Source organism: Humulus lupulus, chromosome 7 (assembly GCF_963169125.1).
Source record: "Humulus lupulus chromosome 7, drHumLupu1.1, whole genome shotgun sequence".
NCBI lineage: Eukaryota > Viridiplantae > Streptophyta > Magnoliopsida > Rosales > Cannabaceae > Humulus > Humulus lupulus.
Genome location: NC_084799.1, coordinates 37,230,717 through 37,302,805, shown reverse-complemented (window position 1 = coordinate 37,302,805; position 72,089 = coordinate 37,230,717). Strand labels below are relative to the sequence as shown.

Here is a 72,089-nt window from a genome sequence, read left to right as displayed (position 1 = left end):
TATAAAATATTATTATGATAATAATATATAATCCTAATTTTTTTACTAACTATATCCATATGAATTCAAATATTATTATTATAATAATGTTAACGTCGTTTTTCGTCAACTTAAATCTAAAGAGCACTAAACAATTATTTAAGTAAACAAGGAAGAACAATTGGATTTTTATGTAGTTCAACAGTTAAAATTTGCCTAGTCCACGAGTCAATATTATTGATTTGTGATAGTCTCTCAGAGCTTTTACAAAACAATTTAGCAGAGTGTTCTCTGTACCAAATTGTGTGTACCAAATTGTGCGTGTCCACAAGGAAGAACAAATGAAATTGTTACCTGGTTAACAAAATATCTTCCCCTTATTTTGGGAAGTTACAATTCAAATTTGAAATAAATATAATTAAATGTATTAATTACATAATATCTCATGATAATTGGAATTTAATATCAAATAACAATAAATCCCTAAGGAATATGAATCTCTTGACAGTTGTTGTGTACAAAGCACGTTGCTGACCTCGAACGCAAGGTTTAAACATTTTCAAGATCGCCAACACTTCAAGCTCGTTATTATAGTCAGCCTCATCCTTAGCCAATGATTTCATCGAGCTTAATCTTATGAGACCAACACCTTCGAGCTCGCTCTAAGACTCGAATTACACACATGCCTTGGGGGAGATTCGTTCTTTCAAGCTTGATGCTTAAGCTCGAGCCTTCTGACTTTGTGCTCGATCACCAATAGGAACAAGTCATGAATCACGCACATTTATACAAGTGTTGAGCCATTACTTGTCATTTTCGAACTTACGCTTTTCGAGCCTACATTTCGAGACTCATTTATGACGGTGCCGAAATTTGGGTGTAATAAATAATATTTAATAAAATACTAGATATTTAATACTTATATCAATATAAATTTAAATATTATAAAATATCATTATAATAATATATAATATATAATCTTAATTTTTATTAAAAAAATTACCATTTATGTTTAAAAATGTTATTATAAAAATATTATATATACATAATTAAATAAATTATAAACAATGATTTGGTTTAATTTTTCATTTAATATGTTTATGTCATTCTTTTATATATAATATTGTTTATTTATTTGAAATTTATATGACAATGATACAAATTTAATAAATTCTATAAATAAAACTAAGCAAACATGCATTGTACGTTGCTTGTATCTAGTATGTATATATATATATATATATATATACAGGAGAGCACCAAGGAGATGATGCGGTACTCTAAAAACTCTTCAAACACTCTATCTATTTTCTCATTTAATCTATTTTTTATTCATTTTATATATTATAATAATAATAAATGTAATTTTTTAAATTTAAATGAGATATTTATAAGATATTATTATTTAAAAATAGATAAATATCTCTTTGTGAATCTATATATATTCTAAACATTCTCTATTAATCTCATATTTTCCTCTACTCTAATTTTTGTTTCTCTTCTCCTCTCTAAATTCTTTCAATTTCAATTTTCAATGAATTCCAATTCATATCTCCTAATTTGATTGATTTACGTGTTAATGAAAACACAATCCTCTCGGGTGTTTATTCAATTATTAATGTTTGTTAATTTTTAAAGTTTTTATTTTAAATTATTGATCTTGATATTCTAACATCTTCATCTTATTTTTCTATTATGTCTTAGATGTTATCGGATGTTTATGTTGTGTGGGTGGTATTGAGATTGTTGGAGGTGGTTGGAAAAAAGAGACATCAAAGTTTTAACAAATTAGTAAGTGTTTACCGACTTTTTCAGAAACTATAAATATATTATAAAATAAGAGCTGGAAAGAAAGAATTAGAGATGAACAATCACAATTTTTACGTGGTTGGGCGTTAATGAGTCTTAGTCCACGAGTCACTAGTATTAGGCTTTAGAGAGTTTTGACAATGAAGTTTTTCTACAAGTTCAGCAGAGTTTTTGCTTACAAGAGAAATTTTGGGATCCCCGCTACAGGGCATAACTGACCTTATTTATAGGTAGTCAAGTAATTTGGGCCGGACTAATCTGGGCCCAATAAGGATGTAATTATAATTTTCACGCTAACGAAGCCATATACAAAGAATGTAACATAATTAGATGTTGGTAATATGGGTCCATTGGGTCGGCTTAGGCGTGGCCAAGCCTTACAGCTGCCCATTGTACATTAGTACGGACTGGTCCGCGTGGACTTCTGAGGGGATCCTGGGAACAAAATCTGCCAAAGTAGTGGCAGTACTATTTCCTAGGAATAGTGTACGTTCTGTGCGTACCCTCTTCTGCAGGTTAGTTGAGGAGACAAAGTTCCGGATTTCTTGGGGACATGTCAGCATCAAGGAAAGCCAGGCTTGCCCTATCCGGACGTCTGGTCCGGGTTCGTTTACTAATGTCCCAATTCATTTACCGGAGTCCTAGTTCGTTCACCAGAACCTAGGTTCATTTGTCAAGGTGGACATTGTGATGGTGGGGATTCCCCTGGATTCTTGATAGAGTCTGTCTCCAAAGAACAATTAGTTTGCCACCTTAATTAGCATCTCGGAGGATGTAGGTTGGTCGTGGCCGGGAAGGTAATGTGGGCCTGCATCGCGGTCCTGGTCCCTTTATTATGTTATATTATTTTATAATATAATGTAATATTTTTTATAATATAACATAATATTATATTATATTATAATATAATGTTTTAGATTAAATAAATGTGACAAAGAGTGTCACATTTTATAACATACACTAGAGAGTTACAATATTTTGATATATGAGATATATCCAAATATGTAACATATTTGGTGTTACAAATTTGTAACTTCCAAATATCACCCATTATTGTGTAGATTTGTTGTTAAACAATATTGAGATGAATTTCTTAAAGCCATATGAGAAATGGTTGATAGAGATGTGATTTTAACTCTCATATTGTGTATGGAAGTTACAAAATCAAGTGGGAATAAATTTGGAACGTTTTGGAAAATTGGAAAAATTGGTTGCTAGAAGGCGCCACGGCCCAAGTAGCATATTTACACTGAGGGTCACGGCACCTGTTTGTTAGGCCGCAACCCAAGTAGCTGGCATCATTTTCCAACTTCGGTTTTTATCCAATTTTAAACGTTTCCAACAACCAAGTAACTTCCAAATCTCTATTTTAATTCCATAAAACATCAAATTAATCATTGGTAACAACCATGGGGGTTGGTGGAATTTGAAATTCAAAAGGTGTCTCAAAACTCTATAAATAGGAGCATAATGCTCACTTGAAAGACACAATATTTTTCTATCCATTAGAGCACTTGGCTAGAAACACCTTGAGGCTTGATAATTCCATAAAGCATTTCCTATAATCTGTGAGAGATCCCTTAGTGCATGAGTTAGGGGGAAATAAGCTTTTGGACAAAGGTTTCAAACCTTGTTCAAGTTGGTGATCCCCAACACTCTTCACTTTGGTAGTGTGAGTGAGAGTTGTTTCTATTTAGTTTGTTTGTTCTTTCTTTCTATTCTATTTCTCTTCATCTTCATATTCTTCTCTTTTGTTTATTTGTATTTCTTGTTTTGAGTTGTAATCTTCTTTTCTTTATTTAAAACACTTTTACTTTACTTGTAATATTTTGCTTTGAGTTGTATTTTTCACTATTCTATTCTTCTTCTCTTCTTCTTGTTCTTTAGTTTATTTGTATTTTCAGTTATAGAGTTGTAACCTTATTCAATCAATTTATATTTATTTGTAAAATATTGTCTAGAGTTGTAATATTATTATCAATTTCCATTGAGGCAAAATAATTTTTCCTAACATTCAAAAGCTTACCCTTGTTTGTTTCAATGGAAGGTGAGACCATCAAGATTATGAATCAAGACCTAGTGAGATTGGATAGGTTTGATGGGTCCAATTTCACTAGATGGCAAGACAAGGTGAGATTTCTTTTAACCACTCTCAAAATCACCTACATTCTAGAATCCACTCTAGAACCTCTCCCAACACCATCCGACAAAGACACTCCCGAGGTGGTGGAGAAAAGAAGGAAGAGGGAGGAGGACAATCTCTTTTGTAGGGGTCATATTCTCAATTCCCTTTCCGATAGGCTCTATGACCTCTACACCGAGACCAAATTGGCAAAGGAGATATGGGATGCACTTGAAACAAAATTCAAGGCGGAAGAGGAAGGTACCAAAAAGTTTTTGATATCGCAATATTTTGATTTCAAATTTTTTGGTAATAAACCCATGCTTCCTCAAATACATGAAATGTAAATTATTGTTAACAAATTGAAAGTGCTAAAGATTGAGCTTCCCGAGGCCTTTCAAGTTGGTGATATAGTGGCTAAATTACCACCAACTTTGAAGAGCTATAGGAAAAGAATCCTTCATAAAAATGAAGATTATTCTTTGGAGGAAATCCAAAAACATATTCGAATCGAAGAGGAATCGATATGTAGAGATAAACTTTGCGGAGGGGTCTAATGAAGAGACTTCCAAAGCAAATGCGATGTCACAACCAAAACATCCCAAAAACAAAGGGAAAAGGGTAATGAGAAACCTTTGGGTCCAAAAACCAACCCAAACAAGTTTAAGGGCGAGAAAGGTCCTTGCTTTGTGTGTGGGAAAAAGGGTCACTATGCTAGAGAGTGTAGGCATAGAAAAGACCAACAAGGACCTAAGGTGAATGCAACTCAAGAGGAAAACATAGTTGCTACCCTTAGTAAGGTGAATGCTGTCCAAGGCAAGGTGAAAGGGTGGTGGTATGATACATGTGCCACTGTCCATGTCTCCTATGACAAATCATTGTTCAAGACTTTTGAAGAGTCAAAGGGCAACCATGAGATTCAAATGGGCAATGATGGCAAATCCAAGGTACTTGGCAAATGTACCATTTAAGTCTTTTTCACCCCCGACAAGAAAGTTACATTAGTAAATGTACTTTATGTTCCCGAAATGAGTAGAAACTTGGTAAGTGGTGATTTGCTTAGCAAGCCCGGCATTAAATCCGTTTTTGAGTCTGGTAAACTTATACTTACCAAATCAAATGTATTTTTGGGAAATGGGTACTCTTGTGAGGGTATGGTTAAATTGTGCACCAATGATGTAACTTTCAATGTTATCAATAAAAATGTTAATTCTGCCTATATTGTTGAGTATGATTCTTTATATTTGTGGCATATTAGACTATCGCATATAGGTTTTTCAACCATGAAAAGAGTAGTAAAATGTGGAATGATTGCATGAAATATTCAAAACTACGGTAAATGTGAAACACGTGTTAAGGAAAAAATGATTAAGAAACCATTTCCTAGTGTAGAAAGATCATCTAATCTAGTGATCTTTGTGAATTAAATGGTGTTTTAACTAGAGGTGGTAAAAGGTATTTTCTTACTTTTATAGATGATTTTAGTAGATATACTTATGTGTTTCTTTCAAAGCATAAAGATGAAACTTTTGATGCTTTTAAACTATATAAATTAGAAGTTGAAAATCAACTAAATAAAAAAATTAAGGTGCTAAGAAGTGATAGAGGAGAAGAGTACTTCTCTAATGAATTCAATACATTTTGTGATGAAAATGGTATAATTCATGAGTGCACCGCACCTTATACACCACAACACAATGGTGTTGCCGAAAGGAAAAATAGGACTTATCTAGAGATGATAAATTCTATGTTGGTGTTTTCTAAGTTGAATTTCAACTTATGGGGTGAAGCGTTATTAACCGCTTGTCACATTCTAAATCAGATTCTGATGAAGAAAAATGAGATATCTCCATATGAGTTATGGAAAGGAAGAAAACCCAACATAGGGTACTTCAAAGTGTGGGGGTGTCTTGCATATTGCAAGAAAAACGAACCTAATAGAAAAAAGTTAGGTTCAAGAGTCATAAAGTGTGCTTTTGTTGGTTATGCCAACAATAGTAAAGCTTATAGGCTATTAGACTTAGAGTCTAATATTGTGATTGAATCTAGAGAAGTTGAATTCTTTGAGAACATGTTATGTGACAATAATTCTCAAGCTTCAACATCTCTAAAGGAGAATTTGGTATATGAGAACAATTCTCAAGCTTCTACATCCAAAATTGATTCTAAAGAGGAGAATTCTCAAAAGAATGTAAAGCAACCCTTGGAACTTAGAAGAAGTCAAAGGCTAAAAAATAATGAGAAAAGTCTAGTAGTGGATGAGGTTGATTCTCAACGAATTTCATTCTACATGGTAGAAGGAAATAGAGAGGAAGTCATTAGGAAAATTCCTATTGTACTTCTCGTTGAGGATGACCCTAAGACTTATAGAGAAGCTATGCAATCGAGAGATAGTACATTTTGGAAAGAAGCCATCAATGATGAGATGGATTCAATTCTTTCCAATAACACATGGGAATTGGTAGGCCTCCCACCGGGGTCTAAGCCAATTGGGTGTAAGTGGGTATTTAGGAGAAAATACCACACTGATGGCACTATCCAAACCTTTAAAGCTAGATTAGTAGCTAAAGGTTTTAGGCAAAAAGAGGGTATCGATTATTTTGATACCTATGCACCTGTTGCAAGAACAACTTCTATAAGAATTTTGTTTGCTTTAGCTTCTATACACAACTTGTATGTTCATCAAATGGATGTCAAAACGGCACTCCTTAATGGTGACCTCAATGAGGAGGTCTATATGGAACAACCCAAAGGGTTTTTCCTACCAAAATATGAACATAAAGTGTGTAGACTTGTAAAATCCTTATATGGACTGAAACAAGCTCCTAAGCAATGGCATGAGAAATTTGTTCAAAGCCATCATGTCTAATGGGTTTAAACATAACAATGGAGACAAGTGTTTGTATTCCAAAACTTGTAAGGGATATGTGATCATTGTTTGCTTATATGTGGATGACATGCTTATTCTAAGTGATAGCATGAAAGGGATAGAAGAAACGAAGAGGTTTATATCATCAACCTTCAAGATGAAAGATCTTGGAGAAGTTGACACCATACTTGGTATCAAAGTAAAGAAACATAGTGGGGGTTTTGCGTTAGGGCAAGCCCACTATGTTGAGAAAGAATTGAACAAATTTAACCATCTCAAGGTTAAAGATGCCAATACTCTATTCGATCATAGTCTAAAACTAGAAAAGAATGAAGGAAGAGCAATGGCTCAATTGGAGCACGCTAGTGCTATAGGGAGTCTAATGTACGCTGCCCAATGTACTAGACCTGATATAGCATTTGCGGTGAGTAAACTTAGTAGGTTTACAAGTAATCCAAGTGTGGATCACTGGAAGGCGATTGGAAAAGAATCCACTATATTGATACATTGTGATAGCCAAGCTACATTGGCTAGAGCATACAGCGGAGTGTATAATGGGAAGTCTAGACACATTAGTCTAAGACATGGATATATAAGAGAATTGATTCAAAGAGGAGTTATCTCAATATCCTATGTGAGAACAAGTGAAAATTTGGCGGATCCTTTCACTAAGCCACTAATGAGGGATCTAGTGGCTACATCATCTCGAGGGATGAAACTTAAACTCCCTAAAGAGATTCACGATTGATAGTAACCTATCTTAACACTAGTTATTCAACTAGTGTTAGGTTCAATAGGTAACAACAACTTAGTCAAGTGAATATTAGTTGTACTCAAAACAAGTCCCATCTGAGATGTTGAGTACTTGTGAGTTACCAAGTTGAGGGTCAAAACCGAAAGGTTTTTTAATAGAATTCAGTCTTGTGAAGAAAAGTATTTTTGGTAACAAAATACTGTAAGAATTCTACCTATATGGATCTAGGGGTGGTGCCGCCCCTCATGAGAATGAGAATATTCTCAAGAACGTCCATGAATGGAAAGTGCATTGGCCATTAACGGTGCAGAGCGAGACGTAGAGGTCTCAAGTGAACATCGCAAAGGTGTGTGTGTTATCATTGATTTTTCAAAATGAAAAGATGGTTCAATGCCTAGTGCAACCAAATTTTCGACAAATTTTGTGATAATTACACTATAGTAAAGTTCAAGTTGAAAAACACTTTGGTTTATGCACTAATGCAATGACTCCTATAAGAGAAAGTTCTTATTTAATCAAGTGGGGGATTTGTTATATTTTAAAAATATAACGATTGATTAAATAAGTGTTACAATAGATAACTGTTTAATCTAGTGGGGGAATGTTATATTATTTTATAATATAATGTAATATTATATTATATTATAATATAATTTTTTAGATTAAATAAATGTGACAAAGAGTGTCACATTTTGTAACATATACTAGAGAGTTACAATATTTAGATATATGAGATATATCCAAATATGTAACATATTTGGTGTTACAAATTTGTAACTTCCAAATATCACCCATTATTGTGTAGATTTGTTATTACACAATATTGAGATGAATTTCTTAAAGCCATATGCAAAATGGCTGATAGAGATGTGATTTTAACTTTCATATTGTCTATGGAAGTTACAAAATCAAGTGGGAATAAATTTGGAACGTTTTGGAAAATTGGAAAAATTGGTTGCTAGAAGGCGCCACGGCCCAAGTAGCATATTTACACTGAGGGCCGCGGCCCAAGTAGCTGGCATCATTTTCCAACTTCGGTTTTTATCCAATTTTAAACGTTTCCAACAGCCAAGTAACTCCAAAATCTCTATTTTAATTCCATAAAACATCCAATTAATCATTGGTAACAACTATGGGGTTGGTGGAATTTGAAATTCAAAAGGTGTCTCAAAACTCTATAAATAGGAGCATAATGCTCACTTAAAAGACACAATATTTTTCTATCCATTAGAGCACTTGGCTAGAAACACCTTGAGGCTTGATAATTCCAGAAAGCATTTCCTATAATCTGTGAGAGATCCCTTAGTGCATGAGTTAGGGGGAAATAAGCTTCTGGACAAAGGTTTCAAACCTTGTTCAAGTTGGTGATCCCCAACACTCTTCACTTTGGTAGTGTGAGTGAGAGTTGTTTCTATTTAGTTTGTTTGTTCTTTCTTTCTATTCTATTTCTCTTCATCTTCATATTCTTCTCTTTTGTTTATTTGTATTTCTTGTTTTGAGTTGTAATCTTCTTTTCTTTATTTCAAACACTTTTACTTTACTTGTAATATTTTGCTTTGAGTTGTATTTTTCACTATTCTATTCTTCTTCTCTTCTTCTTGTTCTTTAGTTTATTTGTATTTTCAGTTATAGAGTTGTAACCTTATTCAATCAATTTATATTTATTTGTAATATATTGTCTAGAGTTGTAATATTATTATCAATTTCTATTGAGGCAAAATAATTTTCCTAACATATTATGCTCACGCCCATCGAATTTTATTGGGCTCCATATGACTTGGGCTATCAAGGTTTATGCCTTCCTCGTTCACTGGGCCCTGGATGGGCCCAGACCTTTTCTGAGGGCCCACGGATCTGTTTGGTCATGCCACGTGTCATGGGTGAAAAACAGGGATAACAGTAAGTATAAGTTAATGGGAAATTTGCGGCATAAATACCCATTTTGTTCATTTTGTTGCTAATAAATACCTAATTTTTAAAAATTGCGGCATAAATACCCATTTTGTTCATTTTGTTGCTAATAAGTACCCAATTTTTAAAAATTGCGGCATAAATACCCATTTTGTTCATTTTGTTGCTAATAAGTACCCAATTTTTAAAAATTGCTGCATTAATACTCAAAATTCCACTTTTTAGACTCTGCCGTTGGTACCCACTTAACAGAGTTACTATTAAGGACACGTGTACTGTCCTGATAATTCTTCTTTTTTTTCACCTAATTAATTAAGAAAATACAATAAGTACCATCAATAATGTGTCTAGCTTTATTTTTAGCCCGATAAAAAGTCCAAGAGGAAACTTTAGAGTACTTACTATCAGATGTCATATGTCTGTAAGACTTTAGAGTACTAATTTTTATTTTAATTAGTTTTATGTATTTTCTTAATTAATTAGGTGAAAAAAAAGAAGAATTATCAGGACAGTACACGTGTCCTTAATAGTAACTCTGTTAAGTGGGTACCAATGGCAGAGTCTAAAAAGTGGAATTTTGAGTATTAATGCAATAATTTTTAAAAATTGGGTACTTATTAGCAACAAAATGAACAAAATGGGTATTTATGCCGCAATTTTTAAAAATTGGGTACTTATTAGCAACAAAATGAACAAAATGGGTATTTATGCCGCAATTTTTAAAAATTGGGTACTTATTAGCAACAAAATGAACAAAATAGGTATTTGTGCCGCAAATTTCCCTAAGTTAATCGATAAATCTTCAAATAGATTATGTAGCATCATTAATCGAAAGATTTTCCATAATCATCTCCAATGGTGTGGAAGCTATTGCGAGTTTTAATATATTTATATTTTGTTTTAATTACTAATAAATGTAATTTTCTAAATTTAAATGAGATATTTATAAGATATTATTATTTAAAAATAGATAAATATCTCTTTGTGAATCTATTTATATTCTAAACATTCTTTATTAATCTCATATTTTCCTTTACTCTAATTTTTTTTCTTCTCTATAAATTCTTTCAATTTTAATTTTCAATGAATTCCAATTCATATCTCCAAATTTGATTAATCTACGTGTTAATGATAATACAATCCTCTCGGGTATTTATTCAATTATTAATAACTAATTTTCTAATAATTATTAATTTGATTTAAATTAATTTAATCGTAATTCTTATCGTTTTTAGTGACTCCATGTCGTTGACTAAATTGATGGTCAATAATTATTTATAAATAAATTAAGATATATTAAATTTTGAATTTAAAATATGAAACAATAAAAAGATTATCATGAATTGGAAAATCTTCAAGATAAATGTAAATTTATAATAACTTGATATTAATTTGATTAAGAACATTATTAATTAAATTAATAAAAATATTTATTTAAAAAAAATGAATGATTGTGCAAAAGGTCATGATTTATAAATTTTCTTCCCTAAAATATAAAAATCTTAAAAAAATTATATAATAAACAAAAAAAACAACGCAAAGCGTATAAAATAATACTAATAGTAAATAAAAGCACACGAACAACAAGTAGTTTGAATTTTATTTTTGACACTTTAATTATTTAGAATTTCTCGAAAACCTGCATGAGTCTCGCTATATAATGAACATTATCATAAAATTATGGTCAAGACGCCCTTAAATATCCATATAAAGTGCATGTTGTACGGGTATGGTGAAAATTAATCACTTACACACAATCTTCCAAAAAATATTTTAAAAAAATATTTTTTAATTATTACAAAAAATTGCGCAAAATACAGTTAAGTTTTCTAGTTGGTATTATAATGCTTCTCAAAAGATAAGAATTAAGTGTTTCTATAGACTAATTAACACAATTAGTTATTCACCATTAAAGCTTGGCCATTAATTCTATTTTTTTTTCTTTTCAATTTTATCCTAATCGGTCTTTTGATAGTAGTTACAACGATTTGGTTTTTCTTTTTGAGAAAAAAAAATCACGATTTGGTTGTGATATTTTAAGTTTAACCAACTTAACTTGTGATGGAACTACCATTTGCTTAGCCTAATAGTGACTCTTTTAGCTTTGTAACTAAAGGGTATGGGTTCAAACCAAACCCATAGCAAAATTTGTACATATTTATATACATATAAATTTGTACCTCAAATGGTGGTGTTGCTGGTTCCATGTAATGGTGGTTATGGTATTGTTGTCCCTCTTTGTGTGGTTAGGTTCGAGACTCCTTCACCAAAGTATAAATGTATGTCTTATGGTGGGCTGTGTTGGGTTGTGATAACTCTACAAAATAGAGTTATTTTACCACTTTTTATGTGCTAATTGTTGCTTAATTCTTGAGTTTTTAATTGATTTATAAAGTTTTTAAGTAATTTTGAATTTATTAGGTTTATTTTAATTTTATAGATTTTTGTGTATTTTTATAGTTATATTATTGTAAAATATTATAGTTTAATTATTTAAAATTAATATTGTTAAGTTAGGAGTAAAAAGATGCAATTTTGAGCTTAAATGTTTAAGTAAATTAAATTTTAATTAATATTTTCATGTAACTTTTGGTTGTATATTTTATTATTGAAAATAATTAATTTAAATTTAATTTATGTTTGTTTTATAGGGAATTTGTTGTATTTTATTTATTCTTGAAAAACAAGAAAAATGAAGGCACTATGACAATTTTCAATAAAGAAAGGAAGAAAGTGGCAATTTTGAGAACAAGTTCTCCACAAGCCCAGAAGCTTCAGGCCCAAGCCTCTGCCGTGGCCCACCAGCCATTGGGCCTGCCTCCTGTCCAGCCAGTCGTGGCCCACCTGCCTCCTGAAGCACTCCCACGCCTGACCAGCCATGCATCAACTCCAGCCCCCTGCCAATTTGCCAGCTGTCGCCTCCAAGAAGCAGCAAGATGCAGAGACCCTCTTCATATAGCATCATCACCACGCCTGCATCTTCCTTCAAGCCAATTGCTCCAGGCCCATTTGCACATCAACAAAGCAGCCATTCATCTCCTGCCGCCAGCTTTAGCCCACAAAGCCCAGTCTCCCAGCCATCAATGCCCACGCCTGACATCCTGCATGCACCAACCGAAGGCCCACCAATCAGGCCCACCACGCCTTGGCAGCTGAGCCAAGCTGCCAAATAGCCACCAAAATACCAAAAATCATGTTTTTTTATTCCTAATATTTTTCACTCAAATATCAATTCACTCTTCCCTATTTTTCTTACTTAAATAAACATTCCTAATTCATTTTTTTTACCCTAGCTTTTCACTAATCTTTTACCCAACCAAACATTTCATCTTTCCAATACTCTTACACTTACTCTATTTATTCTACCATTTTCCAACACAATTAAATTAATTAATTTATTTATTTTAATTTGATTAATTTAATCTCCATATTTTGCCTATAAATAGAGTCTTGTCAGACCATTTGGGGAGTTCTTCTTCATCTTTTCAACATCTTCTACACATATTTTTCTCTCTTCTTTTCACTATTTTCTCTCTACCATTTTCATCTTTTGAAGAGCATGTCAAGTATGTTATTTTGTAATTTTTATTTCAATCTAGTTATGAGCTTCTAATCTTTTTCAAAGGTTATTAAGATGATGATGAAGCAAAATGTAACTAGATAATATTTTTTGTTGTATGTTGACTTCCCATTTGTACAACATTGTTTATGGATTTTTCTATCAAAGATATGCATTTTTCATCTATTATTGATTGTTAAAGCATATTACACTTAGTTCTTCATTATGCAAAAATATGATATTCTTTTATTAAATGTTTGTCATTAAATTGTTCACATCTAATTCTTAGAGCATAAGTATCATATTTTGCCTAAACATAATCTCTTTGATTTTTTGTAGTTTCATTAGGTTGTAACACAACTAATGCTTAGAAATTATATCTTATATAAGTGAAGAAAAATCCTACATTTTTTAAAGTAACTTGTGCTCGAATAGAAAATGTATTTTGGAAAACATATAGTGTGATTTATTTCAATTATATCTAAACTTGAGAATCAATATACTTATAAATACTATTGAACTTGCATTTTGTGGATTCTAATATCTTAATAATCTTATTTTACATATCTCATTTGAAAACCATTTTTCTATTTAATCTTAAATCTTTTTATTACTTGTCTTTTATTTTTCTAAAAAAAAATCTCATCAAATATTTGGAACTAGGTTAGAATATTCTTACTTTGTTTGAAATAGTTTCTTTTGATGTTAGTCAACTCCCATGGGTTCGACCTCGTACTTACATGAACATTATATTCCGAAACGATTCGTGCACTTGCGAGTTTAAATATTAAAACACCATCTTTTGGGATGAACAAGTTTTTGGCGCCGTTGCCGGGGAGTTGCAAGAAAGAAACGATCTTTCTACAAGGTAAGTAACATTCTTCTACTAGTTATTTTATTTTTATTTGCACTATCATCTTAAAAAAAAGTAAAAAAATATATATATCTATAAAAAAAATCGAAAAAAAAGAGTAAAAATCGAAAAAGAAAAAAAAAAAAAAGTTATACATATATTTATTTATATTGTTATATATTATATTATATATATTTCTTGGTAGTTTATGGCATTTAGTGCCTCCTACATACTTATAAGTTGAGTGCATTTGTGCCTCCTACATACTTGAACAATCTATCTCCTTTAGTGATGACATTAGTGCCTCCTAGCTTTTATTTTTGTTTATTATCTTAGTTGATGACATTAGTGCCTCCTAAGTTTTATTATTATTATCATTATTATTATTGGTGTTGGTTGATGGCATTAGTGCCTCCTTGTTTTTATTTATTTGTTGATCATTTAGTTGATGGCACTTGTGCCTCCTAATTTTTACCTTAATTTTGTTATGGTTGATGGCATGTTATGCCTCCCTACTCTTGCCTAATTTTTTTTTTTATAAACTTACTTAATTTTATCTTATTTTCTTTGTTTTTTTTTAATCATATTATCATGTAATTGTTTAACATCTCTTAACATTATTCTCTTAATTTTATTTTATTTTTCTTTTTACCTTAATTGTCATTTAAAAAAAAAAAAGTTTGTCATTTAGTTTACCATATGGATCATTTTAATTATAGTTGGAATTCTGAGTACAACTATTATGAGCATTCAAATTTAAATTATGGAGAAACTAATAATATGTATGATATGCATGAATCCTTTGATATCCATTTTGCCCCCACCTATAATCCAAATTTTTCATGGAGTCATACCCAGTCTCCAATAGGGCATGAATTCAACATGCATAATCAAAGTCATGCCCAATCCAACCTATCATATCCCACTGAACAAGAAATGAGCTCATCTTTAGAGGATACCCTACAACAGTTTATGCAATCAACCTACCAAATCTTACTAGCCCAATCTCAGTCAATCTAAAAAATTGAGACAATAGTAGGACAACTTGCAATTGTTATAGAGTCGGAAAAACAAGTTTATCCCAACCAACCCATTCCTAATCCAAATAGTCAAATTGAAAATGAAAAGGAGAATGAAGTTGTTGAAGAACTTGTAATATGCATCCAAACTCCTAATAAAACCAAAGAGTTGGATGAGATAATTTTCGAGGCTCATAAGGAAAATGAAAATGATATAATTATATTTCAAGAGCCCATAATTGAACAAATTTGTACATTTACTCAAAATGAAAAGGAGCCTAATATAGATATACAATTTTCTTATTTTCTTGATATTCCATTAAAATTGCATATTTTTAATTTTCTTATAGGTATGATGTTATTAATTATTATATATGACATTTGCATCAAAGTCATAACTCACCCTACTAATGAAATTCTACACCATCGATTGGGTATAGGTTAAAAGAAAAAAAATAAATCATAGTCGAGCTAAAGACTATAAACTAAAGCGCTTTGTGGGAGGTAACCCATAGTTTTATGTTTCATTTTATATTTCACTTTTGTTGTGTGTTTTATTTATGTTTTAGGTTAACTTCTTGTTTTGATTTTTGTTTCCTTTTTGTTGCACTCTTGACAATGCTCCATGATGAGGTACGACCATTCTAAACTCTAAACTCTTTCACGCTTCAATTTATATTTGTATTTTGATACATTGATGACAATGCATAAATTAAGTTTGGGGGTAGTGGGTTTATATGGTTACTTCTTTTATGTGTTTGAAAATGGTAGAATTTCTTTTAAAAATAAAACAAAAAAAATTGGATGGTAGAGTATCTATTTTATATATTAATTATAAAAAAAAATATATTTATATATGTTTAATATTATCTTTCTAGTAATTTATATTTATATAGTCTTGTGCTTTTATACTTTATTTTCTATCAAAAAAAGAAAAAGAAAAAAAAAACTCTTTTAGTGATATCTGATTTTCATTTGATAATACCCTTGATTGAGTTAGATTTTAATTTAAAAAATATATGAATTTTTTTTAAGCTTTGTGTTTAATTTTTGGGTCAATTTTGCTTAAAAAATGAAATTTTGAAAAAAAATCATTCATCATAATATGTGAAATAAATAGTTTAGTACAACAATTTTTCCAAAATTCACATAATAACTTGATAAATAATTTTTGACTTCTAATTTAAAATATATTTTCAAAACAAGATTGACTATGGAATTAATTACATAAGGTTAATTTTGATTCATATTTTTTAAAATTATTTTCAATGTGCAATCTTTGAGGACATTTTTGATATCACCAAATAAAAAACAATGTGAGTATTTTAATTTTTCTTTTGCTTGAGGACTATCAAAACTTTAACTTTGGGGGTGTGATAACTCTACAAAATAGAGTTATTTTACCACTTTTTATGTGCTAATTGTTGCTTAATTCTTGAGTTTTTAATTGATTTATTAAGTTTTTAAGTAATTTTGAATTTGTTAGTTTTATTTTAATTTGATAGATTTTTGTGTATTTTTATAGTTATATTGTTGTAAAATATTATAGTTTAATTATTTAAAATTAATATTGTTAAGTTATGAGTAAAAAGATGCAATTTTGAGCTTAAATGTTTAAGTAAATTAAGTTTTAATTAATATTTTCATGTAACTTTTGGTTGTATATTTTATTATTGAAAATATTTATTTAAATTTAATTTATGTTTGTTTTATATGGAATTTGTTGTATTTTATTTGCTCTTGAAAAGCAAGAAAAATGAAGGAACTATGGCAATTTTCAAGAAAGAAAGAAAGAAAATAGCAATTTTGAGAACAAGTTCTCCACAAGCCCAGAAGCTTCAGGCCCAAGCCTTTGCCGTGGCCCACCAGCCATTGGGCCTGCCTCCTGTCCAGCCAGTCGTGGCCCACCTGCCTCCTGAAGCACTCCCACGCCTGACCAGCCATGCATCAACTCCAGCCCCCTGCCAATTTGCCAGCTGTCGCCTCCAAGAAGCAGCAAGATGCAGAGACCCTCTTCATATAGCATCATCACCACGCCTGCATCTTCCTTCAAGCCAATTGCTCCAGGCCCATTTGCACATCAACAAAGCAGCCATTCATCTCCTGCCGCCAGCTTCAGCCCACAAAGCCCAGTCTCCCAGCCATCAACGCCCACGCCTGGCATCCTGCATGTACCAACCGAAGGCCCACCACGCCTTGGCAGCTGAGCCAAGTTGCCAAATAGCCACCAAAATACCAAAAATCATGTTTTTTTATTCCTAATATGTTTCACTCAAATATCAATTCACTCTTCTCTATTTTTCTTACTTAAATAAACATTCATAATTCATTTTTTTACCCGAGCTTTTCACTAATCTTTTACCCAACCAAACATTTCATCTTTCCAATACTCTTACACTTACTCTATTTATCCTACCACTTCCCAACACAATTAAATTAATTAATTTATTTATTTTAATTTGATTAATTTAATCTCCATATTTTGCCTATAAATAGAGTCTTGTCAGACCATTTGGGGAGCTCTTCTTCATCTTTTCAACATCTTCTACACATATTTTTCTCTCTTCTTTTCACTATTTTCTCTCTACCATTTTCATCTTTTGAAGAGCATGTCAAGTATGTTATTTTGTAATTTTTATTTCAATCTAGTTATGAGCTTCTAATCTTTTTCAAATGTTATTAAGATGATGATGAAGCAAAATATAACTAGATAGTATTTTTTGTTGTATGTTGATTTCCCATTTGTACAACATTGTTTATGGATTTTTCTATCAAAGATATGTATTTTTCATCTATTATTGATTGTTAAAGCATATTACACTTAGTTCTTCATTATGCAAAAATATGATATTCTTTTATTAAATGTTTTTCATTACATTGTTCACATCTAATTCTTAGAGCATAAGTATCATATTTTGCCTAAACATAATCTTTTTGATTTTTTGTAGTTTCATTAGGTTGTAACACAACTAATGCTTAGAAATTATATCTTATATAAGTGAAGAAAAATCCTACCTTTTTTAAAGTAACTTGTGCTTGAATAGAAAATGTATTTTGGAAAACATATAGTGTGATTTATTTCAACTATATCTAAACTTGAGAATCAATATACTTATAAATACTATTGAACTTGCATTTTGTGGATTCTAATATCTTAATAATCTTATTTTACATATCTCATTTGAAAACCATTTTTCTATTTAATCTTAAATCTTTTTATTACTTGTCTTTTATTTTTCTAAAACAAAATCTCATCAAATATTTGGAACTAGGTTAGAATATTCTTACTTTGTTTGAAATAGTTTCTTTTGATGTTAGTCAACTCCCATGGGTTCGATCTCGTACTTACATGAACATTATATTCCGAAACGATTCGTGCACTTGCGAGTTTAAATATTAAAACACCATCTTTTGGGATGAACAGGTTGGGGATTGTAAATATATTATGGGTATCATTAACATGTTCTGAAATATAATGATGAAAAGAAACTTAACTTGTGACGATTTTATACTTGAATTTGATATTTCTTAACAGTGACAAAGTTTTAATGTTTTATCCCCACTGAATGGTCTTGAATTAGCAAAGGAAAATTTACCTAATACACTTAAATTAGCCAAAATTTTTCATTTATACGATTACACGGAAAAATTAACAATTTTACGATCGAAGTCCTTTTTTTTCGTTTATATGGTGTACACGGTCGGCAAAGGAGACAAGATTTGGAAGAGATGCGGTGCAAGCGTGGTGGTAGAGGGGATGAGACTTGCTTTAGTTGCCGGGGGGTGGTGGTCTAAATTGGGGCGGCGAACTAGCTTGAGCTGCCGAAGATGGTGAGAATCGAAACAGGTGATGGTGAAATAGCTTGAGTTGCGGCAGAAGATGGTGGCTGAGTGATATTGCCTTCAAAGTGGACGATCGAAGACCCAGTCATTCCCTTGTTGCGAAGAATACATAGACATCCCCGGGCCCTCTATTCCGATCTAGTGTGTTTCCTCCGGACCATCCCACCACCTCTTCCCTAGGGTGGCCTCGAGCCATAAAGAAGCAGCTTGCTCCACAAACTACTTTTCATCAGCAGTCGCATCAAGATCGTTTTCTATGTGCAACGAAAGCATTCAGCTCCCAATTTATATGGCACAGCAGTAACTGAAGGTAAACTTAATAACAAGTTATGTGAAACTATTGGAAGCAATGGAATAAGAGGAGTGAATGATAGAAACTATCATGGGCAAACCTTCAGGGCTGGAATGGAAGGAAGAAACTAGAGCATATTGAATAGAAAGGAAGAAAGCTTTTTTTTCTTGGGGTTGTTGAGCTATAATAATAGAAGCATATAGAAACAATATAATATGTGAGATAAAGTCAATAATACCAATTTTAAGCAACATATTTTGTCTTACTTTACTTTTGTCTTTTGCCTGGTCATTTCCCACTTTAGTAAAAGCTTCAATTCTTATGTGGCTCAGCAAGCCCCACGTGGTGTCTACAGTATTGCGTATGTGTTTTTTGAAGAGTGTTGTGTGCTAAAACTACTCTATTGGTCAAGTTAAGTTTGATTTTAGTTAGTAAATTTAAATTATATTTTATGCAAATATTACTTTCTAATTCATAATACATAATACAAGTATAGTTCAACATATGTTCATTTTAGTTGTTTTATTTATTTTGGGTATATGTTTAGTTGTTTTGAGATATATTTTCAATTTATTTTTGACACATTTTAAAATGCAGAGATAAGTTTTTTATGTTGCTTTTTTGTTGTTCTTTTAGTTTATTTTGGATTGATGCAATGAATTGATGTCTAGTTGATTTGTAATTTCTTTTTCAACACTTTATTGCTATAGAGTTGTTGTCTAGTTGATTTTACGTTGCTTCTCCAACAGTGTTTGTTGTAGGGTTGATGTCTAGTTGAAACTGTATTTTTATAATTATGAAATTTTTAAAATTGTATTTTTAAAAACTTGAGTTAGTAATTGTGAAAAAAAAAACCAGGACTCATAAAAATGTAAAAAAACATATGCAAAATGTGTATATATATGAAAAAACCTCATTAGTAAATTTAATATGAGAATTTTTCAAAAATATTGCTTCTATACCATTAATGTGTAAAAATATGAGAATTATATTTTTCTTAATTTGTATGAGAAAATTTATTAAAGAAAAAAATTAAAATACGTGAAACACAATTAGTAGCTAACTAAAATATGGAAATGCCATATATTTTTATCATAATTATGTTTTCTTTGAATTTGAATGTAATTTTATTTTATTTTTTTTAATTTTTAATTTTTTCCTTCATTTTTTAATTATTTTTCTTTCTTTTTTTCCTCATTTATTTTTTCTTCCATTGTTTCCTTTTTCTTTTTATTTTTCTACCAATTTTTTCTTTCATCATTTTTCTTTCTTTCCATTTTTCAATTCTTCTTCTTCTTCTTCTTCTTCTTCTCATTTATCTTTTTTTTTTCTTTTATTTGTATTGTTTTGTTTTTTTGTTCAAATTTTTTTCCAGTTTTCTTCCTTCCTTTCTTTTTTATTTTTTATTTTTTGCCTTCTATTTTTTCTTCAATTTTGTGTTATTATTTTCTCATTCCATTTTTTTTTCTTTTTTTCTTCTTCCATTTTTTTCTACCAATTTTTTCTTTCCATTTTCCCATTAGTTTTCTTCTTCTTCTTTTCATTTTGTTCATTCATCTATTTTTTTTCCTTCATCATTTCTTCTGTTTTGTTTTTTTCCTTCATATTTTTTAGTTTTTTTTCCTTCTTTTTTCTTCATTTTTTGTACTTATTCTTTTCTCATTCCATTTTATTTTTTTCTCCCTTTTTTTTCACACATATTTTAACATTACCAAATTATTTTACTATTTATTATCTTTTATTATTATAATTTTTTATAGTTTTTTTTCCACTATATATAAAAAAATTCAAATCAATTTTTTCAGCATTTTCTTTTTACTGTAACCCTTGTAGGAAACTAAAATTTGGAAAGAAAACTAATAAAAATATGAAAACATGATTGGGTAACCAATTATCCTGATGGAAACATTCAAATATAGAAAAAAAATATAAGAAAAAGATGAGAGAGAAGGGAAATGGGGTGGATCTGATTTTTTTTTTCTATCTTCAAATCTGTAGTAATTGGTTACCTTCCTGTTCTTATATTTCTGGGTTCCTTATGGTAACAAGTTACATATGTTACCAAAATCATATTTACTTCTTCTTCATTTTTTAATGAAGTGTTCTTCTTTTTTTCCCTTCAAATTTGATATTTCTTTTCATATTTAATATGAGTAACCCGTCACCCCTCTTATGGTAATTGGTTATCCCTCTTATGACAGAAGGTTACTCTTCTCAAGATAAGTAGTTACCCCTCCTAGTACATGTTATTTAACCTAGATCTAAGATTTTTTTTTACATAACTGTCAAAAATCAATAAAGTAACTGATTATCTTACCCAGGATTTGAAAAAAGAAACATACAACCAAAAAAAAAGGAAAAAATATTTATAATAAATAAAAAATAATTTTAAACACAATTCATATTACAAAAAAAAAATTGCAAAACAATCAAAGAATTTTTTTTATATAAAATTAGTAATATAAAAATAATATATAAAAAATAATAATCAAATTACAAACATACTTTTCCAGATTAATAAAACTTGATTAAAAGTAAAACTATAGCACAAACCAATTTTTATATAAAAATATAAGAAAATAAACTTATAAAAATGAAAAATTCTTAAGAAAAACCATAGATAAACTTTTTTTTTTTAAAAATTATATATTTTTTATATTAAAAAATCTCTTATAAAATATAATTTCCTCGTTTATTATTGTGGTCGGGATAAATTCACTAAAATGAAATATAAAAATTCGACCCACTAAAAAACTAATGAAAGCCCAAGTATAAATAACTACCACAAGCCACTTTCTGGAAGATACCAGAAACACTCGCTTCCTCGCAGTTCATTCACTTCTGTGCCGTTGTTCCTTTCCTGTTCAAACTCTTTAGACACACCAACGATGTCGATCGTCCCAATTGACGACAATGATCGGAGAATCAACGCTTTTGATCCGTTTTCTCTTGATCTCTGGGACCCATTCTTAGATTTTCCTTACTTTCCCTCCTCAATTTCCCGCGCTTTCCCGGGATTGAACTTCGGAGCTTCGGTCAATTCCCGTGTCGACTGGAGGGAATCGTCCGATACTCACATCTTCAAGGCTTCTCTTCCTGGTTTTTCCAACGAAGACGTGCTGGTAGAGCTTAAAGACGAACGGGTTCTTCAGATTAGCACTGATAGTGGCAGCTTCATAACCAGTTTCAAGGTCCCGGACAACGCAAAGCTCGACCAGCTCAAGGCCTTTATGAAAAATGGGGTTCTCACTGTTACTATTCCTAAGGAGGAAGCTAGAAGGCCCGAGGTCAGAGTCGTCGAAATTACTGGCGAGGACTGAGGTCTATTTCGTCTCTTTTGTCTGAATAATAATATGTCTAGTTTAATTGGGTTTTGTCCAAGCGTTATTTGAGGTCAATGGTTAAGTGGGTTTGTGTGTTTTTGTAAGATAATCTATGATAATAATGCTTTGCCGTTTTTGTTTTTGCCGGTGTAATATGTCATTTGGTGTCAAATTATGTAAAAGGGAATAGTATTATAGTGTAATAGTACATGAAGTGTTTTAGAACGTTTTCCAGTATTGTTTTAGCTTACTGAACTTATGTGGTGTTTGGCTTATCCACAATTGAAGTTAAAGACATTTGTGGTTTAAACTATTGTGTAGTTCTTTTACGGAGTACATTGAAGAAAAGGAAAGGAAAAAAGAAGTGAGAAGCAGAGACCTTTCATGCAGTTAAGACAATAAGATGTGATTGATCAAGTCAATCAAAGAATTCGAGGAAGAACCACCTTGCTTTATAGAAATTTCAATCTTTTCCTTCAGCTCTATTGCCCTATGCCTTATCACCTTTCCTTCTTCATTAACCATCAATCTTCTTATAACAATCCCCACTTCTCCTCTTTCCAAATCGCTCTCCCACTGGATTCCTACTCCCCATACTTGGCTCAAAAACCTCGCATTCACTTTCTGGTCACCAAAATATGATTGGCATATCATTGGAACCCCTTCAGAGACGCTTTCGATAGTTGAGTTCCAACCACAGTGGCTCCAAAATCCTCCCACTGCTCTGTGTGCCAAGACTTCTTTTTGGGGGGCCCAATTTACAATGTAACCCCTTTCTCCTACCGTTTTCTCGAAACTTTCAGGCAGTATTTTAATCCCATCTCTACCATTGCTGGAGTCAATTCGAACCACCCACAAGAAAGGCTGCTTGCTGTTGGCTAAACCCCATGCCATTTCTACTAGCCCTTTCTCATCCATAGATGCTATGCTTCCCAAACTAACATAGATGACTGAACTATCCATTTGTTCATCGAGCCAAGAGATGCATTTATAGTCCTCTTCCAACAAGCTACAGCAGGATGGTGGGACCATTTTGTGCATAGGGCCAATTGGGAAGAACGGAATTTGGTATCCTTGGCCGAGTTGTGCTAACGATGATTGTTCAAGACATTCTGCGGTGTTCCAAATTATTGCTGAAGATGTTCTTGTCTTGTGTGCTTCAGAAATGAGCTGCAGCAAGCCATCCGAGTCTGTGGCATTGGAAAAGGGCAAATCTTTGAATCTGAGTGGTTGAAGCTCTGGTACTGGATCCATCAACATAGTTTCTGCAGGCAGAAGGTGATACAATATAAATACAACGCTTCAAAAGCTAAAGTAAAATGAAGGGTAGTCATTTTTGGAGTTTTAATAAATGATTTGATGAATATATAGTGTAAAAGACATTAATTACAAAAACGACAATTAAGTAATTAAACGACATAGTTTTACAAAAACGGCAGTAAATTCAAAAAATGAATAATTGAAAAACGACAATAAACCTGAAAACGACCAGGATTGAAAACGACAATAAATAATGAAAACGAGACTAATTGAAGAAAACGACATTAACTTGAAATACGAAAAACGAGATGAAAAAAATTGCGGACACAACATTAATTCAAGAAAACGACATAAATTTTATAAACAACACTATACCTTGAAAACGACAAGAATTAGCAAAACGATAATAAACTTTAAAAACGACACAAATATAGAAAAACGAGAAGAAGAAAGTGGAAAACGACATTAATTGCAATAAACAACAGCATAGTTGAAAAAAGATAAACGACAATCAACTTGAAAAACGGGTATAAATAAAAAATGACATCAGTTGAGAAAAAACTACACATAAATTAGAAAAAAAATGACTTTTAAAAAAATAAAGGAAAAAATGACAATAATCAAGGTTATTTACAATAAATACAACGGTTCAAAAACTAAATGAAGAGTAGTAATTCGTGGAGCACCATCTTGATAGATGATTTTATGAATATAAATAACAGTAATTCTACTCACCTTTGAGGGGAATATAACCATCGTTCAGAAACCTTGGAATCGCTTGGTAAGTGAGCATGTTGGCGGCGCTGCTAGTCGACAAGATGATGCTGGGAATCTGTAAATGATTAGCAACCGCGTTGGAGAAGTACATGTACTCATCATAGATGATGCAGCCAATTTTTTCACGGTGACCATTAGTTTTTACCATCTGAGTCAACGCTTCCTGGAGTGGAATTTTGCAATTGATGTTAAAACCAGATAAAACAGATACCAAGTTCTTGGATGAAACATTCAGATCGGATAAGCCATCGGGCATCTCTAAGAATTTGAAGTCAGGGTAGTAGGAGGGGTTGGGAGAGTTGAACTTGGTGTGAGCAACTGTGATGACAAAGCCTTTGGATTGAAGTACTGTGCCTAGTTGAAGCATAGGAGTTATGTGACCTTGGAATGGGCATGGAACAAGAATCAGTCTGTTTCGTCTCTGTGCTTCCATCTCTTTTTTGCTTCTCAGAGGTAAGGGTTTTGCTTGAAACAATGGGTAGTCTAGACTGTAGCCAGCTTTCGGTGCAATTTATGACTGGGTTTTGTTTTGTTATAGAAGTCATAATCTATTGTCCAAGTCAAGAGAAAGATTCAGCTTTGTATGAGAATTTTTTTAAAATAAAAATAAAAATAAAATGAAATATAATATAGTATTAATATATATATATATATATATATATATTGTTGAACAAAAAAAATATGTAAAAAATTATTGTTTTCTACATTAAAACCTACAAAAAAATTATTTATATAAAAAAAAAAAGAGTCAGTCAAAAGGAGAGAAAACTGAGAATGATTCTCTCCACTTCCCACTTTCCCACTTCTCCTCACTTTTACGTTAAAGTGTCTGAAAATAATAATAAAAAAAACCAAATAAACAAATCATTTTATAAAAGGGCATGGAAGAAAAACGGGAAAAAATAGATTGATTTTTGGCAAACAAGAGAAGACAAAAGAGAGAAAACAGTACAGAAGAGAGAAAGAACCGAAGGAAAAAAAAGAGAGAAAACAAAGAGATTAAATTACATATTTTCAAAGTTCTTCTTTTAAGGTATACAAGGATAAGTAAACATGTATTCTTCTTTTACTCTCTACTTTTCTTTTACTAGAATCTCTCCAATTCTCTTTGGTTCACTAGACAAAATGAGTCAATATGTGACACATAATCAAAAAGGAATTGAAGATGATATGATTTTCTTAATGTTAAGCTACTGAAATCATTGTTGTCAATTTTTATTTTTTTCTTTGATTCACTAGACGGAATGAGTTAATATGTAATATATATCAAAGAGGAAAATAAAAATCTGAATAACAATGGATTGTTGTATTGCCAAAATTGCTATAGTTCTTTTTATATATTTCTCTTTGATTCACTAGACAAAATGAGTCAATATGTGAAACATAATTAAAGATAATTTCTTTTTTATAAAAATATACTGTTATGTTGTCAAAATTATCACAAAATCTTAATTTTGATTAAGAAGCAATAAAGCAAGAATGTTCACCAAATTTAATATCTCATGGCAAAGTACTAAGCTTGAAAGTTACAAAAAAAAAAAAAAAAAAAAAAACTCTCAAATAATTGAAATTTGCAATTAGAGCGATTATTTGATGAGACAAAGTCCAAAGTAGATATCATGTTTGCAATGGATTAAAAAAAAATCAATTCGTATATATTCATAGTCTTCTGCGATAAGTCAAACAGAGGGTCTATATATACTAAGTATTTGAAATCTATCGTATATATGTATAAAAGTTAATGTATATATATATGTTTAATCTTGCACATTTGTTTACTGGAATAAACGTGACCAGACCAAGACAAAATCTCATTCGTGGTGTCCATCCTAAACACATGCATATATATGTTAAGTGTGAATACCCAGTTGAGTAGGATTCGACGTCCCAGAGGCTTGGGTTGGGTCTGGAAGTATTTATTTACTCATTTTGATGAAGTTTTATATTATGGTTGTGACTAGGTTATCACTAGGGGCTTGGAAACAGGATCGTGCTTGTGGCTCATTTATTGGTAACCTGTGCTTGGACCAAAGGTAAGAAAACTGCACCCAATTTGTGATGCATGTGATGCATAAGATACATGTGATTAGGACATGACATAAATCCTGAATATGGAATTGATCAGAGCTTGAGTCTCTGTAATTGTGCATGATCATAATTATGCTAGTGAATGTTGAGTAAGCATGTTGAATGCCCTACATTTGGATATTTGACATATGATATATGCCTGGTTGCATTGCTTACTTGTGAGTGGAACTGACCTATGAGTCAGGAATTAGCAAGGGTGTCAGTATTGACCGTGAAGCTGTGACTCATTAGTCAAGTTCGGCAGTAGTGCTGAGCACTGGTCGTATGGAATTGACCTATGAGTCAAGAGCGGCATAAGCGTAATGAACGCAGAGCCAAAAAGATTAGATCTAATCGACATAAGCATTGTCAACATAAGTATGAAATGCTTGACCGACCTTAAGTTCGACGAAATCAAAAAACACTTGTCTAGTCTAAGGGCTAGTTACTTAGAGCCATAGCCAAAAGGCTAAGGTGACCGACACGTCACATAGCTAAGGGAGCGGATCCCCAGAGATGGACTCATTAGCCATCTATTCAGGGAGGGGATCCCCAGAGATGGACTCATTAGCCATCTATTCAGGGAGCGGATCCCCAGAGATGGACTCATTAGCCATATATTCTCAATATGACTTGATAGTCATCTATACAAAGGGCAGGGCCCATGAGTCATTATTTGGACTTGCTTGCATGCATGAGTAGGATTATTACTACTAGGCATGCCTATTATGATTCAGTGACATGTTATTACCTGTTCATGAGCATATTGAGTTTTCTTGCTGAGCTTCGGCTCACAATGCTATGTGGTGCAGGTAAAGGCAAAAGAAAGCTGGATCATCCTTGAGTTGGAGAGCTTAGGTGACGATGTGTACATATGCGACTGCTCGACCACCACGGCCGAGGGTTTAAAGAGGTACTAGGGTTAAACTCTATTTTTCCGTTTAGATCGGCTGGTTGTAAATATTTTATTGTAATTAACCTTTAAATTATATTATGGGATCTCAATCTATACAGTAAACGTTTTAGTGAAATGTTGTATTTTTAACCCTAAACCGTTAATCATATTTAGTTACACGATTATGGCCAAATGACTCGATTAGTGAGTTTAGCATTGTTTAAAATGCACGAAGTAACGGTCCCTGGATAGTACGACGTTATAGTTCTGCCTTCCAGTTTCGGTGCCATACCTACTTCTTGATTCAGCATGGTTCCTACAGGATACGCAATGACGCCCACTGGATACAGTGCTTTTCAGCCTGCATTCAGTGCTAGAGTTGCTGCACCATCCCAGCCTGCTAAATCCATTCGAACCCCCGGCAGTAGTAGATGTGGGGAGAAGGGCTGGAAGCCCAAGGGAAATGGAACAACACAAGCTAAGTAGGGAGCATCCTCTGCCGAGAGGTATGTCTCGTAATACTCTGAGTATATCGACTTGGTACACTCCCGAGAAAATATCTTCATAGCCACAACACAACATGTTCACTATAGGAAGCCGCAGCCCATCCGGAGAGACAGGGAAAGGCAGGACCCTGACAAATTTTGTTGTTTCCATAATGACATAGGGCACCACACCAATGAGTTCTGCCAGCTCAAGGATGAGATTGAGAGCCTCATCAAGCTGGGACATCTCCCCCAATATGATAAGGGTGGAGAGCGTTAGGAACAACCCCCCTGCGGTAGGACCGCTCATGCCACCTGTTGTTCCGTAGGTTCCAGCAGTTGCTCCCGTGGTCCCACAACATCCAGTGGCATAAGGATCTCCTCTGGTGAATGGGTGAGTAGGAACCATCTCAGGAGGGCCCCACTTGGGTGGCGCCTCCCGAAGCTCGCATAACAGGTACGCTCGAACTTTGAATCACGATGATGAGGTGATGGTCTTGGCTCAGTTACCTACCCAAATGCCCTGAATGACTGACCAAGTCATAACATTCTCTAAAGATGATGCTCAGAGAGTGCATTTCCCACACCACGACTCGTTGGTAATTGAGAGCCAAATCTCCAACAAAATGGTGGCGCAGATTCTGGTAGACAACGGGAGTTCGGTGAACATTCTGTTTAAGTCGGCCTTCGAGAAAATAGGGCTGACCATGACAGATTTGTCCTCTTGCGTCTCGACTCTCTATGGATTCTTGGGAGAGGGCCTTATCCCGATGGGACAAATAAAGCTCCTTGTAACACTTGGAGAGGAGCCTCGACATTCCTTCAAATACTGCACCTTTGTGGTGGTGGACTGTTCCTCGATGCATAACGCCATCTTAGGATGACTTGCACTGGTGGAGGTCGGAGCCGTCACTTCCATCCACCATCTGTGCATGAAGTTCCCCACAGAGGCAGGAATTGGTACGGTTCGTGGAGACTAGAAAGAGGCGAGACAGTGTTACAATTGTTAGAGAAAGTTAGTTTAGGCTGTTTTCCATGTTGTTAATTCTGTTACTTTGTAACTATTCTGTTTCATACTTGTACCAATATCTTTACTTTGTAACCTCTCAATATATAATAAGAGTTCTACTCTCAGATCAATATAGATCTAGAGACTATGTTTCTCTCTCTCTCTCTCTCTCTCTCTCTAGATTCACATGGTATCACGAGCCCTCAGTTTCCTGCCCTAATTCTTGATTTTTTTCTCTCCTTTTGTTTTACCCATTTCTCCTTCTTTTCTCTGAGATTCATCCATGTCTGGTCCTGCTGGTGCTCCCGAATCTGTCTCAGCTCCGATGCTCATTGTCCAACAACAAAAATTTAATGCTCTCTCTCAGACACTCAATCATGGTCTCCCCGTGCGTCTTGATCACACTAATTTTCTCTTGTGGAACGCTCAGATGGAAAATGTCATATATGCCAATGGTCTTGAAGATTTCGTGGATGGCACTACCCAAGCTCCTGCTCAACATCTTCCTGATTCTGACACTCTCAACCCAGATTTCATTCAATGGAGGTGAAAAGACAGGCTCATTATTTCATGGCTCTTCTCCTCTCTATCTCCTGAAATCATGACTCAAATTGTCGGGATGACCATGAGTGCCACTGCTTGGTCTGCTCTTCAATCTTATTACTCGTCTTCTTCCAATGCTCGTATAATGCAGCTATGACTTCAACTTCAAACCCTAAAGAAAGAGAGTTTGTCTGTGATGGATTACACACTTAAAGTCAAGAACATTTCTTATCAACTTGCTGCAATCTCTGGAAAGGTCTCTGATCGGGATCAAGTGTTGTATCTTCTTGTTGGTCTTGGGGCTGATTATAACTCCTTCATTGATTCTGTAACATCCAAATCAAAAGCCCTATCCTTTGGTCAAGTCTCCAGTCTACTTCTTGCTCATGAATCAAGATTGGAGCACAACTTTCAGTGGGAGACTCGACCCCTATTGTTGCTAATGTGGCTCACCGCCAATACACATATTCCAAATATTCTTTGACCACTTGACCACCTTTCAATCATGGATCTCACTCCTCTAATCAAGGTCGTGGCTATCATAATAATAGATCCACCCTAGCTACTGGTGCTCGCACTGTGTGCCAACTTTGTCTTCACCCTGGTCATAATGCCTATCATTGCTATAGACGATTTGACCCAAATCTGCCTCCCCCATCTCTGTCCTCTTCCCAGACATCCCCAGCTCCTATAACAACCATGGTTGCCACCCCAGCTACTGTTGAGAATGACTCTTGGCTTCTTGACACAGGGGCTTCTCATCATCTCACTCCTTCCATCACCAATCTTGATAATCCTTTCCCTTATACAATGGTTAATGGTTCTTCTATCTCTATCAAATCTACTGGCACCTCTATTATTCCTACTTCTCAGCATTTCTTTCATTTAAATAATGTCTATCATGTGCCTAATATTGCCACTAATCTCTTGTCTGTTTCCCAATTTTGTCATGACAACAATGTATCTGTTGAATTCTACTCCAATGCCTATCATATATAGGATCTTCACTCGAAGAAGCTTCTTCATCAAGGAACTCGTGATCATGGTCTGCACACGTTACAAGCTGCTGCTTCTCTTTACAACAACAAGTCTAGGATTTCAGCTTACCACACCACTATTCTTCCGCCCATTTTAGCTTTTTCATCTACTGTACCATTTCAAAATGTAATTCATACCCTAGCTGCTATTTGGCATGCTCGGCTTGGTCATGTTCATCATGTACTTCATCAATGTAATAAAACATTTTCTTACAATAAAAATCACATTTGTTGTGCCTATCAATATGCCAAAAGTCATAGGCTTCCTTTTTCCCTCTCTAAATCTCATGCCACACAACCATTAGAACTTATGCACACTGACATTTGGGGACCATCTCCTATTATCTCTACTGATGGCTCATGCTATGTTTTACCGTTTGTTGATGACTTTTCCAGGTTTACCTGGCTATATGCTCTCACCACCAAAGATCAAGCCTTAAACATGTTTAAATAGTTTAAACTTTTGGTCAAAAATCAATTATCTTCCTCAATAAAACATCTTCAATCTGATAATGATGGTGAGTTCAAGTCATTTCGTCCCTTTTTATCCATGTGTGGTATTACTCCTAGGTTCTCTTGCCCCTATACTTCGGCCCAAAATGGCCGAGTAGAACGCAAGCATCGGCATGTTGTGGAAACAGGCCTCTCCTTGTTAGTACATGCTTCTTTGCCAATGCAATATTGGTTCCTTGCATTTCGTGCTGCTGTATATACTATAAATTGACTTCCTACAAAGGTCCTTAATCTCAAATCTCCATATGAAGTTCTATACAGTAAGTCTCCTGACTACTCTCTATTCTGTTCTTTTGGTTGCCTTTGCTTCCCCTGCCTTCATCCTTACAACAAAAACAAACTTGAATATAGGTCCAAGTCTTGTATCTTTGTTGGCTATAACACTTCACACAAAGGCCATCTTTGTCTAGATCCCATAACTTATAGGATTTATACAACTTGCCATGTAGTTTTTGATGAAAACTCTTTCCCATAACTCACCGTGACACACTCTTCACCCACCTCCACTGTCCCAACTTATATCACACTAGCTATTTTACCTTTGTCCTCAACTCCTTATCCTCCCACTACTGCCATGACCACTCCTCCCACTACATCATCTCCTCCTTTATCTGCCCTTCGCTTACACTGCCCGATCCCATTACTTGTGCTCCAACAGTTACTACTAATATATCTTCTTCTGTGCAGGACACTACCACTGGCAACACGCATCTTATGGTCACAAGGGCCAAAAGTGGCATTTGCAAGACCAAAGCTTACACAGACAGAAAAGCTTCCACCACTCATCTCCCACCTCGTTCATACAAACTTGCTCTTACTTGTCCTCCTTGGAAAGCAGCCATGGAGCTTGAACTCACAGAACTTTTCAAGAATAACACATGGACCCTTGTCCCACGACCTCTCCATGTCAATATTATTGATTGTAAGTGGCTCTTCAAGCTCAAGTACAATTCAGATGGCTCCATAGAGTGTCACAAAGCTCGTCTTGTAGCTCAGGGGTTTACGCAAGCTGTTGGGGTTGACTATTTTGACACTTTTTCCCCTGTGGTAAAGCCAGCAACCATTCAGGTCATTCTTGCTTTAGCTTTGTCCAAACAGGGGTCTCTTCGACAACTTGATGTGCACAATGCTTTCCTCAACGGAGATCTCTCTGAGGCAGTGTTTATGTCCCAACCCCCTCGATTTATCGACCCTCGTTATCCCACTCATGTTTGCCGCTTACACAAAGCTCTCTACGACCTCAAACAAGCCCCTCGAGCTTGGTTCTCCAAACTGAGTTCTGCTATGAAAGCCTGGGGTCTAATTTGTTCCAGATCTGATCCATCCTTGTTCATCCTTTACAAGGATAACTTTGCACTTTACATTCTGGTTTATGTAGATGACTTAGTCATCTCAGGCAGTGATTCGTAAAAAATAGAGGGTGTTGTTTGTGCTCTGCATAACCAGTTTGCTATTCGTGATCTTGGACAGCTTGCCTACTTTTTAGGAGTTGAGGTATCCTATTTTCCTGGCCACATCCATCTCTGTCAATGCAAATATATTCATGATCTCTTATTGCTCACAGACATGCTTGACTCTAAAGCAGTCTCAACTCCAGGATCTGTCAGCAAACAACTGTCGCAATATGATGGTACACCCCTGGAAGATGCCATTGAATATCGTCGGGTTGTTGGTTCTTTGCCGTATGTCACCATGACACACCTTGATATAGCCTATGCTGTCAACCGAGCCTGTTAATATCTGCATGATCCAACATCCTCTCATTGGCTTGCTGTCAAGAGGATTATGAGATATCTTCGAGGCACACAACATCATGGCATAACTCTTTCTGCATCCTCCAGCTTTCATCTTTCTGCCTTTGTTGACGAAGATTGGGCTTCCTCACCTAATGACAGACGCAACACCAGTGGCTATTGTGTCTTCTTTTGTGACAGCATTGTGTCTTGGTCTTCCAGCAAACAAAAAGTGGTGTCCCATAACACCATGGAAGCTGAATATCAATCTCTTTCCAACGCTGCTACTGAGCTCACTTGGTACAATATCTCTTCTCTGAGTTACATCTACTTATTGCTTCATCTCCACTCCTTTGGTGTGATAATATTTCTGCCACTCATCTTGCCTGAAACCCAATTTTCCATGCTCGCACTAAACATATTGAGATTGACTTTCATTTTCTTCAAGATATGGTTATACGCAAGGAGCTCTTAGTTCAGTTTGTGCCTTCGGAACATCAAGTGGCTGACATACTCACTAAACATCTACTTGCCACTCGGTTTAATGCTTTGTGTTCCAAATTGACAGTTCTTCCTAGACCTATCAATTTGAGGGGGTCTGTTAGTTTAGGCTGTTACTCATGTTGTTAATTCTATTACTTTGTAACTAATCTGTTTCATACTTGTACCAATCTCTTTACTCTGTAACCTCTCAATATATAATAAGAGTTCTACTCTTAGATCAATATAGATCTAGAGACTTTTTTTCACACTCTCTCTAGATTCACAACAATGTCTCCCTCAAAACCCCTGTGATGGTGGTGGAGGGAGAAGGCCCCGAGAAGCTCGAGGCATTAGAGGTACAAGCCGTCCTGGAGACCGGGCCAGATGGATTGGACCCATGGGTTCAAGAGGAGAGGCCCATTGAATCAATAGATGAGGTGGAGGAGGTAGTTCTCGATACCTCCACCCCCGATAGAAAAATAAAAGTTAGGGGAAGCTTGAAAATGGAAGTCCGAGAGGCATTGGTGGGCTTCCTCCGAATAAACCAAGATGTGTTTGCATGGTCGCATTCCGACATGGCCAGTATTGATCTGAACATCATATGCCACACCTTGAATATCGATGCTAACTTTTTTCCCATCCAACAGAAGCAACAGACATTTGATCAAACTCGGAAAGAGGCTCTCAAGGCCGAAGTAGACAAGTTCCTCTCTAACGGATTTATCCGAGAAGCTTAGTACCGCAGGTGGCTATCCAATCCTGCTCTCATGCTCAAGCCAAATGAAATCTAGAGGACATGCATTAATTTCTCATACCTTAACAAGGCTTGTCCGAAGGATTGCTTTCTGCTCCCCAAGACAGAACAGATGGTCGACACCACCTCTGGCTACGAGTTGCTATCGTTCATGGATGCATACTCGGGATATAACCAGATATCCATGCATGTCGCAGACTAGGAGCATACTAGCTTTCGATACGATAAGGGTGTCTACTGTTACATCGCGATGCCTTTCAGATTGAAAAATGCCGGTGCCACCTACCAGAGGCTGCTTAACAAGATGTTCAAGAACCAGTTGGGGAGAAACATGAAGATTTATGTGGACAACATGCTGGTCAAGTATAGGACCGCCCTTGACCATGTGGGCGACTTGACTAAGGTTTTCACAGTGCTCCGTCGGTTCGGAATGAAATTAAACCCCCAAAAGTGCACATTTGGGGTTGCCTCTGGTAAGTTCCTAGCCTTCATTGTCAGTGCTCGGGGAATTGAGGCGAACCCTGAAAAGATCAAGGCCCTAATAGAGATTCCATCTCCTTGAAAGCATAAAGACGTTCAGAGCCTGACAGGGAGGATCGCAGCTTTGATTCATTTTGTATCCAAGGCAACAGACAAGTGCATCCCTTTCTTTAATGTCCTCCAAGGAAGTTAGAGATTTGAGTGGTCGGAAGAGTGCAAACATGCATTCCAACAACTACAGGCGCACATGGAAAATCCTCTAATTCTGTCCATGCCAGTAGGCAGAGAGCCTTTCCTGCTCTATATGGTTGTCTCAGAGGATGCCATGTAATGACCCAGCTACTCTAGACTTTTGGACCATTAACGAAAACTATACATAAACACTAATCCCTAATAATACTTACAAGTGAAATAATCATACTTTATTAAAAACGTGTAAAAACAAATGTTAAACTTACATAAACTCAAAGCAGGATATGGGATCCCATTGTTTTAAAAAGTCAAAACATAACTTAATTGTAATAAAAAGGAGATTACAAAAATAGGTGCGGAAAAATACACATAAACCATAAAACAAAGACTTCATCCTCGAAAATTGAAACTCTCGACTCCTTGAATCCATTCCGCCTCAATACACATTCCCCAAGCATCCACGAACCTTTCCCGCCACTATAGCTATTTTCCTGCACATATAAACATAAAAGGAATGAGCCTAATGCCCAGCAAGGAAAATCTAACATTTAGCCATATACATAAAAATTCATAATGCAACATAAAAACATACTATAACACTTATGTCACATATATACTATAATGGCCATTATTACTTGGGGTCCCATAAACTAAGCAAGTCATATGCCCATTAGATTAGTGGGGTCTTGCTAGCTAAGCAAGTCATATGCCCATAATCTATTTAGGGCTTGTTAGTTGTATAGGTCATATGCCCAAGTCTACAATCCTACTTAACATAACATATTACATAACATAAAATCATAAGATAACATATAAAAGCATATAACACATAAATCCTATCCTATTTTCCTTACCAAAATAACCGGGATATGAGAACTGATTTGGGACCTTGGAACACTCCTAAAAACAATTTATAATATGATGAGTATATTGAAGAAAAGGGATGAAAAGAATGGAAGAACTATACCATTGAGAATATACTTACCAAAAACTTATGTGCAAGTTCTTAGATTTCCTAACCAAGAATAAAGAATAAGGTTAGAATGCTGAGTAGAAGACTATGAGAACTTAAAGAAAATAATACCAATTGAACTAGAGTGTGGAATACCTTGAATGCTTCTATAGTCAATCAAAACCTTGAACCGAAATGCTATAAAACCTTACTTCCCAAGTGTTTGGTAAGCTTATAGTGATCAAGCTTATGATCCCCAACCCAAGTGTTTACACTATCACAATAACCTAGCAACTTTGCAGCCTCTGAACTTAGCTTGAAGAATGAATAAATGGCTGGGTACTAGGTCCTATTTATAGAGTTTAGGAATGAAAAGATCTTCATTTAACTTGAATAAAAATAATGGCTTTTTAAGTGAAGAATATTTGAATTATCATTCAGCAGAGGTTGAAGACTCGTTCAGAAAGATGCTGGACTTATCAAGAGGTTGAAGGTTTGAATGGAGAACATTTTCAAAATGTTTCAAAATGCCCTGAAGGAGGTGATATATCGCCCCTGTAGGCTATATATCTCCTGGGCCAGTATGCCCGAGGCAATCGTGCAACATTTCGTGTTTTTTGTATCTTCGTGCTGCGATATATCGCCCCTATAGCTGCGATATATCGGCATACGCTAAATATTTAAACACGAAATTACACATTTTTAGCTTTATTTGAATTGAGTAAACACCCTTGACTAAGCCCTCTAACGTTTTCAAAGCTGCTGACTGACCCTAGGATATTCAAATTTTAACCTTAATAAATTTATTCCTCAAAATACTTAATTATTATCAAACATACACATGACATGTGCTATTATCTTATTGGGTCTTATATAAACCTTATAATATAATAAATATCACCCTCAATATCAGTCATATTAATCAAACCTTAGGTTAAAATTAATATTCTTAAACTATAGGTTAAACTTAGAAAATCTACAAGTGTTACTATGAGTGTCCAAATAAATCCCGGTCTGAACCAAAAATCCACAGTCATAACAATAATACTACTATTACTATAATACTACTATCTAACTAGCTAAGTAAAGTTCTTTGGACTCTACATGCCATCAGTTCTGCATTGGTGGGGGAAGAAACTTGTGTTCAGCACCCCGTCTATTATGTTAGCAAAAGACTGCTCGGGGCAGAGTCTAGGTACTCGCTGATGGAGAAGTTAACTTTTTTCTTAATGGCGGCCTCTCAAAAGCTAAGACCCTACTTCCAAGCGCATCCAATTAAGGTCCTCACAAATCATCCCCTTAGGCAGGTCCTTCAAAAGCCAGAGTCGTCGGGAAGACTCTTGAAGTGGTCGGTGGAGTTGAGTCAATTTGACATCACCTACCATTCGATGACTACTATAAAAGGCCAGACACTCGCTAATTTCATCACCGAGTGCACAGGGAACCAAGAGAAGATTGATCGTACCCCAGCAGTCGGAACAACCTGGATGCTGTTTGTGGATGGATCTTTAAAAAAAAATAGTGCTAGGACTGGACTTATTTTGGTTTCCCCGAAGGGGCATAGATTTCATAGTGCCCTCCGCTTTGGGTTCAACGCCTCTAACATTGAAGAAGAGTACGAAGCTTAACCGCTGGGCTCCGTGTGGCATTGGAGCTCAAGGCCGAGGGCCTTGATATTTTTAGCGATTCCCAACTCGCTGTGAACCAGGTACTCGGAGAGTACCAGACTCAAGGAACAAAGATGGCAACATATTTGGCCAAGGCTCAAGAAATGCTACATAACTTCAGAAGATTCACTATTCAGTAGGTGTCGCGAGAGCAGAATTCCAATGCTAACACCCTGGCTAAGTTGGCCACAAACAAAGACGCTGAGTTGATCAATGTGGTCCCCATTGATTACTTGGAGTCTCCGAGTATCTCAGCTCCAGACGAGGTGGAATCTATACAGCCCCAAGATGGGTGGATGGGGCCTATAGTAAAATATCTCATCTTCGGGGAACTACCCCAAGATAAAAAGGCAGCTCAGAAGTTTCTTTATCAAGTACCTAGGTACATAATCATGGAAAATAGGCTTTATCGACGAGGGCACTCCTTGCCTTTGCTTCGGTGTGTGTCCAAGCAGGAAGCTAGTCTGATACTCTGAGAAGTACATGAGGGTTTTTGTGGAGATCAGGCTGGGGGGCAGAGCCTTTCCAAAAAAATCTTAAGGCAAGGATACTTTTGGCCACCATGAATGGGGACACGATGGATTATGTCAAGAAATGAAACAAGTGCTAGCGCTTCACTAACATCCCCCGAGCACCTCCAAATGACCTTACACAGATGACCAACCCATGGCCTTTCGCTGTCTGGGGTATCGACCTTATTGGGTCCCTGCCAACAGGGAAGGGAGGAGTAAAATAAGCCACAGTGGCCATTGACTACTTCACGAAGTGGGTTGAGGTCAAGCCACTCGCTACAATCACCTCCAAAAATGCATTGGACTTCTTCATTAAGAACATGGATTGTAGTTTGATAGTGAAGTATTCACGGACTTATATCAATGCCATGGGGCTATCAAAAGCTTTTCATCTGTGGCCCATCTGCAGGAAAACGACCAAGTGGAAGCAGTTAACAAGACACTCAAGTCCACTTTGAAGAAAAGGTTGGAGCAAGAAAAAGGAGCTTGGCCCGAGGAGCTGCCTAGGGCATTGTGGAGCTACCGCACCACTGCCAAGACCTCCACCGATAATTCACCCTTCTCGATGGTCTATGGGTATGAGGCTATGCTCCTAGTTGAGACAGCAATCTCCACACATCGGCGGGATACGTATGACTCGACCACGAACCATGCTTTACTACAAGAATCCCTGGACCTCGTGGAGGAGTTGCGCGAAGCTTCTCAACTTCAGGTAGCGTCCTACCAGTAGAAGGTAGCCAGGTATTTCAACTTTAAGGTGAAAGATAAAAAGTTTGGGGTCGGTGACTTGGTGTTGCAAAGAGTTTTCCTAGCCACCCGAGGCCCCGGTGTAGGAGTGCTGGGACCTAACTGGGAAGGCCAATACCAAGTTGAGAGTGATGTGTGCCTGGGAACATACAAGTTAGCCCGATTAAGTTGGGAGCTGACTCCTTGAGCCTGGAACGCCGAGCATCTTCGCCGGTATTACCAGTGATATGAGTAACAAACATTATTTATTTATGTAATACCCCTTGTAGCCTTCGGGCACATTTAATAGAAACCGTGTATCGGTAATAAATTTATTGTTAGCTTATATTTTTTGGTTTCCTTTATTCTATTAATGCTATGCAAGAGCACCCGCTTTCCTGTACAAGTGAATGTAGATGAGTCTCTGATATCTTGGGGGGCATGGAGTTAGGGAACGTCCTAGGAAACTAAGCTTGTCAAGTGGAATAAGCCCTGCACCACCACTCCGAGAATAGAAGTCCTAGGAAACTAATCGAGTAGCATAGAAGACTAAGATTTTTGCTTGTTCCAGGAAGAACAGGGCTTAGCACCTAGGAGCTAGAAAATCTTAGTAGCGCGAGAATAGACTTTGTCACCTCCCGTGGTCACCGAGCCCGAGGAGCTCTGACCAAGTCTTTTAATCTCGAGATGTTAACAGAAGGCTGAGTATCTCGTACTTAGTCCCGGGGAAAACTTGGGACGCCTCCAGTGGAAATTTTTCTCGAGGAGCTTGGACACAAGTCCGGGAGATCCGTGAGATGGGGAGCTTGGTTAATCGATGAGCAAAGCACCTCTATTGTCACTTGATCCTATACAAAGCTTGGAGAAAACCCAGATGTTGACTACGTTTTTAGCCAACGACGTGAGAACGTCAATAACGACAAGCCTTCAAGAGAAATAAAAACGACAACAGACGGTATAAACAAGAAAAGTAAATAACACATGAGATTTTTATAGTGGTTCAGCCCCGATTGTCGGTAATAGCCTAATCCACTTAGAGTTGTGATTTATAGACCTATACTCAAGATCAGATGGACTGAGCCAACTGAGTTTCTTCAGTACAGATTGTGAAAAATACAAGAATTATCTCTTATTTCAGCACTTTCTCTCTCTAGAATAGACAGACCCAATTTTCTCTCTCTAGAAATAAGAAGAAGAAGGAATCCCCTCTCTGATCCCATAAACTCTCTATTTATAGGCCTGGGATCCTCAACTGATATCCCCTTATGATAGGGATATTTTATTATATTTATTACATTTATTACATTTAAACATTCAAAATTCAAAATGTAACAAACCCCCCATTTGTGGGAAGAATGAGAGATTCCCGCGTACGTTGTTGGAGTTGTGTCTGACTTAGTCTCCTCTAGCTAGTTGGTCCACCTCCTACTCACTACCCATGCAAGTGCTGGTTGAACATGCATGGTGGTAGGATATGCATGGTGGTAGGACATGTTTTTGGTGGGTTGAACGTGCATGGTGGTAGGAGATGCACTTCTCTCCTCTAACATGGCACTCTCCTCTAGCATGCCATGTTCCTCCTTGAACCAATCTCCTTGGCTTCTCCTCGGACCAAGGTGGTTCGGGGCAACCTCCTTGGCACCTCACCTTGGACAACATTGAGGAAACCTCCTTGGTGCCTCACCTTGGAGAACATTGAGGCAACCTCCTCCATAACATCTCACCTTGGACAAGGTCAAGGCATTCTCCTTCCTCTTGCATGAGACTCCTCCTCCTTAGCTACTTACCTTGGACACGTTCGAGCCAACACTTAGAAAACCTTGGGAGGCTTACCTCCTACACACCCTTGGGGTCTCCTAGGACCACATCCTCCTTGGGGTCTCCTAGGACCACATCCTCCTTGGGGTCTCCTAGGACCATTCCCCTTAACTCTCCTAGAATGCATTCCCCTTAGTCTCCTAGGATGTATCTTCCTATTTTTTGGGTATAACACCAGCGTAAAAGTCCAATAGCGCGAACTTAGAGATTCAGGTTACCTCCCAAGGACAGCGTGCGCCCGAGGAGTAATAACCGAATCCTAATCTTTGAGATAAGGATGGATGCCCGAGCCATTTATGATTAGAGATATCATCAACATCACCTCCCGAGGACGTCGAGCTCGAGGGGGTGTGAGACGATCATAAAAGCGATGAGATATGCACTCGGAGAGTAGTGTTGAAGCCTCTGGCTGACTTCCCAAGTAATGCGTACTCAGGGGGGCACGCGATTTCATGTGCAAGACTCCTGAAAGCCTGAATCTTTGGATTGCGGGGACACAGGAGGACGCCGAGTTAGGCTGAGGTCCTAGAGCCAGTTGGGTGTGTTAGAATAATGGTAAATTTTGCGTTAAAGTTACTTCTAAGACTATGAGCCTACAAGAGACACTAAACGCTAGAATCACCAGGTGTTTAAAGTGGTTTGAGTTCTTGTTCTCATGGTAGTCATGTTATGTTGAATTTATAGAAGCAAGTGTTTAAAACAATTTGAGTTCTTGTTCTCGTGGCAGTCATGTTACGTTCAATTTATAAAACCAACTGTTTAAAGTGGTTTGAGTTCTTGTTCTCGTGGTAGTCATGTTACGTTGAATTTATAGAACCAAGTGTTTAAAACGATTTGTGTAACGCCCTGGATAACCAAGACCATTACACTGTGTGTTTAAAATAGTGCAAGACTTGCTAATCAAATCATTCAGACAAAGTGTAAACTCTATAACATTATCAGAGTAGGAATAAAAAGATTTTGGTCACAAACAGGCTATTTTCATTAAAAATGACGGTTTAATACATGGAGACTCAAAACAGGATTTAGATGTCTTAGTTACAACAAATTCTAGAGATTATAAATAGTTCAAGCCACTCTAATGGCAAAATATACATTTTAGGTTTCCGTTCCTGTACAATTTCTCGACCGTGGTGGCCGAGCAGCTGACGATGCACACCTCGCCCCCAGAGCTCTCCAACTCATGGTTGATACAGCCTACCCTTGCCTTTACCTGCACCACGCAGCACCCATGAGCCAAGGCCCAGCAAGAAAGCATAATAACATAGCAAGATCAGCAACGTTTATCAAATATTTCACAATGCTCAACCAAGAATTCAATAATTCATAACATCAATCAGTAATAATTGTTGTCATCCAGACAGTCAACCAACTATATTCATAACACAATATTCACATTTATAATCAGTAAATTATCATATCCATCAAATAACATTCAGGGTTGGCGCCCTTAGTCGCACCCTCTATTTAACACACTGTCTTCGGCTCATTAGGGCCGCCCCCAGTGTAATACTCACTGACTCCGGCTAGCTTAACCGAGCCCAGTGATAAATAAGCTGCCTCAGCTACCAGTGGCCGAGCCGCGCCCCAGTTCGCAAATATTGATTCCGACACCCTTAGGCCGGTAATCGCATGTCCCATGGCATAATAACACCATCTCACGACATGATATACAAATGTAGGGAGCTCTTAGTCCCATCGTGTCCACATGGTTAATCACATTCACATCATAACAATGCATACAAACATAGGGAACACTTAGTCCCAACCTAACCACATACTCAGGTGCAGCTTTCTTACCTGTATCCCGAGCTTCCGATGCCCCAAAGCCGCGAGCACGGTCCTCTATCCTGCCTCACCAAAGACCTAGTCACAACACAAATGAAACACCCTTTATCACTAACCAATCCAAATCTACTTCCCGGAACCAATCCCACACTCTCGGAATGCCCCAAATCCCTAAAACAATGCACCAAAGACATCCCCCGAATCCCCGGAGCAAAGGCTAAAAATTGCAAAATATCACATTTTGAAAATGGCCTAGCACCGCGGCGCCCAGCAAGTCAGAGAGCTCGCCCTTGCCCTGAAACAGCCTTGCGCCGCGGCGCGCTAGAACAGCACTGCGGCGCTCCTTCGCGAACCCAGAAATCTGGGCTTTTCCTTGAGTTTTTCCCGAACCTAACCCATTCCAAATCATTCCAAACAAATACCTAAGCCTAGAAATCAATTCAAAACCCCAAATGAACCCTTTAACAACCTATACACATCACAAACAACCCCAATCACACAAACACACCCAAGATCCTTTTCTTGAGTTTCAAATTTCCTAAAACTCAAACCATGGATTCCAATACTATAAATCATGTCTCAAAAGTCTTAAGCCACACTAATTACGAAAATTAAACATGCTAAAGATTCTTACCTCAATCAAACTCAGCTTGAACTCCTCCCAATTTCAGCTCCCAACCTCTTTCCTCTTGATTATCCTAATAGAATTTCCAAGTAAAACCATCCATATTCCCTTTAAGTTTTTCCCACTCAATCTCTGAAAATTCAGACTTTAATTTAACTTTAAATAGAGGAAACTTCTTACCTTTGAGCAATTTCTAGCTTAAATCTGGTTTTGGTTGCCTCAAACTTCTTTGAATCTCCTCCTAGGTCACAAATTCAGCCCCTTCTTCATTTCCCCTTTCTTTCTAGCTCTTTCTTCCAAATTCAGCATAAACCAAGATATGATCAAGTGTAGTACGTATTCCCTTCTCCTTCAACTGAAGTAATCCTAATCCTTGCCTAATGACCATTTTACCCTTCCATCTATTACCCATTCCAACTAAACCTCAAGGCTCTTTTTTTCATTCCTACTTCCTTACACTTCTACCACTTCTTTTAACCAAACTTGTTACTCTCTATGGTTACTAACAGTTACACAAGTTACCAAACCACCAGTTACCAATATCTCGCAAGAACTAAATTACAAAATCCCCAAAATACCCCTAGGCTCCTCCCGAGCCGGGTATAAAATCCCGTTGTGACTTCTGAGTTATCTAGCTCTCTAGGACCGTCTCGGCACGTGCATCGCATTGATATCACCACACCCACGTGGTACATATCACACTTATGCCCTCAACGGCCTAAAATTATCACATATCATAATACACATAGTCATGCATCTCAAATACTCAAATAGTCATATAACATGCTTAAAATCATAATCATGCATCTTAATCATTAAATTCACACATACTTCCCCTTATGCCCTCCAGGCACGCTAATCAAGGCCCTTAAGCCTTATTAGCGAATTTGGGTCGTTACAATTTGAGTTCTTGTTCTTGTGGCAGTCGTGTTACGTTGAGTTTATAGAACCAAGTGTTTAAAGTGGTTTTAATGCTTATTCTCGTGGCAATTAGGTTACGTTGAATTCATAGAACCAAAACCAAACAAAATAGGAACTAAGGTTTTGGTTCTCGTGAATGCAATATCATGATGTACTAAAAGAACCAGAGTAAAGTAAGGCAAGATTTATAGTTCTTTAAAATTATGAATGAACCTCGGGGACCTCCTCCACTAGGTTGATGATCGGGTCTATTCTCGAGGCACTCTTTGCCAGGTGGACCACAACTTGGGCCACTTTAGTAGCTGGAGTCGCCTCAGTTGATTGGATGACCTCGGTTGATGGGATCACCTTGGACGTTTGAACCACTTGGTCGCCTCAACAGCTAAAGCTGCTTCCGTAGCCTGGGTTGCTTGGAGACGCTCTTCGAAGAGGAGTATATACTTCTCGGGCTCTACAGTGAAATCCAAGCTCATGTCTTGGTTGTGGTACCAGGCCATGTAGAAGGAATCCTCGACGATTGTCTTAACTTCTTTCTTCAACTTGTCCACCTGACACCAAGAGGACCTATTCATCTCCATGTCTTAGAAGGATTTTCTCTCCCCTAGTTCATCTCGGTCGATAGCCTCCTTAGCCTGCTCCTGAAGCTGGGAGTTTTCAAGGACCCTTTGGGCGACCTCGGCTGTGGCCTTCTTAGCCTATTCTTGGGCTCATTGCATACCCTCCGTGGCCGTCTTCATTTCCTCTTGGCCGCGCTGCATGTCCTCAGTGGCCTTTTGGACAACCTTTTCAAGCTCACGAGAGCATTTTTGCTCGGCTTCTAGGGCAGCCTAGACTCGGGCGAGCTCTTCTTGAGGGCCTTGGAGTTTTTACTTGAGGGGGGTTATCTTGTCCCGAGACCTCTAGAGTTCATATGACTTCTCCATGATGATGTCTCCCAAGTGTTGGAAAGCCAAGGCAGACTGTAGAAAAGGAAAAGGTTAGCTCAAAGCATTGCTGAATTAAATTAGAACATTGAGAATAAATGAATTACCTGGACAGAAGCATAACGACACGAGGCCACAAGAGAAGCCTCGTTGCTGTCGCCCAGTTGGGTGAAACTTTGAGTGGTTAGCTCGCACATAGTGGATCTGACCCCCCTGAAGGAGCTCGACGGCGAGAAGGGCGACAATCTCCCCTAGCTTGGCGAAGAATAAAGTCTCCAACTCGAACTGACATATCAGAGGAATGGATGGCCTCTCTCGGGGTGGCTTCAATTGGTGACAGGCCTCAGCTGTTTCGTGGAGAGCCTTGTTGCCTTCCTCTAGCCTTTCTTCAAAATGATGAAGCATCCTCTCGTATTGATCCAGTAGGGCCCCCTTGTACTTCTCGGGGTACACCAGAAGATGGACCTGGGGTGGCATTGCCTCTTGCTTCGAGTCTTGGATCGCCTCTTCTGGCCCGGGTGAAGAGGGGATCTCCAAGACTGGGGCAAGTCGACCACAGGAACTGTCACAGGGGGAGTAGGAACTCGCTGCCTCTTGGTTGGATGAGAGGTTTCTAGATGCTCCCGAGGACGTGACGAGCCCTCTCCCGTCGAAAATCTTAGGGGTGCTCCTAGCCTCAAGGCGGACCGGGAAATATCAGCTAATCCTATGTGAGCTGCAAGAACAAATCAGACAATTAGTGTATTTCTCCACAGTAAGGTAGTGTAATAACATAAGCTACTCGGAGGCGCACCGCGAGTTAAGCCTTGGTGCAGGCAGTGAGAGTGTCTTATCTTATGTTTGAACTCACAACTCATGTTGGTACCATATTGGAAAAACCAATTAGAGTTGAAAGATGTCACTCGGTCTAGGGGTACGAAGCCTCGAGGAGTTGACAGTCTCCTCAGGTAGTGGAGATACACGTCTGTTAAATCTAAATAATCTTGAAATTCTTCCCTAGTCCAGCGCCGATGTGAAATCTAACCATAATGAAGGAGAGTTGGACAGGCCCAAACGTGCTCAGGACTTATCCTATCCTCTACACGGGGAGGATAATATAGGGTGAGAGGTAGTTTACCTGGAGCAATGTGAGAGGTTTCCATCCCCGCTTGAAGCTCTTCCTCAAGCTCCCGATCCTTCTGGGCTTCTCAGGCTTCTTCCTCGGCGTGCATGTTCCCCAGCTGTTCCTCCGCAAGCCGCTTCTGTAAAGCCCTCCGAGCCAGCCCGTCTATGTAGTTGATGTGACGGAATGCAAACTCTCGAGACTTCTTGGACTGGCGATACTTGGTAAGTTCCAGGTTGCTGATTTTTTGTTCCACACTGAGGAGCCCTAACCTAATTAGATTGGCTTCCGTTACTAAGATGCTAAGGTCCAAATCTTGATCAGGAAGAGACTTCATTGCCTAAAGATGGTCCTTGAAGAGCTGGACGTAATGGGTTCAGCGAAAAGAGCCTATTAAAAAGAATGACTAAGTATTGAACACAAAAGAGCCCTAAAAACATGAAAGATAAAATTTTTGGGAGGATACTCACCAACCCTGGCGAAGTCGAGAATCAGGGTCGGATTGCTACTATTTGGGAACCCATCCGTGAAGAAGAAGGCATGCTTGTAGTCCCGAGAATGATTCTCGTTTTGGTGAGGAGCCTTGTAGTCGAGTGAAGAGGCTGCATACTTCGCCAGAGCATAGTACCCGTCTTGGTTGGTTTTATTTTTCATTGAAGTGGTGGGGAAGCTGTAGAAATATAGGATCTCCGCTGGCGAAGGCTCGGGCAAGTTCTGCTTCCAATATAGAATGTACATCCCCGTGAGCACTCTGTAGGCATTTGGGGAAAGCTATAAAGGGGATATCCCCAATAAATTCAAAAAGTTCACAAAGTATTGCTTGAGGGGTAGGGTGGCCCCTGCCATCAGGTGGGCCTAGCTCCAGGCGCCCAGGTCGTTAACGCTACGATGCGCTCTTTTGGACTCCCGACAGAGGTGGATGAGACACTTGTCCCCAACCGAGTAGTGCCTCATGATGGCCTCTATGGCATCGGGGTGTTGAAGCAGGGTATGGTAATCCTCCACTTCGAACCCATCACCCTCGTATGTCTGGGTAGTGTTTGGAATCAGAGCTCTGCTGACTTCTTCCACAATCAACCCCCTGCCTTCAGGTGTTTCAGGCCTCTCCGCCATATGGCTGTCGGGGAGAACGAGCAACTTCTTGGTTGGTTCTCGGGCTCCCACCCTTTCATTGTCCCCAGAAGTTCCTTGTTCGCAGGCCATGTCAAAAATCTCTTGGTCAAAGAGATAGAATTCGTGTTCGTGTAGTTGTCAGAGTTCTTCGGACATCTGAGAAGAAAACCAAGTAGTTAGTATTCTGACGGAAGGAATGATGGCCAAAACACAGATGACTATAAGGATACTGCTCGGGGAGAAGAGGAAGATTTTGGAAATATGGGTATCCTCGACACCTAAAGACAGACCGTAGGGGATGAACCTACCGAAATCTGGGAATCCCCCAGATTCTGGTCACAGGCCCAGAAACACAGAAGTGACAATTTTTTTGGGGGGGCCATTTCGATTGTCCCTACTATTGAAATATGCATAAAGTGAATCATGAAAACCAAAAATAGAATCTTCAATACAATACCACTGGCATTCCTAAACATATACCAAAAACCCTCAAGCATACACACACAAAAAAAGAGACAAGTCAATGGCACTTACTCGAGATGAAACATAGTTAAGTGCTAAGGCGAGTCCTAACTCTGAAGTAATGCCTGTCGTCTGCCCATAAATATGACAATTCATGACAATCGTCCAGAGATTCGGGAAAAAAATGGTTAAAGATGAGGGCGAAAGAGAAGAGTGGTTTATGTAAGGGTTTTTGATTTTCTTGTGGCTAGTGTGAGACTGAAGATAGATTTATTTGGGTCTTATACCCAGTAAGGCTTGAAGGGGAAGCCATCTCCCCACAACCGTCGGATTGCTTACCTTGATGAGATCACGAGGGCGATTCGACGGTCAGGGTTCAAAAAGGTGGAGATCGTAATCATTGTTTCTTTGGGAAATGACGCCTCGAGTACAGAGTGGACGTTTGGGATTGCAGATTTGACCCCTAATTAAATGCGCGGATTAACGGGCCCATCAATGGGGCGTTGACGCGTGGGTTTAATTTTCAGAGTGATGTCAGAGGAAAACCCAAACATTTTTCCATCCGTTTATTCAAACCACTCATCCTAATTTAAGTCTCCACTGCCCGAGGGCGAGTAAAGACTTGGGAGGAAATTTTATCCGTATTTTCACCTTCCGACACATGGAAACTCACAGTGAATGGCTCAGATGCTCGCAAACATCTTCAGGATATGTTATCCCCCGAGGTCTCTCTTCGGGGGGTCCTTCCAGTTGAGGTCATATCTTTGCCAGGTGGCAAACCGTGGGTGCCCTAAAGGTAAATTACCCCCTAAGGATTGACCTCGGAGTTAGGGGTTCTCAAGGTGAAGCAAATACAAAAATAGTTCTCCCTCAGTCGTCCCCTAGGTCCGAGGTTCTGGTTCTCGGACCTAAGATAGGTGCCAGGTGTCAGCCGTTGCGGGTTTGCAGCGCCAGAGGATCGTCTGACAACCTTTTTGGCGATCTGTCCACAGTTTTTTCGAGCATACGAATCGATAATTAACACTCCCACTATGCCCTCTAACATTGAGATACTTACAACACGCCTTGACAGTACCTGGGGCATGTTCCCCATTAAGTAGGTACATTTTTGCAGTGGGCCCCGCCGATCTCGCTTGGACCGTGGTCTCTATTCAATGCAACCCAATGCATTGAATTGGTATTAATCCCCCAATAATGGGAATACTGTGTATTAATTATTGATGATTAATATTAATGATCTCAACCTCTATAAATAGGGTTGGGAGTCTCATTGTAAAGTGTTCGATTTTTTAGAGAGAAAAATACCTTGTACTCAGAGCAATCTAAACGTTGCCTGAGAATACACCATTGGAACTTGCCACAACAACCTTCCAATCCTCTTAATACCAGAGACTCGTGGACTAGGGCTCTTTTATATTCTGAACCACGTAAAAACTTTTGTGTTCGTGTTATTTATTTATTTGATCTCTCATTCTGGGGTTTATAGCGAAAAAGGCAGTAAACAATTTTATTTTCAAATTTTAGAGTAAAATTTGAATTTTAAAATAGTGATATCATCTGATATGAAATTTTAGATTTATTCCTCACAAATTTTGGAATAATCAATAAAAATATTGAAAAAAATAATCTCTTTATATATAAAACAAATTCTTGATAAAAAAATAAAAAGAGATTTGAAGACATAAATTGTCACAAGAATGACGAAATTCTAAAACCATGTGAAATGGTATAAAATTTCCAAATTCTAAATGAGCTCATTAAATCATCTCAAATGATAAAATCCATTTAAATGGTATCTCAAAGAGGTCATTCACCTCAACAAAAAATCCGAAAAGAGGTCTTTTACCTCAAAATTTAAAAGTGCCTAAAGTAGTTTCAAAACAATATAAAATGGTATTTTAAAGAGGCGATTCACCTCAAAAGTAAAAAATGCTCCAAAGCATCTTTAAAATAAGAATGCCCAAATTTCAAAGTGAGGTTGTCAACCACAAAAATTCCTAAAAAATTCTAAAGTATTACAAATTCTTTGAACTACGTTTGACTTGATTCCTCTAAAGGATACGTAGGCAACTTAGTCGCTAAAACTAAGTGCAGTCACATGAACCACAAATTCCCAAAATTCTCAAATATCAAACACGACTCTCAAAATTCCATAAAAGGTCATTCACCTCAGAATTTTTCCTAACTTCTAAAGCATTAAATAATTCCATGAAATGGTCATCTACCAGAATTTCATAATTTTATAAAAATACTATGAATTCCTATGAATGATATTTTACTGGAATTCTTCCACTCATTTTCCAAAATAACTATCTAGAACTGCAAGTGACTTGATCCTTCATAAAAATGGTATGTAGGCAGCTCAGTCAGTCAAATTTACTGAGTGCAGTCGCAATTCCAAATTCCTAAAAAATTTCCCAAAATTACACAAGTAATTAATATCATCATAATTATAATAAAAAAGTTTTCTTTTAAATAAAAATGGTAGTAATCAAGAGATTATTCTTACAATCTATGATGGGTCGAACTCAAACTAATAAACTATTATGCTATAAAATTGACATAGGTGAAATTGTGTTTGACAATAATTTTAATATATTAAATTTGAAATTTTTGTCTAACATGATTTTTGGCACGCCCAGTGGGACCCATTCTCCTTTTAATCTCCAAAGATGATAATTTTTTTTTTCAAATTCAAAATTTAAGTGCTAACCTTGTTGTTTATATTACAGGGGAATATGACACCATAAGTTACTGTTTATTTCCATCAGTTACCAATTGTCGGCACTAACAATGGCAAAAGCCTAAGAGGAATAAGATTTTGGCCTCATTCTTTATTGACAGGGTGCCTATCACTTATAGTGTACCAAAACCAATGTTGAACTTGAAAACCACCCTCAAAGCTCGAGAAGCCTTTAAAGGCAAGGTTACTAGAAGCACCACCAAAACTCAGGAAGCCTTGAAAGGCAAAGCAGGGAAGGGTTTCAAAAAGAGGCAAATTCAATCCATCAAAAGAAACAACGCCAAAATTGCGAAAGCTTCTGCATCATTGCCTTCTGAGGTAGACAAAAATACCAAAGAAAAATCACTAGAACTAATTAGGAGTTACTCAGTTAACAATCAAATGGAATTGAACCAAAAACCTGTTCAGATTATGATTGGTACTATCCCTATCAACTTGCCCACGGTGGCATTTGTGATGGTCACTTCGGTCGTGGATGAAGAAATTGCACCAACTCCCCGAACTTTGAGGACCACCAAGGCAACAAAATCTTCATATGCACCAAGTTCTCCCAAAATTTTAAAGCTAGTAAAAGATGAATCTATTATGCCCAAAGTTGGAATACTGGAAAAATCTGCACAGTCAGATATTCTAGCAAAAATCTCATCTAGTCATCAAAGACAATAACAACCACTCACGGAAGAGACTAGGCATCCGTTGGATCACCTAAGATTAGATAAGGGATTAAAGACTCTTTCCTTTTTCCCAAAGAGGGCTAGAAGTTCATATTCGTGAGTGCCTAAAGCAAACCCTTGCTTGTTCTTCAACAAAAGAGAAGGATGGTCAACAACTCAGAAGGGAAAAAGTGAATGGGCATTTCTTCTGGGGTACCAACCCATAAGGGTTGAATTAAATAACGAGTCTACTGTAATGACCCAACTATTTGTATGACCTTGGACCATTAGATCTACTATTCATAGCTACTATTTTGGGAAAGATACATAAGAAATAATATAACTTTATTAAATCTCAAAATATTGTATCAAATACATAATAATAGAAAATATGGCATGGACACCCATTGTTTAAAAGAAAAACATAAACTTTAATTCAATTGTTTAAAAAACTAAATGCGGAAAAACATGATCTAAAAGACTAAATATAAATAACTTCATCCTTGATCGACACGTAGTCCACTCAGTCTGTTCATCCTCAACACACATGCCAAGCTTCCAAGAATCCTTCCGCCTCCGTATCTAGTTTCCTGCAGCACACTAAAATAAAATAAAGGAATGAGCCTAATGCCCAGCAAGGAAAACCTAACACATAACTCATATACATAAAATTCATAACATAGCATATAATAAAACATATCACAAACATATGTCACACATACTATAATGGCCATTATTACTTGGGGTCCCATAACTAAACAAGTCATATGCCCATTAGATTTGTGGGGCTTGCTAGCTAAGCATGTAGAGTCCAAGAACTTTACTTAGCTATGTTAGATAGTAGTATTATAGTAATTATAGTATTATCTTTATGACTGTGGATTTTTGGTTCAGACCGGGATTTATTTGGACACTCATAGTAGTACTTGTAGATTTTCTAAGTTTAACCTATAGTGTAGGAATATTAATTTTAACCTAAGGTTTGATTAATATGATTGATATTGAGGATAATATTTATTATACTATAAGGTTTAGATAAGAACCAATGAGATTTTAGCACATGTTATGTATGGGTTATTAATGATTAAGTATTTTGAGGATTAAATTTATTAAGGGTAAAATTTGAATACTCTAAGGTCAGTCAGCAGCTTTGAAAACGTTTGAGGGCTTAGTCAAGGCTGTTTACTCAATTTGAATTAAGCTAAAAATGTGTAATTTCGTGTTTAAATAATTAGCGTATGCCGATATATCGCAACCATGGGGGGCGATATATCGCAGCACGTAGATACAGAAAACACGAAACGATGCATGTTTGCCTCGGGCATAATGGTCCAGGCGATATATCGCCTATAGGGGGGCGATATATCGCCTCCTTCAGCATATTTTGAATGTTTTCAAAATCGTTTCCCATTCAAACCTTCAACCTCTTGATAAGTTCAGAACCTTTCTGAACGAGTCTTCAGCCTCTGCTGAACAATAATTCAAATTATTTTCACTTAAAAGGCCATTATTTTTATTCAAGTTAAATTAAGATCCTTTCATTCCTAAACTCTATAAATAGGACCTAGTACCCAACCATTATTCATCTTTTACTCTAAGTTCAGAGGCTGCAAGTTGCTAGGTGAGTGTGAGAGTGTAAACACTTGGGTTGGGAATCATAAGCTTGATCATCATAAGCTTATCAAAACACTTGGGAAGTAAGATTTTATAGCATTTCGGTTCAAGGTTAAGATCGGTCATATAAGTCTTCAAGGTAACCCAAACTCTAGTTCATTTCTGTACTTTTTCTTTAAAAGTTCTCATAGTCTTCTACTCATTCTAACCTTATTCTTATTTTGGTTAGGAAATCTAAGAATTTGCACATAAGTTTTTGGTAAGTATTTTCTCAATGGTTTAGTCCTTCCATTCCTTTCATTTCTCTTCTTCACTATACTCACTCTTTTTCAAATGGTTCTTAGGAGTGTTCCAAAGTCCCAACTCTGTCCTCTTATCCCGGTAATTTTGGTAAGGAAAATAGGATAGAATTCATGTGTTATATGTTTTATATGTTATCTTATGTTTTTATGTTATGAAATGTGTTATGTTATGTATGTATGTAGGCTTGGGCATATGACCCATATGACTAACAAGCCCCAAATGGATTATGGGCATATGATCTGCTTAGCTAGTAGGACCCCACTAATCTAATGGGCATATGACTTGTTTAGTCTATGGGACCCCAAGTAATAATGGCCATTATAGTATGTGTATGATATAAGTGTTATGTTATGTTTTTTATGTTTCTTATGAAATTTATGTATATGAACTATGTGTTAGATTTTCCTTGCTGGGCATTAGGCTCATTCCTTTTTGTTTATATGTGCAGGAAAATAGTCTTAGTGGTGGGAAAGGTTCTTGGAAGCTTGGAGAATGTGTATTGAGGCGGAATGGATTCAAGAGCCGAGCATTTCGATTCGAGGATGTAGTTTTGTTTTTATGGTTTTTACATGTATTTTTCCGCACTTATTATGTAATCCCTTTTTATTTTAAATTATGTTATGTTTTGTTTTTAAAACAATGGGATCCCATATCCTACTTGAGATTTTATGTAAGTTTAACTCTTATCTTTTTACAAGTTTCTTAATAAAGTTATGGTATTTTCACTTGTAAGTTTTATTAAGGATTAGTATGTATAGTTTTCGTTAATGGTCCAAGAGTCTAGAGTAGTTGGGTCATTACAAAGTAAGTCATATGCCCATAAATTTATTGGGGCTTGTTAGTGTACAGGTCATATGCCCAAGTCTACAAACATACACAATATAACATTTCATAACACAACATAACATAAGATAACATATCACATATCATATAACATATAAAATCCTATCCTATTTTCCTTACCAATATACTGGGATGATGAGAACAAAGTCGGGATTATGGAACACTCCTAAAAACCATAATATAGAGGTGAGTATACTAAAGAAAAGAGATGGAAAGAATAAACTACACCATCGAAACAATACTTACCAATGAAAACCTTAAGTTCGAAGAACTTAGATGCCTAAGAATAGAAAAGATTGAGTTAGGATTTGAGTAGAGAAGAACTATAAGAATCAATACAGAAAGGAACTTGAATTAGGAATACCTTGAATGCTTCTATGACCGAACTATACCTCGAAACCGAAATACACTATAACCTTACTTCCCAAGTGTTTATTAAGCTTATAATGATTAAGCTTATAACCCCAATCCAAGTGTTTATCACTCTATAGTCTCACTAGCACATGGAAGGCTCTGATCAATGCTTGAAGAATGAATGAAAATGCTTGGTGCTAGGTCCTATTTATAGAGTTCTAGGAATAAAAATCTTCTTTTTGGCTTTGAATAAAAATAATAAATTTAATTGAAAATATTTGAATATCCTTCAGCCAGAGAGATTTAAGGATTCAAAGCTTGATTTTTAAAAATAATTAAAACAAATAGAATCCTAGCTTCTAACTCCCTAAATCTCGTAACTCTAAACTCCCTTGCAGTAAAATCAACATATATGGAGCTGTAGAACTCCGATTTGGACTCTATTTATACCGTTAGAAAGATAATTAAATTATCTACAACGTTCTAGAAATACTATTTTTCGAAATTCATAACATAACTGGGTCAAAAACAGGTCGGAAGTTACAGTACCCTAAAGTTACGAAAAATCTATTTACATCCTAATCCACAAATAAATAAAATTGTGACAAATATCATGCTCCTATCAGATTTTGGTGAAGACTAAGTCTTATATTTCTCTTATTTTATCATTAAAATCATAACCTTAGGAATAACCATGCTCATGACAAGTGTCATATTCTTATTAGCTCTATCTAAACCTTAGGTTATAATAATTATCATATAAATAACCAACAATATTAATCAAACCTTATGTTATAATTAATATTCTTAAACTATAGGTTAAACTTATAAAATCCATAACTATTGCTTGGAGTTTCCAACTAAGTCCCGGCTTGAACCAAAATCCATAGTAATGAACATACTATAACTACTACTACTACTACTACTACTACTACTACTACATCTACACCCTACACAAGACTTATAAACCGTTCAAGAGCTCGTACTATGAGTAAAACGAGTATTGAAAAATCTTTTAAATCCTCGACTCAAGAGGTGGGAAGTAGTTTGCCAGAATCCTCCATAAATGATACTTATTTCAGTTATCAAGATGAGGTGGTTCCCAATAAACTCATTTCTCAGTTTGAAGCACTAATAATTGGTAGTGATAAAAATATGCCAGTGTTAGTAACTAGGGAATTGAGTCCAGAAGAGGAGGTGCAAGAGCTTCGCAAGCGATTAGCGGAAAGAGACGAAGAAGTTGCTCGAATTTCTACACAATCAGCCCAACAAGCTAATGTCAATGCATCAAAACAAAAAGTGGCTGAAGTTGCGAAAATTATTCATCCTTAATACCTCTGCCAGCCATTATGTAACCTCCACCAATGAGTGTGCAATCACCACCAACCAGTGCCCAACCGTCATCAGATCTGAAAACTTTGATCATGGAAAGTATTCAAGAGTATCAAGTTGCAACAAGCATGTCTATTCTTGGATATCACAAACCTTATCCGACTTACTATGATCAAATTCTGTTTCCAACAAACTACATTAGACAAAAAATTGAAAAGTTTGATGGAATCGAAGGATCTCCCTATGAACATCTGTCATATTTCACCTCTGCGTGCGGTGAATCTGCTCAGTCAGATGCATTTTTGAATAGAAAATTTGTACAATCACTAAAGGGAGCAGCCTTTACATGGCATACCCGCCTTCCACCAGGGTCCATAAATACCTGGGATGATACGCAAAAGGCCATTTTAGCACAATTTGTCAGTTCGGGAAAGGCGATAAACTTCCATGATCTAGTGGAAACCAAACAAAGGCCTAACGAAAAAGCAAAGAAATTCATTACAAGATGGAGAAGTCTCAATCTCCAATGTCTGGAAAGGCTATCAGAATAGGTTGCAGTTTCGATGTGTGTTAGGAACCTCAACCCTGAGGTGGCCATTTTTGTTGGACACAATAGAGCCTAAAACCTTTCATGAGCTGGTGTCAAAATCATGTAATGTGGAGATTCAGATTGCTCGGCAAAAGGGTGGCTTACAAAAGTCCTACAAAAAAATTGATCACAAAAGGGCACCGAAGAAAGGGGAGTTAATGGCCACCTTTGTTAATACAGACAATAATAAGGATATGGGAAAAACGTGAGAGCCACCAAGGAAATTAACTCTCAAAGAAAGAAAAGAAGTCAAATATTCATTTGATGATGAAGATGTTGAACAAATTTTGGATGAGTTAATAAATTCCAAAGCTATTAAGCTCCCCAAGCCTAAAAGACCTAATGAAGTCGACAAGACTAATGATTCGAATTTAGTTGGTATCACAGAATTGTCAGCCATCTGATGAAGGACTGTTATGCCCTCAATAACATCAATGAAGGCATGATTAAAATAAATGAGATTGAGATAGACCCTTATTTTGTGAAAGCAACTACGAATGCAACTTCATTAAGTGAAAATGCCAAAGTTTCACATAAGGATGTAATTTCTGTAGCATTTGAAGTTGATAAAGAAGTTACAATAGTTCAAGCTCATTTCGAGATGCCAAAGTCAGGAAATCTAAATATTCCTACTTTGTATGAACTTATGATGGAACCAAATCTGGAGTTGTGGGACGACTGGTCCGATAATGAAGAAGAGTTAGAAAGTACGTCGCAGACATGTTCGCAAAAAAAATCTACAAAAGTTCAAGGTTCATCCTTAACAAAAAATATCTCGCTTGGAAGTTCTGGAGTCAAATTCTGGGGAAAAGCAAGACCAAAGAAGAACAACAAAAAGAAAAAGGCCAAAAGACAAAGACCTATTCATAAAGAAGATGAACATAAGCACAACAAAAAAATTCATAACTCTAGAAGAGTTCATGCCAGAGAAGTGGCGTAAAATGACTCTCACTGATAATGATGATGAAGTGTTAAGTTGTTGTATGGCTATACTTGCAGATGAAAATCATTATTCTACCTTATTTGAAAATGAAACTCAGGTAGATGAGATTATTTTGCAAGGCATGCATAGGAAAATCATTGCAAAGAAGGCAAAAGAGCTTGAAAAAGCTAAGCATGACATTCAATTCGAAAAACCTTCATCCTCAATCAATAAAGAAATATGCAGTGATAGTCTCCAAAGCAAAAATAATTGTGAACACGAGATGACATGAGAAAAATATGACTTATTGGCACATCTAAAATGCATCCCTACTAAGTGTCTATGATGCCTTACAAATGTCTCTTGAGCATACAAATGCTCTTTTCATTGCATTAACATGTCCTGAATTTTATACGGAGCAGACAGAGCCGATTAAACCTACATCACTTGAGGGAAATGCTTATTTTATGGCATGCATTAATTTTGATGATGAAGATCGTCAATTTGGAGCCGCCTTGCATATTCGACCTCTCTATGTGATAGGTATGATTGCCAATATTTACGTAAGTTGCATTATGTTGGATTGTGGGTCAGCATTTGAGAGGCTTGAATTTCCATCTGTTTCTCAACCAAAGAAATTAAGAAAAATGAGAAATGGAAGTTAAAGCAAAAGAAACATTTGAAAATTACTTCTCACCAAAATGAGGGGTACGAAGGACAAGAGGATCAAGAAGATGTTGTGCAAGTTAAATATCTTTCTTTTGAAGAGAGTTTAGCTGTAGATGAAGAAAACTCAAGCTCAAATTCTTTAGAAAGATTTTGTGGATATCATTCAACCAACACCTTAAGAACTAGAAGACGGGGGGAAAGCAACAATTGATGATTTAACAGAACTCAATCTTGGTACCAAGGATGATCCAAACCCTGTATTTGTCAGCTCGTTATTTTTAATGCCCTACTACCCTGGGACTGTTACGGTGTGCATTTTAAACAGTGCTAAACTCGCTAATCGAGTCATTTGGCCATAATCGTGTGACTAAGTATGATTAGCGGTTTAGGGTTAATTTTTTTGGTTAAGATACAATGTTTACCATATACATTGGGATCCCAAAAATATAATTTAAAGGTTAATTACAACAAAATATTTACAACCAGCCGACCTAAGCGGTAAAATAGGGTTTAACCCTAGTTCCTCTTTAAACCCTCGGCCGTGGTGGTCGAGCAGCCGCATATGTACACATCGTCACCTAAGCTCTCCAACTCAAGGATGGTCAAACTTTCTTTTGCCTTTACCTGCACCACATAGCACCTGTGAGCCGAAGCTCTACAAGAAAACTTACTATCCTCATGAACAAGTAATAACATGTTACTAAGTCATAATAGGCATGCATAGCAATAATAACCCTACTCATGCATGCAAGCAGGTACAAATAAATGTTTGTGAAGTCCTACACTCTGAGTAGATGACTAATAAGTCTCTCGCTCTGAGGTAGATGACTAATAAGTCTCTCTCTGAGGTGAACGACTAATAAGTCTTTCTGAATAATTGACTAATAAGTCACTCTCTAAATAGATGACTAATAAGTCTATCTCTGTATAGATGACTTATAAGTCTATCTCGATCAGATGACTGATAAGTCTATCTCGGTCAGATGATTGATAAGTCTGTCTCGGTCAGATGACTGATAAGTCTATCTCGGTCAGATGACTGATAAGTCTATCTCGGTCAGATGACTGATAAGTCTATCTCTGAGGTCCCATACTCTCCTAGCCATGTGACGTGTAGGTCACCTTAGCCTTTTGGCTCTAGCTCTAAATAACTAGCCTTTAGACTAGACAAGCGCTTTTGGTTTTCATCGAACTTAAGGTCAGTCAAGGATTTCATGCTTCTGATGATAATTCTTATGTCGATTAGATCTAATATTTTCGGCTTGCGTTAAACATGCTAATACCGTTCTTGACTCATAAGCCAATACATACGACCAGTGCTCAATACTACTGCCGAACTTGACTAATGAGTCACAACTTCATAGTTAATACTAACACCATTGCCGATTTTGACTAATAAGTCAGTACCATTCACAGATAGAAATTTCCAAGCATTTGAAATGCAATCCAGATATACAAATAGAGCATTCAACATGCTACATCAAAAACCATGCATATCACATATGGGGTGCAATTTTCTTACGTCTGGTTCGAGCGAGAAATAACAAATGAACGACCATTGAGAAAGATCATTCCTTTGAGCCTTTAGCGGTTACCTAGTCATAGCTAAATATGGATTCCAATTAATGAAAAAAACAATAATAGGTTCTTGACCTAAACCTCACTCTCAGGACCTTGAATCATACCCAAACGGTTAGTAGATTCGATCCCGAACCTTAGGAATTGAAACCCCGAGCCAAAAACCCTCAAAAGTGCCCAAAATGTGAATCAGGAAAAGCAGGGTAGCACTACAGCGCTGCCCCCTAGCACCCCAGCGCTACAACCAGAGCAGCCTGACCCTGGACAGCGCTGTAGCGCCCTCCCTTGGGCACTATAGCGCTAGGACTAGGCTGAAACAACCCTGGTTCTTCCTCCTTCGACTTCTCCATTTCCAACCTTAAAAATTGATCCCAAACTCCATCCAAACCCCCAAATGAACCCAAATATATACTCTACATGTCATAGGCATCATAACCCAAGCAACCTTTGCCAAAAACTCCCATCAATTCTCATCTATCCCAATCAAAATCCCAACTGAGCATCAAAAGGAAAAACAGAGCTAAACCAGAGTTCTAATGGCTAGAAACTTACGTCAAGTTCAGAATCACACCCTCTTCAATGGTAGATCATAGCCCTAGACCATCAAGGTTCAATTCCCTAGCTTGATTCGTCAAATGGAGCTTCAAAATTCAAAGAGAAAAGAAGGGAAAATGATGATCGGGAGAGGAATAAGTTGATGCTATGTTTTTTCAAGGTTTTTATAGCCTTCTCAAGTGATATATATCCCTTAGGTCAAAAGACCAAAATGCCCCCGAGCCTATTTAAAACCCTTAACATCCACCAAGGGCAAAATATTCCTTTCCCGTCTATCTCGTTAATCATAATTAACACCCTCCAATTCCCATTATTCCCAATATTCTCAAATGCTAATAAATCATAACCCATTACCCTTTAATTCTTAGTAATGTACCAATCCTCAAATTACCCCAAGCCCCGAAATTAACCCCGTTATGACCAAACCGATAACTTGCATTCAAAGATCGTCTCATGCCGAATGGCTCGAACAAATACACATTATGATGTGGCCCTATTCAAAATTCACCAACATACATGAAAATATACAAATGTGCCCTCAACGGGCAAAATTACCAAAATACCCTTATAATGAAAAATGGACCCATATGCATGCATTTATCATCATATAATAATATAATTCACATAAACATGCATATAATAATTTAATGGCATAATAAATCAATTATGGCCCTCCTGACCTCCTAATCAAGGTCCTAAACCTTATTAGGAAATTTGGGTCATTACATTGTTAATCAAAGAGGAATTGCAAAAGTACAAACAATTCCTTTATGAATACAAAGATGTGTTTGCCTGGGGGTATCAAGAAATGCCAGGGTTGGATCCAAATGTTGCTATACATAGGTTGGTGGTATCAAAAGATGTTCCACCTGTGAAACAATCTCAAAGAAGAATTCGACCAGAGTTAATTCCAAAAATTGAATAAGAAATCGACAAATTGATAAAAGTTGGCTTCATTCGAGAAGTTAAATACCCAACCTGGCTTACAAACATTGTCCCCGTGTTAAAGGAAAATGGGAAAATTCGCATATGTGTGGATTATCGAGATCTCAACCGTGCCTACTCAAAATATGAATTCCCACTTCCAATTACTAAATTGCTAGTAGATGCTACTACTGGATTTAATGCATTATCATTCATGGATGGGTTTTCTGGGTATAATCAAATAAAAATGGCACTTGAAGATGAAGAACTCATCGCTTTTCGAACACCAAAAGGCATTTATTGTTACAGAGTTATGCCATTTGGGCATAAAAATGCTGGGGCAACCTACCAAAGGGCAATGACCACTGCAACGCCCTGGATAACCAAGACCGTTACACTGTGTGTTTAAAATAGTGCAAGACTTGCTAATCAAGTCATTCAGACAAAGTGTGAACTCTATACCACCATCAGAGTAGGAATAAAAGATTTTGGTCACAAAGAGGCTATTTTCATTAAAAATGACGGTTTGATACATAGAAACTCAAAACAGGATTAGATGTCTTAGTTACAACAAATTCCAAAAGTTACAAGTATTTCAAGCCACTCTAATGGAAAAATATACATTTTATGTTTCTGTCCCTGTACAATTTCTCGACCGTGGCGGCCGAGCAGCTGAAAATGTACACCTTGCCCCCAGAGCTCTCCAACTCATGGTCGATTCAGCCTACCCTTGCCTTTACCTGCACCACGTAGCACCCGTGAGCCGAGGCCCAGCAAGAAAGCATAATAACATAGCAAGATCAGCAACACTTATCAAATATTTCACAATGCTCAACCAAGAATTCAACATTTCATAACATTTATCCAATCAGTAATAACAGTTTGTCATCCAGACAGTCAATCAACTATATTCATAACACAATATTCACGTTCATAACCAATAGATTGTCATATCCATCAAATAACATTCAGGGTTGGCACCCTTAGTCACACCCTCTATTTAACACACTGTCTTCGGCTCATTAGGGCCGCCCCCAGTATAATACTCACTGACTCCGGCCAGCTTAACCGAGCTCAGTGATAAATAAGCTGCCTCAGCTCCCAGTGGCCGAGCCGCGCCTCAGTGCGCAAATATTGATTCCGACACCCTTAGGCCGGTAATCGCATGTCCTATGGCATAATAATACCATCACACGACATGATATACAAATATAGGGAGCTCTTAGTCCCATCGTGTCCACATGATTATTCATATTCACATAACAGTGCATACATACATAGGGAGCACTTAGTCCCAACCTAACCACATACTCAGGTGCAGCTTTCTTACCTGTATCCCGAGCTTCCGATGCCCCAAAGCCGCGAGCACGGTCGTCTAACCCAAGCCTCACCAAAGACCTAGTCAGAAAACAAACGAAACATCCTTTATCACTATCCAATCCAAAACTACTTCCCGGAACCAATCCCACACTCTCGGAATGCCCCAAATCCCTAAAACAATGCACCGAAGACATCCCCCGAATCCCCGGAGAAAAGGCTCAAAATTACAAAATATCATGTTCAAAAAATGGCCTAGCGCCGCGGCGCCCAGCAAGTCAGAGAGCTCGCCCTTGCCCTGAAACAGCCTTGTGCCGCGACGCGCTAGAACAGCGCCGCGGCGCTCCTTCGCGAACCCAGAAATCTGGGCTTTTCCTTACGTTTTTCCCGAGCCTAAACCATTCCAAATCATCCTAAACAAGTACCTAAGCCCAAAAATCAATTCAAAACCCCAAATGAACCCTCTAACAACCTATAAACACCACAAAAAACCCCAATCACACAAACACACCCAAGATCCTATCTTGAGTTTCAAATTCCTAAAACTCAAACTATGGATTCCAAAACTATAAATCAAGCCTCTAGAATCTTAAACCACACCAATTACGAAAATTAAACATAATAAACTCTTACCTCAGTCAAGAACCCAGCTTGAATTCTCCTCACTCTAGCTTCAAGTCAGCTTCCTCTTGATTATCCCAATTCTCTGAGTAATCTTGACTTATGCTCAATTTAGTTGCCTTGAACCATCAAAGCTCCCCTCCTAGGTCTCCCAACTTCAGCTTTCCTCTTCTTATCTTGTCTTCTAGATTTTCCTCACATTTCAGCATAAATCAATTCCCAACCAAGTGTTATACGTGACCCCCCTTTCCTTCAGCTGAAGTAATCCAAATCCTTGCCTAATGACCACTTTACCCTTCCATCTATTTCCCATTCCAACTAAACCTCAAGGCCCTTTTTGTCATTCCTACTTCCTTACAGTTCTACCACCTCTTTTAACCAAACTTGTTACTCTCTATGGTTACTAACAGTTACACAAGTTACCAAACCTCCAGTTACCAATATCTCACAAGAACTAAATTAAAAAATCCCCAAAATACCGGTATAAAATCCCGTTGTGACTTTTGATTTATCTAGCTCTTTAGGACCGTCTCGGCACGTGCATCGCATTGATATCACCACACCCACGTGGTACAAATTACATCACATAATTATCACACTTATGCCCTCAGCGGGCTAAAATTATCACATATCATAATACACATAGTCATGCATCTTAATCATTGAATTCACGCATACTTCCCATTATGCCCTCCAGGCTGTAGAGTCCAAGAACTTTACTTAACTAATAGTTTAGTAGTATTATAGTATGTTTAGTGTTATCTTTGTTACTATGGATTTTTGGTTCAGACCGGGAATTATTTGGACACTCATAGTAGTACTTATAGATTTTCTAAGTTTAATCTATAGTTTAAGAATATTAAGTATAACCTAAGGTTTGATTAATATGACTGATATTAAGGATTATATTTATTATACTATAAGGTTTAGACATCAACCAATAGGATTTTAAGCACATGTTATGAATGGTGATTAAGGATTAAGTATTTTTGAGGATTTAATTTAATAAAGAGTAAAGTTTGAATGTTATAGGGTCAGTCAGCAGCTTTGAGTACGTTGAGGGCTTAGTCAAGGCTGTTTACTCCATTCAAAATTAGCTAAAAATGTGTAATTTCGTGTTTAAATATTCAGCGTGTGCCGATATATCGCAGCTATAGGGGGCGATATATCGCAGCACGTAGATACGGAAAACACGAATCGATGCACGGTCGCCTCGGGAACAATGGTCCAGGCGATATATCGCCTATAGGGGGCGATATATCGCCTCCTCCAGCCTAAATTCAAATACTTTTGAATTCTTTTCCTTTCAGCCATTCAAACTCTTCCATAAGTCCAGCATCTTTTGAACGAGTCTTCAGTCTCTGCTGAACGATTATTCAAATGATTTTCACCTAAAAAGCCATTATTTTTATTCAAGTAAAATCAAGATACTTTCATTCCCAAACTCTATAAATAGGAACTAGTACCCAGCCATTATTCACCATTTGCTCTAAGTTCAGAAGCTGCTAGTGTTAAGTGAGTGTGAGAGTGTAAACACTTGGTTTGGGAAAAACTATAAGCTTAAACATCATAAGCTTATCAAACACTTGGGGAAGTGAGTTCTATAGTATTTCGGTGGAGGTTAGATTGATCTTGCAAATCTTTGAGGTAAACCCGAAACTCTATTTCATTTATTTCATGTTATTTCCTTTCTCAAAACCTTCTACTCAGTCCCCTAACCTCATTCTTATTTTGGTTAGGGAATCCAAGTTCTTAAGCATATAAGTCGGTAAGTATGTTTTTTTTTTATGGTTTAGTCTTTCCATCTCTTTCATTTCATCTCCTTTCTTTAGACTCACTCTTTCTTATGGTTTTAGGAGTGTTCCAAAAAGTCCCAACTCAGTCCATTAATCCCGGTAACTTTGGTAAGGAAAATAGGCTAGAATCATTACGTTATGTGCTTATGTTATCTATATGTTTTATGTTATTAAATGTGTTATGATATATATATATATATATATGTTTGTAGGCTTGGGCATATGACCCATATGACTAACAAGACCCCAAATGGGTTATGGGCATATGACCTACTTAGCTAGTAGGACCCCACTAATCCCATGGGCATATGCTTGTTTAGTCTATGGGACCCCAAGTAATAATGGCCATTATAATAAGTGTATGTTATATGTATTATGTTAAGTCTTTATGTTTTCTTATGAAATTATGTATATGACTTTGTGTTAGATTTTCCTTGCTGGGCATTAGGCTCACTCCTTTCTGTTTATGTGCAGGAAAATAAGCTGAGAGGCGGTAAGATTCGTGACGCTTGGAGGATGTGTATCGATGGTGAATGGAGTCAAGGGGCCGAGCGTTATTCGATTCGAGGATGTAGTTTCGGTTTTATGTCTTTTTACATGTATTTTCCGCACTAATTATGTAATGTCTTATTATTTTAAATTATGTTTTTGTTTTAAAGACAATGGGATCCCATATCCGTTTTGGTATTTACTTTGTAAATAACTCTTATTTTGCAAGTTACTCAATAAATTATGGTATTTTCGTAAAAATGTAAGTTTTATGTATAGTTTCGTTAATGGTCTAAATAGTCTAGATTAGTGGGTCATTACAGTTGGTATCAGAGCAAACGGTTCCTTCGCATGAAGTTCTCCTTGATACACATGCTCAAAGCTCCGAATCTGACCGCCAAGTAAGTGTTTAAGTTACAAGTTACAAGTTACTTTGTCTATGTGTATAGCTAACTTTAGTGTTAATGTTTCAGTTAAGAATGAATGGAGCTTTAACCTACCAAGATATCCGAGCCATTAAGGCCTTAAAAAGAATAAGGGAGCCAAGAAACACCGTAGGAGCCCTAGAAAGGATTACTCGAAGGTTGCTTTTGTTTCATCAAGAGATAGGTGGCCTTCAAGAGGCTAAAAAAATAATGTTAAGATCAACGGAACAATATGTATTAGTAATTAGGTTGTTTAAGGATTTTCATTCTGTAATAGCAGCCTTAGAAGAAATATGGGAAGAAATGCGTGAGGAGGATGAATTGCCTTTAGCAATGAGATATTATTTCCTCTTAGTTAGGTTTACCGCGAAATCTGAGTTTCAATTCACCAATGAGCAAAAGAATAAGATTCTCACCAACCTACCTATAGGATGTTTCGATGCTCATGATAATGATGATTATGAGCAAATAGATGATGATATGTTAGATGACGGATCGGATGTAGAAGATCCCGATTTTTAGATTAGAAGTTTTTAGTGTTTGTTTTATTTATTTTTGATTGTAATAAGTGAAATTGTTTTCCAAATGAATAAACATGCTATTTGAATATCATGTGTGAGTTTGATTTTATTTTCGCAATCATAATAAATACTAAATAAAATGAATAATGACTAAGTTCGGTGAGGGTGGATACAAATCATTGAACCTGGGTTCCTTATTGAGAGTTAGGGGGCCATAGTAGTGGGAACGATTTTACTGATCCCAGCCCTCCCTCAATATGGTTAACTTTGGAACTAAGATAAGTATCGAGCCTGAGAATTAAGTCATATAGGATGATTAGAAACACACTTAGAAAATAAAGATGACTTGTTTTTCTAAGTATAGAAACCCACTCTAATAATAAATAAAGACCTATATAATTTTTTCATAAGAAGTCATAATAAATAGGTCCGAGATATGTTTGTTTTAGAATAAGTTTTTGCCTTAGAGCCTATTAGGAAAAGTTCTAACATGTTTCTTTCAACTGTTAGAACTCTGCTACGATGTCTATCCGAAGATCCGCACACACCAACGGAAACGCCGCCAACGATGTTCCAGCGACCAATGCGGTTCCAACTGTTCGCCGAAGGGGAGTGCGTTCTACTACTCGCCGCAGCGCGCCGGCACAGCAAGCTGACAACACTGCAGAGATTGCCAGACTGTGACAGCAAGTCGAGGAACTTCTGCAGCAACAATGCCAACAGGCTCAATCTCAGCCTCAGCCTCCGCCACAGCCGCAGCCGCAGCCGCAGCCACAGCAAATGGCCCCAGCACCCCAACAAGTTGGTCCGTATGGGGGATGGCCTATGACGAACTACACTCCATATCCTGTATAGCACATGGAGCCAGTGTACGAGAGGTTCCGCAAGTAGCACGCTCTGAACTTCGAAGGGACTACGGACCCCTTTGAAGCAGAATAATGGCTAAGGAATGTGGAGCCGATTCTAGCCCACATGAACCTCAGTAATGCTGACCGCATATCCTGCGTCTCATCTTTACTCAAGAAAGATGCCAGAATATGGTGGGATTTGGTCCAGCAATCCCACGATGCTGCCACCATGACCTGGACCCGATTTGTGGAGCTCTTCCATAAGAAGTACTACAATTCAGCGGTACTTGCTACGAGAGTTGAGGATTTCACCAATCTGAAGCAAGGGAATTTAACAGTGGCGGAATATGCTCGTCAGTTTGACCGCTTAGCCAAGTTCACGGCAGAGTTAGTTCCAACTGATTATCTGAGGGTGAACAAATTTGTGAGAGGACTCCGACCAAAGATCGAGATGGGGGTGAAACTAGCGAACCCGGGAAACACTTCATATGCCGACGTTCTTGAGACGGCAATTGAAGTAGAAAGGTTGCAGGCCAACGTGAACAAAGAAGAAGCCAGCAAGCCTAAACCCAGACAGCAGAGCCAACCTCAGGCAAGTCGGAACAACAATCAGTCTAGCAATAGCGGCAACAATCAGTCCAATAATAACGGTAACGGACAGAAGAGAAGGCATCCTGACAACAAGCAAGCCGACAACAATAAAAGGGCACGACCAAATAATGGGGGAAATAGGTCGGGCTACGTGGAATATCCACCATGTGCCAAATGTCAGAAGAAGCATCCTGGAGAATGCCGCGCCAACACCAAGGAGTGTTTCAACTGTGGTCAAGAAGGGCATCGTAAAAGAGACTGTCCTTAGCAAAAGCCAGAAGGGAAGAAGGACGAAAAGATGGTTCCTGCTCGGGATTTTGCTTTAACCCAAGGAGAGGCGGATGCCAGCAACAAGGTGGTCACAGGTCAGGTTTCCATCCTCAATAATTTATGTCATGTATTATTTGATTCGGGAGCCACCCATTCGTATATTTCGTTAGGAATGATAGATAAACTAGACAAACCTAGTGAAAGATTTAGAACTAGGTTTGCAACCAAGTTGCCCTCGGGCAAAGTAGTTCTATCATCACGAATTGTACGAGGCGTACCAATCAAGATTGAGGACAAGGAACTAGAAGGAGACCTGATAGAGCTGGTGATCAAAGACTTCGACGTCATACTAGGCATGGATTGGCTAGCACGACATGGCGCAACAATCGACTGCAGGCGCAAGAAGGTGACATTCGATACTCCTGACGGCCAGAAACTGTGCTTCCTGGGACAAGCCTCAGGAATACGCACACCATTAGTGTCATCTCTCAAAGCTCGGAGAATGATGGAGAAAGGATGCCAAGCGTTTTTAGCCAGCATCATGAATGTGGATAAGGAGACATCACTCAAAGTTGGAGATGTTCGGATTATACAAGATTTTCCAGAAGTTTTCCCCGATGACTTGCCAGGGTTGCCGCCAAATTGAGAAATAGACTTCACAATAGAATTAGTACCAGGCACCGAGCCTATCTCTAAGGCATCATACCAGATGGCACATACGGAACTCAAGGAGTTAAAGACGCAACTACAAGAACTCCTAGACTTGGGTTTCATTAGGCCAAGCCATTCACCATGGGGAGCTCCGGTACTATTCGTGAAGAAGAAGGACGGAAGTATGCGCATGTGCATAGACTACCGTGAGCTGAATAAAGTAACAATTAAGAACAAATACCCACTACCTCGGATTGATGATTTGTTTGATCAACTCCGAGGCGCGACTGTATTTTCTAAGATCGATTTACGGTCCGGGTATCATCAGCTCAAGGTAAAGGGAGAAGATATCCCTAAGACAGCCTTTAGGACTCGTTATGGACATTACGAGTTCTTGGTTATGTCTTTTGGTCTTACTAACGCGCCAGCCGCGTTTATGGACTTAATGAATAGGGTCTTCAAAGACTACTTGGATAAATTCGTCGTTGTGTTCATCGACGACATTTTAATTTACTCCAAGGATGAAGTGGAGCACGAGGAACACTTGAGGATGATTTTGACGCGATTGAAGGAGCACCAACTCTACGCGAAGTTCAAGAAATGCGAGTTTTGGCTCTCACAAGTGGCGTTCCTCGGGCACATCATATCGAAAGACGGAGTTGCTGTGGATCCATCGAAGGTAGAGGCCGTGAAAGATTGGCCTAGACCAAAGAACGCGTCGGAAGTAAGAAGCTTCCTAGGGCTAGCAGGTTACTATAGAAAGTTTGTAGAGGGCTTTTCTAAGATAGCCACTCCACTCACCAACCTGACCCGGAAGCAACAAAAGTTTAACTGGAATGATAAGTGTGAGGAAAGCTTCCAGTTGCTTAAGGATAAGCTTTGCTCAACACCAGTACTTAGTGTCCCAACACCCAACGACAAGTTCGTTGTCTACTGTGATGCATCAAAGTTAGGATTGGGATGCGTACTGATGCAAAATGACAAGGTGATAGCCTACGCCTCACGTCAGTTAAAGGAGTATGAACAACGCTATCCAACTCACGATATGGAGTTGGCAGCAGTGGTCTTTGCGTTAAAAATCTGGCGCCATTATCTTTATGGAGAACGGTGCGAGATTGACACGGACCACAAAAGTTTAAAATACTTCTTTACGCAGAAGGAGCTCAACATGAGGCAGCGCCGGTGGTTGGAATTAGTAAAGGATTACGACTGCGAAATCCTATACCACCCGGGGAAGGCAAACGTAGTTGCTGATGCACTTAGCCGGAAAAGTTATGGGAACTTAGCAGCCTTATCCAGAATAGAAAAGCCGCTTCAGCGGGAGCTGATCAGTGCCGGAATCGAAATGGTTGTAGGCAAGCTGGCTAACTTGTCTATCCAATCAAATATGCTAGAAGACATATGGAATGGTCAGAGACATGATGGCACACTAGCAACGCACATGGATGCAGTCAGAGAAGGCAAGATTACAGATTTCTCAATATCCAGTCAAGGTTTATTGAGATATAAGGATCGGGTATGCGTGCCAGACGATCAAAGTATTAAGAAGACGATCTTAGAAGAAGCGCACAGCACCCCCTACTCAGTTCATCCAGGGTCTACCAAGATGACTCATGACATCAAGGCAGTCTATTGGTGGCCAGGGATGAAGAAGGACATAGCGGAGTATGTATCTAAGTGTCTGGTATGCCAGCAAGTGAAAGCAGAGCATCAGCGGCCTGCAGGATTATTGCAACCGCTTAGCATACCGGAATGGAAGTGGGACGATATAGCCATGGACTTCGTGACGGGTCTGCCAAAGACGAATAAGCAGCATGATTCTGCTTGGATAGTCATAGATAGACTAACCAATTCGGCTCATTTTCTACCTGTTAAGACTTCTTATACGGCAGACCAATATGCAGACATCTACATCCAAGAGATTGTACGATTGCATGGAATCCCCAAGACGATAGTATCAGATAGAGGATCAGTGTTTACGTCAAGATTTTGGAGAAGCTTACAGCAAGCCATGGGTACTAAGTTAAGTCTTAGTACAGCTTTCCATCCTCAGACAGATGGGCAGTCCGAGCGGACGATTTAGATTTTAGAGGATATGCTACGCGCATGTGTACTTGATTTCGGAGGATCGTGGAATAAGTACTTACCGCTGATCGAGTTCTCATACAACAACAGCTACCAGTCGACGATCGAGATGGCACCATATGAGTTGCTATATGGAAGAAGGTGCCGATCACCGTTGCACTAGGACGAGGTAGGAGAAAGGCAGCTTCTAGGGCCCGAAGCTGTTAGGCAAGCTCAAGAAGCAGTAACGCTTATTAGACAGCGTATGCTTGCTGCTCAAAGCCGTCAGAAGAGCTATGCGGATACCAAGCGACGCGATGTGGAGTTCCAAGATGGAGATTAAGTCTTCCTGAAGATATCTCCTATGAAGGGTGTTAAGCGGTTCGGGAAGAAAGGCAAGCTCAGTCCCCGATTCATAGGTCCTTTTGAGATATTGGACAAAGTGGGACCAGTTGCATATAGACTAGCCCTACCGCCAGCACTAGCCGATAGTCACAACGTCTTCCACATTTCGATGCTGCGAAAATATGTGTCAGACCCATCTCACGTCCTCAAGTACGATACCATAGCGCTCCAGAAAGACTTAAGTTACGAGGAAGGACCGGTTAGCATCCTAGATAGGGGGATGAAGCAGTTACAGTCCAAGAGCTTTCCTATAGTTAAAGTCCTATGGAGCAATAGTTCTGAACGCGAGGCAACGTGGGAGTTCGAAGAGGACATGCAAGGCCGGTATCCGGAGTTATTTGGTAAGTAAATTTCGAGGACGAAATTCTTTTTAGTAGGGGAGAATTGTAGAGTCCAAGAACTTTACTTAACTAATTGTTTAGTAGTATTATAGTATGTTTAGTGTTATCTTTGTTACTATGGATTTTTGGTTCAGACCGGGAATTATTTGGACACTCATAGTAGTACTTATAGATTTTCTAAGTTTAATCTATAGTTTAAGAATATTAAGTATAACCTAAGGTTTGATTAATATGACTGATATTAAGGATTATATTTATTATACTATAAGGTTTAGACATCAACCAATAGGATTTTAAGCACATGTTATGAATGGTGATTAAGGATTAAGTATTTTTGAGGATTTAATTTAATAAAGAGTAAAGTTTGAATGTTATAGGGTCAGTCAGCAGCTTTGAGTACGTTGAGGGCTTAGTCAAGGCTGTTTACTCCATTCAAAATTAGCTAAAAATGTGTAATTTCGTGTTTAAATATTCAGCGTGTGCCGATATATCGCAGCTATAGGGGGCGATATATCGCAGCACGTAGATACGGAAAACACGAATCGATGCACGGTCGCCTCGGGAACAATGGTCCAGGCGATATATCGCCTATAGGGGGCGATATATCGCCTCCTCCAGCCTAAATTCAAATACTTTTGAATTCTTTTCCTTTCAGCCATTCAAACTCTTCCATAAGTCCAGCATCTTTTGAACGAGTCTTCAGTCTCTGCTGAACGATTATTCAAATGATTTTCACCTAAAAAGCCATTATTTTTATTCAAGTAAAATCAAGATACTTTCATTCCCAAACTCTATAAATAGGACCTAGTACCCAGCCATTATTCACCATTTGCTCTAAGTTCAGAAGCTGCTAGTGTTAAGTGAGTGTGAGAGTGTAAACACTTGGTTTGGGAAAAACTATAAGCTTAAACATCATAAGCTTATCAAACACTTGGGGAAGTGAGTTCTATAGTATTTCGGTGGAGGTTAGATTGATCTTGAAAATCTTTGAGGTAAACCCGAAACTCTATTTCATTTATTTCATGTTATTTCCTTTCTCAAAACCTTCTACTCAGTCCCCTAACCTCATTCTTATTTTGGTTAGGGAATCCAAGTTCTTAAGCATATAAGTCGGTAAGTATGTTTTTTTTTTATGGTTTAGTCTTTCCATCTCTTTCATTTCATCTCCTTTCTTTAGACTCACTCTTTCTTATGGTTTTAGGAGTGTTCCAAAAAGTCCCAACTCAGTCCATTATATCCCGGTAACTTTGGTAAGGAAAATAGGCTAGAATCATTACGTTATGTGCTTATGTTATCTATATGTTTTATGTTATTAAATGTGTTATGATATATATATATGTTTGTAGGCTTGGGCATATGACCCATATGACTAACAAGACCCCAAATGGGTTATGGGCATATGACCTACTTAGCTAGTAGGACCCCACTAATCCCATGGGCATACGCTTGTTTAGTCTATGGGACCCCAAGTAATAATGGCCATTATAATAAGTGTATGTTA

At 37.3% G+C, this 72,089-nt stretch overlaps 2 protein-coding genes across 2 annotated transcripts; one reads left to right on the top strand and one right to left on the bottom strand.

Moving 5' to 3' along the window:
• Nucleotides 1-21,796: 21,796 nt before the first annotated feature.
• Nucleotides 21,797-22,558, top strand: LOC133791170 (18.2 kDa class I heat shock protein-like). Its single transcript, XM_062229092.1, has one exon. It carries the CDS (start codon nucleotides 21,899-21,901, stop codon nucleotides 22,328-22,330), a length of 432 nt encoding a protein of 143 aa, XP_062085076.1. The 5' UTR covers nucleotides 21,797-21,898; the 3' UTR covers nucleotides 22,331-22,558.
• A 47-nt stretch (nucleotides 22,559-22,605) lies between these two features.
• On the bottom strand, nucleotides 22,606-24,875 carry LOC133791169 (UDP-glucose iridoid glucosyltransferase-like). Its single transcript, XM_062229091.1, has 2 exons — nucleotides 24,329-24,875; nucleotides 22,606-23,598 (listed from the first exon to the last, which is right to left on the bottom strand). Exons 1-2 carry the CDS (start codon nucleotides 24,801-24,803, stop codon nucleotides 22,724-22,726), a joined length of 1,350 nt encoding a protein of 449 aa, XP_062085075.1. The 5' UTR covers nucleotides 24,804-24,875; the 3' UTR covers nucleotides 22,606-22,723.
• Nucleotides 24,876-72,089: the final 47,214 nt, after the last annotated feature.

What these genes read in the sequence shown, in the direction of transcription:
- LOC133791170 (XM_062229092.1), top strand. Translation starts at nt 21,899, where the DNA reads ATGTCGATCGTCCCAATTGACGACAATGATCGGAGAATCAACGCTTTT.
- LOC133791169 (XM_062229091.1), bottom strand. Translation starts at nt 24,803, where the DNA reads ATGGAAGCACAGAGACGAAACAGACTGATTCTTGTTCCATGCCCATTC. An exon ending in TGGTTATATTCCCCTCAAAG is followed by an intron (nt 23,599 to 24,328) that starts GTGAGTAGAATT and finishes TTCTGCCTGCAG; the next exon opens with AAACTATGTTGATGGATCCA.